At 47.7% G+C, this 71,260-nt stretch overlaps 1 protein-coding gene and 2 long non-coding RNA genes across 8 annotated transcripts; 1 reads left to right on the forward strand and 2 right to left on the reverse strand.

The window, feature by feature from the left end:
* Positions 1-7,022: 7,022 nt before the first annotated feature.
* On the reverse strand, positions 7,023-16,859 carry LOC149993962 (uncharacterized). The gene is made up of 3 exons (XR_016507735.1): positions 16,693-16,859; positions 8,316-8,382; positions 7,023-7,228 (listed from the first exon to the last, which is right to left on the reverse strand). It is a non-coding gene; the product is annotated as an uncharacterized LOC149993962 (long non-coding RNA).
* An 8,032-nt stretch (positions 16,860-24,891) lies between these two features.
* LOC149993963 (uncharacterized) lies at positions 24,892-35,355 on the reverse strand. 6 transcript variants are annotated; one of them, XR_016507729.1, is made up of 4 exons: positions 34,938-35,355; positions 31,227-31,372; positions 29,777-29,842; positions 24,892-25,123 (listed from the first exon to the last, which is right to left on the reverse strand). It is a non-coding gene; the product is annotated as an uncharacterized LOC149993963 (long non-coding RNA). The 6 variants fall into 6 exon arrangements; XR_016507731.1 differs by lacking the exon at positions 34,938-35,355 and adding an exon at positions 34,664-34,924; XR_016507732.1 differs by lacking the exon at positions 34,938-35,355 and adding an exon at positions 34,233-34,396.
* A 1,509-nt stretch (positions 35,356-36,864) lies between these two features.
* Positions 36,865-56,560, forward strand: IRX5 (iroquois homeobox 5). The gene is made up of 4 exons (XM_090260402.1): positions 36,865-37,569; positions 38,633-39,038; positions 39,212-39,991; positions 56,440-56,560. The coding sequence occupies exons 1-4, from the start codon at positions 37,321-37,323 to the stop codon at positions 56,508-56,510; spliced, it is 1,506 nt and encodes a 501-aa protein (XP_090116528.1). The 5' UTR covers positions 36,865-37,320; the 3' UTR covers positions 56,511-56,560.
* The last annotated feature ends 14,700 nt before the right edge of the window (positions 56,561-71,260 follow it).

Genomic DNA, 71,260 nt, shown 5'->3' on the forward strand with positions numbered 1-71,260 from the left:
CCCTGCACCAGCTCACACAGTAAGAGCGAGCTGCTGGTGGCGGTGGTGGGGTGCTGGGGGGCTTCCACGCAGCTCGGTACTTGCTTTGTCCCCAGCTGACTCCTTTCCTTGGGACTCAAGCTGGTAACAGGGGCAGGCGTTCTAAGTCGTACGCTAACGACAGAAATTCCAACTAGTCTTCCTAAACCTCTTCCTCTGTGATGCTTCAGCATAAGCATTTCAGAGCCCTGGTGACAAATATGAAAGACCCAGAGTGGGTGACGGGCGATATTTTCGGACCGCTGAATGGCCTACCTGGAGAACAATGGACTTCGTTAGCAGGGCTGGGACGAGGGGAGGCGCCTAGAATGCAAATTTCAGGAAGGGAGGCCCTGACTCACAGTCCTGCAAGACCGGCAGGCATGACAGCTGTGAGCACACAAAGCACCGAGTTTATTCCTGTATGCTTATTTTTTACTTATTGTATTATTTATTTGTATGACAACTCTAAACCTACTTTGGCCCACTCCCGTGTTAGGTTTCTATTGCCGCTATAAGGCGTTGCCATAAACTTGGCTGTTTAAAGAACCCAAAATCATGACCTTACAGTTCTGGAGGTCAGGAGTCCAAATCGGGTCTCACCGTCGGCGGAGCTTCGCTCTTCCCAGGGCTGCAGAAGGGAGTCTGTTCCTTGCCCTGCCCAGCACCCAGCGGTGGCCTGCAGTCCTCGGCGTGTGCGTCTTCCTCAGCTGCAAGGCCAGCAAACAACAACGCTCAGCTGACTCTTTCTCATGTGGCCTCGCGCTGGCTCTCCCGTCTCTCTCTTGTTGGTTTAAAATCAACTGTGATTACACTGGGCCTACCTGCATAATCCGGGGTGATCTCCCCATTTAGGGCCAACTGATTAGTGACTTGGATTCCATCTGCAACCTGAATTTCCCTTTGCCATGCAATGAGGCATGTTCACAGGTTCTGGGAATTAGGATGTGGACATCTTTGCCTACTACAATGTTATATATTTCTAAACTATTTGTATTTGTTAACATAAGTTATCTTACCATTTATAATTTGAGATTAAGAGTATTTGGCAAATATTTTTTTAATGGCAAAGATTTAAGCTTATATTTGTGTTATAATGCTAACAGGTATGACATTGCAGGATTAGACAAAAGGAATGTTCTAAAGAGCTGGCATGTACAGATAGGCGGGATATTGCATTAGGCAAAGATTGTATTTCAAACCATGGAGACAAAAAATGGACAATTTACAAAATGAACCTAGAAAATAAAAGGTTTGATCTTTTCCTCACACACAAATAAGTCACACATGGGTTAAAGATTAAAACCTAAAAAAAAAAAAAAGAAGAAGAAAACATCAGAAAACAGCAATATGGGGTGGTGAATGGCTTCATTATACTTAAATCCACAAAGCACAACGTGGTAATATTAAAATAAAGCAAAGTAAAAAGGTAAGCAACAGAAAAAAAATATCTGATAAAGTATACCAAAGAGTCAATAGGAATCTTTTGTAATGTGATCAGAGGACAGCACTATAGAAAAATGAGCAAAAGACGGGAGCAGCCACTCCTCAGAAGAAGTGTGTAGTGGCAGTGAATACACAAAAAGCCACATGCAAATATGCTAATAAGGAAACGCGAATGACCAGGAAAAGACGAGGCTTTTCTGCAGACACACTGTTTGGTCAAGAACCCAGCCTCTGGGTGCTTGCTCTCCCAGGAGCACGCCCACGCCTCTCCCCCCTCGCAGGCGGGCATCTTTCCCTTCCTCCTACACTCCGAGCGTCCCCAGGAGACTTGTAACATGGGGGCATCGGGTAGCAGCAGCTCCTGGGGCTACTCCCCTGAACCTGTCGCCAAGACCCCCTTTTCTCTGACTTCTCAATGAGCCAACAGCAGCCCCGCCTTGACTCCCTTCTTTCCTATAAGGAGAGCCAAGCAGCCCCAGCGAGGCGCGCTCCTGTGGCTTCTTCTGTCCTTTTCCTGGTTTCACTGTTCCCAGCTTTAACAAACATACTCTCAACAACAACAAAAAATGCTCAGACCCTGGTGTGCCAAACCAACCGGGTTTGAAGCCAGGCTCTGCTGATGACTCACCTGTGGCCTTGGGCAAGTGACTCAGCCTGCGTCTCAGCTTCCCTCCCTGTACCACAGGGATTATCAAACATCCTAACTCTTCACTGCAAAGACTTCATGGGTAAGCATACCTGGCATGCTCTGAATACTGCCTGACACAAAGTAATCACTCAATAAATGTTTGTTCCGTATTTTATGACGACAGGAGCACGGAGACGCACACGTGCATGCCGAAGATGCGCACACTTCGGCCTACTCAGGAGTTCATTGTCACATGATTTGCCAGAGCAAAAGCCTGGAGATGGCTTTACATGACATGAGCAGGCAATGAATAAATCAATTTTTTTTTACCTCCAAAACTTGGAATGATGATTATTAAAAGAGAATATTTTCCCTGGCTGGTGTGGCTCAGTGGACTGAGCACTGGCCTTTTGACCAAAAGGTCGCCAGTTTGATTCCCAGTCAGGGCACAGGGCTGGGCTGTGGGCCAGGTCGCCATTTGGGGGCGTGTGGGAGGCAACCCATCGATGTTTCTCTCCCTCTCTTTATTCCTCCCCGCTTTCTGAAAATAAATAAATTAAATATATATATTTTTAAAGAATGAGAAAGATCTGGGCACCAATATAGAAAAATGTCTATGATAAATGAGGTAGAAAAGAAAGCAAGTCACAGACTCCTACAGAACGATCCAATGTATGCTCTTTAAATATGCTGTATTTAATATGCACATATATCAATAGCTGTATGCACACGTGTACAAGATGCACAAAAATGTTACGGTATTTGATTCGTTATCAAATCGTTAGCAAAGGTACCAAAGGGGAAGGAAGTGGGAATGGGAGGGAGGTAAAAGGGAGAGTTTATCAAATAAACATCTATAGTTTTCTTTTCTTTTTTCATGTGAGCATGTATTGTTCTAAAAATTACAAAACAGAAATCTTGACCAGTTAGAATAAGTTCCCCAAACATGGACACAGAGGCATGGTAAGCAGAAGAAAATTATGAAGTCAACTTTTTCTGCAAGTTTTTTTTTCTTTTTTTCAAGGAAAGATACAGTGATTGGTAAAGGAATCAGTCCAGTTACGCTTTGAAGAATGTCTGTTTAGCTATGGTTTTTCAAATTCTTTGTGGCCTAAAAATGTCAAAGTCACACATCTTTCAAGGACAAAGATTACCATAAATAGCCTCGGTTAATTGCTTCCATTGTCTGTAACATGTTGTAAGTTTTACCTCCCCAGGAAAAGAGTGTTTTAAAAATTCAAATCCTGGACCTTCGCTATTACTTAGAGGACACAAACACTTTAAAATAAGACCAGCCTAAGTGGGTTGTGTTGATCAACTTGATCCCCTCGGAAAACGAGACGTGAAGTCAAATACCCTTTAATACTATTTATTAGTGGAGTAATATAATACATTTTGACAAGCTGAACAGTTGTAACAGGCGGCTGTTCAAGTCTCTGCAGGGCTGTTTGGAATGAAAACAGGAGTGAGAGACAGCTCTATAACTGGGTTTTAAGAGCAGCTCAGCCTTCCCCTGTATCCCAACCAAGGACTTTTATCCAGTTCATTTATGTAGAGAATCCCTGAGGGTCTCCGGCCCTCTCCCGCCGCAGCTCATTAGAACCCAATATCCAACTTTTCTCATTTGACGCTGAGAGCATTTGTGCTTAAAATGTAATTAAACTTAAAACAAACAAGAACTTTAGTCCCTGACAGTCCCGCTCTTTTTAAATTGACAAAGGCGTGAACTTCACATAGGATTATTTAGAAAGCACCGTAGATTTCACGCACTTATGGCAAGACATTTGCCCAGCTCTTCATCCTGCATGCAATTAGAAATCTAAATACTGGGTAACGGGCTTCTATTGGGAATTAAACTTGCAGATCTCTTACAAACGAGTAATGTGGTAAGACTCGCTGTCCAATGAGGTGTCTTATTGAAATATCCCAGGCCGTTTCACTTGTCACAGCTGTCGGTTCAGCCGCCTGCACTCACAGCGTATGGCTTTCGTTACGAAAATAGAAATTTGTGTCCTGAGTGCTGTTACATTACTAATGCTAAATATTTAATTCCCCGGGGTTCCAATTATGGCTGAGCACTGGCAACACTGATTCTACTTTTTAATAACAACTGTAAAAGCAATCTGAGCATTTTTCAATTAACTAAATACATAGTGAGCGAGTAACCTCTTGTCATTTTGCCCTCCAGGACCTGCGCTAATTGCTGTAGAATAAAATGTTTTGAAAATTAACTGATATTCCGGTCTGCGCGCTGTTATACCCTTAAATTACAGTCGGAGACATGAAGTTTGTCTCCTAATAGTTCCCCTCGATATAGTTTGCAGATGTGAGAAAGTATCCGTGTTTTATGTACTTAACGGTGCTTCTAATTAGAGCAGAGTTGAACGTTGAGAGGAGTCCCTCTAAACACCAGTCAGTATCAATAATACTTCACATTGTTCACAGATAAAAGCAACGGATTTCAACAGAGGAAAGTTTCCCAGGTTCCCTCCGTTACGTGTGTTCACCATCTACCTTAAACATTTTATAAGTGTGCCAAAAGAATTCCTATGGTGAATTACATTCACGTAAAAAGTCCAAAAGTAAATTTTCAGACTGCTTTCACAACAGGAAGTTAGGAATCAAACGTCTGGGAAAAGTTCTTCCTTTTTAAACACTTCGGGGCAGTTTCTCCCTCTACCATAGGACAATGTCCTAAATAGGCTCTAAGTTGGTTTTTCCCCTTTAAAAGTATGGTGAGGATGAGTCATAAAAGCAGATGCCGTTTTACCCACGTTTTAAAATGAATCGTTTTCTGAAGCGTGATGAAATCTGATTAAAGAGACCATCTCCTTGTAGAAAAAACATCTCTGACAGGTGTTCCTCAGCTTCGAGTCTTGATTGGCCGTAATCTAAAATCCATGCTCGGAACGTGAATGCCTTTTCGGCAGCTGTCCTCCTGACAGAGATGATCCCCAAAACAGGTTCCACTGAATCAGGAATCTCAGCAAAAGCATTAGACTCATGGAGTAAGACACAGGAAGTGAAATTAATCACTCTGGGAGAGAGGAGGGGAAATAATGGGGGAAAACTAATTATCTCCATGCCGATTTTCAGGGTTTAAGTCTTCAATATTTCTAAGGTTTTAGAAACATCTTTTGAGAAATGACTTTTAATTACAGAATGAACTTGATAGTGCCAGTCTTGTTAATACAAGTAAATTAGCCTAATTTTCTAATTTTTAAAAACCAGACTGAATGATGACAACATTTGAGAATTTGGAGTTGGTGGGTTGACTTCTCAGAAAACAATCGCCAGCCTATCAACAAATACACACACACACACACACACACACACACACACAAATAAAAATATATATAAACTTACTTAAGGTTTATTTCAATATTATTCTATATATAACATAACATCTTACTAGACCTTCAAAATCATTAGCTTAATATAATCTTATCAATAAACAATCTTAACACAAAAAGCCATAGAGGTGGTAAAAGACATGACATCCAGTTATGCAAATTGTTTTTGCCAATGACTATTTTTTCCAACTCAAAGAACAGCTATATGCTAAAATCTAAAAGTAAAAATAAAGGAAACTTATGCTTTGGATACACATGGTACAGATATTGTTTGTATTAAGAAATGAATCATGATTTATTCCAAAACACTTAAGCACCTACTTTTGAAAAACGGTGCCTGGAGTTTTGAGGGCAAACCCCTCTCCTGGGTCCCGGCTTCCTCTCTGTGCTCTGAAGCTCCCCAGGCTGGGTTTTGGGATCTAAGCGAAGGCTTCCTCTTTTTCGGGTAAGGCCTGGTTTTGTCCATGAGCACTTGGTTGGCGCTTTGACCTCCTTTAAAATCAGGTTGTTCCACCAGAACTCTGCTGGGCCAGACGGTTCCTACTGGAATTGCGCTAGCAGTTCAGCCTTTGGTCCAACTTTTTGAAATCAAACTGTTTCTAGCGAAACTCTGTTGGTATTTGGCCTGCAGGCTGTGAGGCTTTTGCTCCAGAGAAGAAGCTGCTGAAGAATGGAATCCCAGTTATCTCAGTACTTTGAGGGTCCCCCTTCCTCAGAAACCCGGGCTGACTTTATGTTTAGAAACTGTGCTTTCTCCGCATGCACGTTTCTTCTACCTCAAGAGACCGATCAGACCAAAAGTAATTTCGAAGTCCCCAAACTTACTGTTCTTAAAACTGAATTGGACAACCGTAGCTCAGAAATCATCAAAACTGAATGGAGCGCCTGTTTCTACTAGAATTTTGGGGCTTCCAAATATTGCCAGGAGTTTAAAATTGCCTCTTTGCAGAAATAAAACTTTAAGATTCACTGAAGCAAGCAGTGATTGAAGCAGGACAAAACGGCCCTGAGGCCTCCTGGTCCTGTCCCCTGGCTTCTCCATCTCAGGCTCTGCCATCTTCTTCCTCCTCTGGACCTATCAGAACCCGCCCCTTTCAAATTAAGCCCTCTGGGGATCAAAAGGCGAAAGCCCTGATTTCTTATATTCTCTGGACTAAAGCTGAATTGCAAGCCATAGTCAAAGATTCTCCTAAAGTAACAGAGAATCCCCACTGATTTGCTGAGGAATTTAATACGGTCATTCAAAGTTATCAGCCTGATTTCTCTGACTTATATCCTGCAGGTCGCGAGGGTTACTACCACAAAATCCCACGATATAGTGAAAAATCCACGATAAATAATTAAATATAATATTTTTTAAAACCCCGCGACACAGTGAGGCCGTGATCAGTGAACCGCGATATGGAGAGGGACGGCTATATAACCAGAGACGAACCTGGAGTCTTATTTATTATACGATCAAGCTTGGGCAATCACTAAGCAACCTCACTGGGCAATTCCAAGGGCTTTTGCAAAGCCCGTTGGTTGGAAAAAAAACGTAGGCTTGCTCACAAATGTGATGAACCTACTTACGACTACTATAGTTGACCTCAGGCTGTTTCCAGAGAAAATTCTGGTCTTCCTTCAGATGCTGCTTCCACTCACATAGCTTTTAAGTTTATTAATGGGATGAACTGAGACCTTTCTCTTCTAGTGAATAGGACCAGGATGAAATGAAAGACCATGTCCACCGCAGTTTTGCTCTGTTTGGCAAACCAGCTTGCTCGCACCCTAGATGAGTCACCTAAAAGAAAAAAAAAAAATACTAAAATTCTTCATTTTCAGCTTGGCAAACAAAGGTCCTTATTCAAACCCAAAACCTCTGAGTTTCTGCTGTCATTGCAGAGCCAGGCGCTGGAAAAGAGATGGTCATGAGCTTGAGCGCTTTAGGTGCCTCTGGCTTTCCAGCTAGCCCTACCAATGTCCGCCTAATTCCCAATGATGGGACTCCCAGGAACCAGAGCGGCTCTTCCCCATCCTCCTCTTAACCAGCCCAAAGAAACAACTGTCTAGATTTGGGAATGAATCTCTCTCTGTCCTTACTACACTGTTGGTGCTCAGCGCCACTGCTCTGAAGCAGCCCTGCCTTGGAGGGTCTCTGATAAACCCCTACAGGTTACAGTCTCTGAACCGATCCCTTTTAATTTGGCCCCTTTGAGAGACATGGGCCCTATTCTCCTTAGCTCCTTGACTTCCCTTCATTTATTAGGCCAAGACTTCTTAGAAAACTATCATGCTGAAATTTCTTTCTCCCCAAGGGGGCAAATAATTCTAGAATTTGATAGTAGCCATCAAAATAGCCCATCAGGTGAATTAAATGACCCCTTGACATCTTTATTTGCTCCATTTCTGAAGGCCCGTAGCTGAATCTGGGCGCACCCATCATTTGTCTTTTCTGAATCAGCTTTGTCTTTACGGGCAAGATCGTCTACTAATATTGGCAGAACCTACGGTGCACCTCCAATCAAGATTGAAACAGCTCTCTCAACATCTCTTCTCAAAATCAATCAATACCCCATAAGCAAAGAAGTCGCATAATAAATGACTACAAGACTCAGGGCCTCGTTATCCCTTGCACTAGTCCCTGTAATGCTCCTATCTTTCCTTCGAGAAAACTCAAAGGCCAAGGGTAGAGGATTGTCCAGGACCTCTGAGCACGCACAGCATTATTATCTCTCCATATCCTGCTGTTGCTAGTGCTATACTATCATCTGTCCCAACTAAAAGCAAGTTCTTTGCTGCCATTGGTTTATGCCATGCATTCTTCAGCATTCTGGTTGATAAAGCTAGCCAACACCTTTTGCCCTCGCTTGGAAAGGAAAACAATTCACCTGGGCAGTAACGCCTCAGGGCTGCACCAAGGGCCCGTCCTATTTCTCACAGATCCTGAAGGCTGATCTGGGTGATAGAAAGTTCCATAGGGCTTAATATGTTACAGTAAGTGCATGACTTGCTCCTTTGCTCTTCCCAAATCACCCTCAGGATGACACCATCCTCTTGCTAAAGCTTTTAGCCTTTAAGGGACATAGATTGCCAAGGAAAGATTGCTGTTTGCCCAAACCCAAGTTTGACATGTAGGGCATCTAATATCAGAACAGGGATTCACCTAGATCCAGATAGGCTTCATGATGTTCTAAGTTTCCCAAAACCCAAAGTAAGCATCAACTACGTACAGCATCTCCACAGGCTAGTTGGTTATTGCCCAGACTGGATCCCTTATGGCCAGACCTCTGAATGTGTCATATGTGTCACTAAAGAATGACAACCCTGACCTAATTTTATGGGAAGAACGGGATGACATCGCCTTGAAAGCTTCAGAGTTTAATATACCCATCTGCCTTCAGATGTCTCAATGACTAGATTCCCCCTTTCCTTTCTTGTATATGAAAAGGAGGGAATGCTCTTGGGGTACTCACCCAAAACAGGGGACCACCATCCAACCACAGGGTATTGTAGCCAACAACTGGACCTCGTAGCACAGGGAGTACCCCTAGCCTTACTAGCACCACTGCCGCTGCTCTTTGGTCAAGGCGACTGAGGTCAGTGTACCCCATGCCATGAAAGGCTTCCTGAATTCCTTTTTTTTTTAATGGAAAGTTTTATGTTGTATTATTTGGCCACAATATATTTTATTTTATTTAGTTTTTTGTAGAAAAAAAATGTTTATTGTTGTTCTATTACAGTTGTCTCATTTTTCCCCCATTGCTCTCCCCTGTCCCCCCCCCCACCCAGTCCATCCCCACCCTGTTGCCCATGCCCACGTGTCATTTATACTAGACCCTTCCTCTTCTTTCCCCCTCCCCCCTCCTCCCTCCCCCCCTTCCCCTCTGGTCACTGTCAGTCTGTTCCTTGTTCACAGGCCTCCTGAATTCTCATCTCACTCAACACTTTTCAGTCAGCCACCTCACTTTCTACAAAATCCTTCTGTTAGCTGCTCCTCACACGGCTCTTTCATGCTGTAATTACATGAGCCCCCTGCTCTGTTGCTGACAAAGCCCCTCACGAAGCCTAACACTGACAGGTCACCTCCTGGCTGACCCTTCTTAGGTACTGCTAACCAGCACCTGTGCCACCAAACTGCACTGAATACTCTCGGACTCACGTAACACATCTAAACAAAGTTTCTGACCCTGACAGGACTTGCATACCATCTGGTGACCTGAAGGTGAAGGTTTCCAAGACTGAAGCAGATGACACCTGATGAGACAGCTTTCCCGTGATGGTCAGACCAGGCCAGTAGAAGGTTTAACATTTATAGAAAACTGTCTTTCATCTGGACTATTAACTGATAGTCTCTGATTTTGCAACCTATATACCTATTATTGATATTTTGTTCCAAAGCATTTATTTTGAGATGACTATACTTTTCAATTGCTTCATGTTTTATTCCTGCATTGTGTCTTCCCAAAGCATTTAAGTCGTTTAGTTCTGAGTGTTCCTTAGCTGGTTTCAATTTCTCAGCTACAGACTTAGCGGAAAAATGCCTGAAAGATCACCCTCCCGTCCCTTTTGTTACTCAAATGGAACCACAATAGGTTTCCCAGCTGTGTACTTTTTCTCCAAAGTGGGACATGACTCCCAGGAAAGGTCCTTCCTGGCATTGAGGGACACAAGGCCTCTGAATCCAGAAAAATCTGACTCTTGATCAGCAGCGCTTTTGGAGAAAGATTTTGATCAAAAGGGGGAAATGTGAAAATTAAGAAACATTAACCTCATTTAAAATGGAGTCGGTGGAGTAGAAGAAAGAACTCTCTCACATGCACACCACTGACCCCATCAAGAAGAGAAGTGCCTTGCATCTGCACAGGAAGTGATACTACATTACCACCTCAGCAAGGGGAGGAAAAGATCCCTCCTAACCCCATAGCAGCTCAGCCAATGGGAAACTGCGATAACATAGCCAGTGAAAAGCCACTAGACTTCAAACTTTCAGTTTCCTCCAATAGATTCTTCACTCACAGTATTTCCTCCCAAGTCTGTAAAAGAACATTTCTCTCCTTTGTTCTCAGAACTTGCATGTGGCTTGCTATTAGACTACATGTCCCAAATTGCAATTCTTTCTTGTTCCCAAATAAACCCATTTTTTCTGTAGAAATATCTGGCTATTTGTTTAAGGTCAACGTAACTAAAGCCACTATATTTAGTCCTAGGGTCCCCAAAATAGTGCACCCAACGGACCAGTTGACAACTCTCAGGTCCCCAATGGGTTATGTTCGCCCCACCCCAGGAGCAAAAGGATCGTTGATAGCTGAGGAGGAGAGACCTCTTCCCCCTTGGGATCACATGCCAGCCAAGTTCCCTTCCCCCTTGCTCTGGGAGATCGGATACTTCATATTCTCAGAGGAGGTGGCAGCCCCAGTCTGCACATTGAATACTGATATGTCTGCACATGGAGAACTAAGTCTCACCTGTTACCTACCAATATGATTACCAGTGGGAGCTAGTGGGGAAAATCCACTGGTCCTGGAAGTATGGGACCAGGGACATTAACAAGGGTACGACCTTGGGCAAGTCACCGGATGCCTCTGGACCTCTGGTCTCCTGGTTCTAAATGGGGGACAATATAATTCCTGGGTCGTTCTGAAAATCCAATGAGAAAACAATAAACACAGAGAGAGGCTACGAAGCACCACGGCCTATCTAGCATTCACCTGCCAGCAACTTTAACAAGGCATGTTTCATTGTTTTATTGTGCAAGAATTGAAAGCAGAAAAAGGTATGTAACACATCCATATTAACGTGCATTTAAAAAAGAATCATTAGGAAGCATTAGGGATTCTACAGTGTTGACTAGAGGTGCTTTTTTTTTCCTTTTCTTTTTTTTTAAGAATTAAGGCTTTAGCTTTAGCCACAATAAATTACAAGCCAAAAGAATATATGTTTGGCGTTTTTTTGTTTTTTTTTTAAGGGAAAAAGAACTAATAGAATAAAGAAGGGAAATTAGCAGGACATTATTACCCTATAGGCATCATTTAATAAACTATGAAATTAAAATGAAGTCTGTTTTCAACCTTTCTTCCTGAAGATTGTCCCACGAGCAGCCTTAGTTCCCAGACATGAGGCCCCGAGGTCCCCTGTCCCGGGCTTCCGTGGAGCTCTGTGAAGTAGGAGCACGTTGAGGGGAGAAGCTACAACAGGTTTCCCCCATCGCATCACCCGTTTGGATAAGACACACAGAGAACTGACATGTCAGTAAACCAGGACTTTCAGGGAGACAAGAGCTGCTTACAAATTAATATACAACTGCCCCGTTCCTGGGCCTGGGAGGGCCTTCATCATGCCTGCCTCCCAGGGTGGGGCAAAGGCAGGTTTATAGCTGTGAGGATGTGAAACATGGGGTTTCTTCTTGCACTGTTATTAATTACTGTATTATTTTCCATGTGAACTGTATGCCTACTTTTGCCCCACCCTGTATTCCAATAAGCTCCATTACCTGGTCTCTAAGTCCACGAAGCATAAAAGCAGCAATCTGAAGGGCAGCGGGCGGATGACAGGCAAGACCAGAGGGAATGCGGCTGATAGCAACGAAACAGAACTATTTTAACAAATGCCAATGAATATTGTTTTAAAAACCAATACAAAACACTCAAGTCCTTTAATGAGCTATAGAATCAATTATTACTGGTATCCATGAGTCACTATCAAAGTTCAATGAGACTGTGATAGTTTTCAAGATAAAAGGGAAAGTTATGACCCATTTTAAAAAGGTTTCCATCACAAATAGTTAATATTAATTCTTAAAAACGTGGCTATCTTGAATAACCCACAGGGTTCCGGATTAGCATGGTTTTACTGTACTTAGATAGTTTTATAGTTAATGTACCCATGGTGTAAATTAATATAGCTTAGCTTAAGGGTCTCCACTGAAACTATGCATGTCATAAAAAGACAAGTATAATAAATTAAGTCAATAACCAAACCCATGACATCAGAATAAACCAGAACTAGTTATTTTCAAAATTGATAAATTTATTCAAATTGGACCTTCAAAATGAAAAGCTAAATGTCCGAAGGTAAATAGTGAGAAAAGGGGTTTAAAGTTGCTAACTTAAACCCCATTGATAAAATCGGATTACACATATATTCTACACTCATGAGAAGAGGCTACAGGAAAACACACAAAGCTTAGGCATCTGTGTGATGATCAAGGAATTTTCTACACCATTCTTATCTGTTCTTATATCATAAAGACATGGTAGGTGCTCAATAAATTGCGGCTGCCTTCAAATAGAATTCACAAGTGGTTTGGATGTCATATAAATCGAAGATGGAAGATATTGGGAATAACACCGGCTTTTCCTGGGGGTGGTGTTTAGACATGTAAGGCGTAAGCAAAGAGAAAGAGAGGAGTTTGAGATTTTCAAGGAAAGCATGCCACTCTTGGCTATGAAGCACAGGTCAACTCCGACGGCTTCTGGGGCCAACGTTGCCGGGTGAAGAATGCCCAGTTCTGGTTGGCTTACGGAGTAGGAGACCGCGCTAACCTGAAGAAACTCAACAAAGCCCTGGAGGATGACAAGGACAAAGTCAGAGCCCCAGCCTCACGGTTCCCCTGGCACTGTGAGGGCAGAGCGAGGTCACAAGGTCTATACGCATCATTAACGAGCCTTCTTCACCGTCCCCGGTGCTGATCATGTCTGGGTTTTAGCAGCCCCATTGTTTTAGATTTCAGTTGATGTGGCTATTCGGTGTGGGCATTTTATAGAGTATGTGCTCAAAGAAGCAGGCAAGTTTGCCTTTATTGTCTACTGGCTTAATTTATACACTGCCTTACTGTCACCCGCTCTGTTAGCTCAAAGATATTAGTGACCTTTGCTGTTTGTCCCCCTGGGCTGTAAATTCTAGACACTCTACTAGACCAGGGACACCGGTATCCTCTAGGACCCCAGCCTTACCCCACTCCACTCTCCATGCCCCAAATCCACACAGCCCACGAAAACCCAGGCAGACACTGCAGAAATGACAAGTTCTCTTTACGGCCAAGTTTTAGTCCTTAGAGAGTTCCAGAGGAAGAAGCCCTCTGTCTGTCTCATAAGGAACCGGGTTGCATATTAATGGCACACACACCTGCACCGTGTTCGCTGCGTGCCCTGAGTCTTCTGCTCCACGTTCCATGTCGCTGCAATGGACTGGCACGTCGGAGCAGACTCCTCGTTATTTATGTTATTTTAGAGAAGAAAAATCAGGGGATTTAGAAACCCTAAAGGTAAACTTAGCAAGGCCCTGAAAGGCTATTTAGAGACAGGGCAGAAGAAGGAGGACATTCCCTCTCCTTGGAGCAGGTCCCGCGAACTACAGCCCCTGGGCTCTATCCAGCCTGCAGCCAGTTTTCCTAAGTGTTTCCAGAAGACGTTGGTAAAAGTGTAAGCGGATCCCAGCCACACCCACTTGTCTACGGCTACTTTTGCGTGGCAATAACAAAATAGTGGCAACGTCGTGTGGCCCACAAAGCCTAGAATACTCCCTCCGTGGCCCTGGAGGGAAGTTTGCCACGACCTGCTTTAGGGGGTCTCTCTCTGAGGAGGGACATCCCAGAAACCTGACTCTACCCTGGAAAGCTACTTCCCCCGACCTCCGATCTTGCCCCCACACCCCCATCCTGAGATGCCCACACGCCAGTTTCAGTGTGACTTGGTAATCGCTCCCACCGACTGGCCTAAGACGCACCCCCTTTCCAGCTGCGAGACGCCCGCGAAGACAGGGCCGTGGAATTATCAGACGTGTGGCTGAATTTCAGTTCCCTTTCCTGCTCTGCGCTCACGCAGCCCCGCCCGCGCCCCTGGGCCGGCCCCACCCGGGCACTGGGCACTGGATGTCAAGGACAGAAAAGCCTCAAGGAAGAGGACGTCAGAGGCTGCGCGGGACCTCACCGGGACAGGGTGAGCGGAGGGAAGGCCCCGCAGACAGAAGAGGCGGGAGAAGCACACGTGTCAGGGTGGCGGGGCGCACGGGGGTCTCTGGGAAAACCAGCTGCTGGGAGAGGGGGGCGCAGGGGCCGCGGTGGTAGAAAACAAAGCTGGAGACGTCTCCGGGCAGGTGGTGAGTGGCCGTGTGAATGGCACCGAGACGCGGAGAAGTGTCAGGCAGGAGGAGTCCTTAGGGGCTCTTAGCAAGGGTGTGCCACGAGGGCTCTCCGTTTGAGGAAGGGCATTCTGACAGCAGGGACGCGGGGGAGGGGGCGGAGACGGCTGTGCGGTCCCGTTTGCTGCTGTGCGCCCCGCCCCCCACCCCTTCTGCTCTGAAAACCCCTAATCATCCTTCCCCGTGCAGGCCAGGCGGTTTGGCCTCTTTGCCCTGGGAACTCAGAGAAACGTCTGGAAAGCCACAGAAATGGTATAGCTCCCACCCCAAACCATCATTTTCTTGACTGCTTCCTGGTCCCACGCTTCCCCGTGTGTCTGCAGTGAAGGACCCGTTACTTGTTGGCCCACTCCACGCTCCGTGCCCCTGCCACTGAGTTCTGTGGGCCAACCCGTCTGTAAAACACAGATTCGTGGGCCTGGATATCACAGAGACGTCAGATTACTATAAGACTTCCGAAGTGCTTTCTCAGTGCTGTCACAGGCTGATAAAAAAATGGTTTGTGGACACCTCATTTCTGGGGAGTCACCCACCATGCCACCCTAACCACAAAAGGTGAGCAAACTGAAAAATCGACAAATCTCATAAGATCCGTAAGAGGAGTGAGATCACAGGACAAACCACTGACGCCCTGCTCCTCCCCCCAATTGTAGAGACAGACAGGTGAGTACAGAGAATCACAACCTAGCTCCATGGGAACCAATGCAGGGTGGTGGTTGGGGTGGGGGTAGGAGAACCTAAACTATAATTGACGAATTGCTGGAGGCTCAGAGTGGACACCTCTGAGAGTAAAAAAACTCCAGGGGGTGCAGTCACAGGAGGTCCCCACACTTCGGTGAATTTCCCCTCCAGGAGTTCAACCAGCTTCTCACAGTGAAGAACAGAGAATTCCCCTGAGCTTCAGACGGGGGTGGGGGTGGGGGATCCCTTTGCGAAGTGCCAGAGCATTCTATTCTTCTTAACAGGACATGCTCTCAGGAGAAGCTAGTTTAACCGCGCCTAACCTGCTGGGGTGTCATTGGAGCCCAAGTGATCTGGGGGAAGAGAAATACCCAGTCCCAGCCGGCTCTGGCCTTCCCCAGAGAGGAAGGGAAATATGCAACTCTGGGCGATTGCAGCCATCCTGTCCCACCCAAGGGGGGGTCAGGGCAGGGGGTTGGTGACAGAGAGGCACTTTTGAGGTTCAGGCAAGAGACACGGGGTCCCTAAAAGACTGAGACCCGATCATAGGGCGAATGAATGCTTCCCCACCCACCATGCCCGTATCACCACGTTACTAAAGGCCTATTTACAATAGTTCCTTTTACACGGGGCACCATGTTTGGCTACCAAGAAAAAATTACAAGACAGACTAAAAGGCAAAAAAGCAGAGTTTGAAGAGACAGAGCAAGCTTTAGAACCAGACTCAGATATGACAGGGGTGTTGGAATTCCCAGACCAGAAATTTGAAGCAACAATGATTAAATGATAGAAACTCGAGTGGGTAAAGTAGACGGCATGCAAGAACAGATGGGTAATATAAGCAGAGAGGTAGAGATTGTAAGGAGAAAAAAATGAATAAAAGAAATGCTAGAGGGCAAAAGCGCTGTAACAGAAGTTAAGGATGCCCTTGGTGGGCTTATTAGCAGCCTAGACATTGGCTGCAGAAAGAATTTCTGGGCTTGAAGACATCTCAGTAGAAACCTCTAAACCTAAAAAGAGAAAAAAGACTGAAAAAAAAAAAAAAAAAAAAAACCGGAACAGAATATCTAAGGACTGTGGGTTAAGTACCAAAGCTGTACATATGCATAATGAGAAGACCGGAAGTAGAAAAAAGGAACAGAAGAAATATATGAAGCAGTAATGACTGAGAATTTCCCCAGATTAATGTCAGATACCAATCCACAGATCCAGGAAACTGAGGACAACAAGCAGGGTAAATGCAAAGGAAAAAAGCCCACGAAAACTATACATAGACGTATTACATTTAAATTGCAGAAATGCAGACATAAAGAAAAAAATCTCAAAAGAAACCAGAGGAAAAAAACCTTATGTACAGAAGAATAAAGATAAGAATTATATCTGATTTCTTAGAATCATCCAAGCAGAAAAGGGTGAAGTATTTAGTTGAAAGAGAAAAAAACTCACCAATCTAGAATTCTGTACCCTTAAACAATTATCCATCAAAAATGAAGGACAAGTGTCACTGGTTCGATTCCCAGTCAGGGCACATGACTAGATTGCACGTCAGGTCCCCAGTTGGGGGCGCGAGTGAGAGGCAACCACACAGTGATGTTTCTCTCCCTCTCTTTCTCCTTTCCCCCTCTCTAAAAATAAACAACAAACAAACAAATTAATTAATTAATTAAAAATGTGATTATACTCTACAAAAAACAAATGAAGGAGAAATAAAGACTTTCTTAGAAAAAACAAAAATTGAGAGAATTTGTTAACAGTAGACCTGTCTTGCAAGAAGTGTTAAAAATCCTTTAGAGAAAAGAAAAACTATATAGTTCAGAAACTCATATCTACATAAGAAAGGATGAGCCTAGGTAAAGGAATAAGTGAAGGTAAAATAAATGTACTTATGTGATAAATCCACAATCACGGTGGGAGATTCTAACACCTCTCTCAATTGACAAAAAGGAACAAAAACTAAGTAATTATGCATATTGAATATCTGAGCGGCCAAGTCTGAATGACCCCGTGATCCATTGTGCTCCTCGGTTTTTACCCAGATGTGTTGAAAACTTTTATCTGTACAAACAACTGTTTATAGCAGCTTTGTAATCACCAAGACTTGGCAGCAACCAAGATGTCCATCATTAGGTGACTGGGTAAGCTGTGGTCCATCCCAGACAATGGAATATTACTCAGCCCTAAAAAGAAACAGACTATCAAGCATGGAAAGACATGGAGGAGCCTTAACACATACTACTAAGTAAAAGAATCCAATCTGGAAAAAGTCTATGTACTGTGTGAGTCCAATTACATGACATTCTAGAAAAAGCAAAAAAACTATGGAGAAAGGAAAAAAATCAGTGTTGCCAGGGATTAGTGAGGAGGGAGGGACAGATAGGCAGAGAAGAGGGGATTTTTAGAGCAGCAAAACCGTCCTTCAGGGTACTATGGTACTACATTGGTGGATACACGTCATGCATTCCTCCAAACCCTAGAAGGCACAACACCAAGACTGAACCCTAATGCAGACCATGGACTTCGGGTGATACTGATGTGCCAGCTCAGGGTCACTGATGGGCATCTCCGGGGCCAAAAACACCGCCGCCCGCACAGACAGGTTGAGTAGGGCAAACTGCAAACCCCCCGACTGAGCACCCGGGCCTTAGGAGAACTAGAAAGCCAGATCGCATGGGGGCAAAGGGAAAGCAAGTGGAGGGAAACGAACAGAAAGACACTTCTACCAACGCATCTTCCCGGAAGCTCCGCAGTCAAGGGGGGAACTATTCAGGGTGGGGCTTGCAGGGGGAGATGGGGACAAGAGGGGAGATTTTAGAACGGGTGCAACCGAGGAAAAGAGGTTAAGCAAAGAGGCGGAATTTTAAGATAAAGAGGAGAGGGAAGAAATGGAAAAGAGAAAAGCTAGATAGACAGGAGAGGGGACCCCCATTCCCCTGAAAAATGGGGGACAGCGGGAAAAGTATAGAAATAATGTATTGTGGTTTGGACAAAAAATAATCTCACTTGGTTTTAAAATTTTTAAAAATCTGCATTTAGTTCTCTGCTTCTCAGAGGATGCCAAGTGTTCCAAGTCAAAATTTCCAGGAATCACTAGGTTCTGGTTTCATTCTAACTCTAAAACCTGTGTATACAATTGCAACTTCTTTTCTTTTCTTTTTTTTTTTTTTGTCCTTACCCCTTTAGGCAAAGAAGTCTTTACTCCTTAGCCGCTCAGGAACAGCCAGGAGATACTGTCTGCACACGCCCCGGTTCCATGCTTGGAGAAACCGTCCCACCACGGCCCCCTCAGCAGGTAGAAGGTCAAGGCCGCGCGGAGTCCTTTCTGTTTTTCCCTCCTGTGGACCGTGTAGCGCCTCCGGAGGTGTCAATACTTATTGTTAAGGGACTTGAGAGTCACAGTCGGCCTCCCCATGTACGTCAAGTATACTAAGCAGACACCGACAGGACTATCATAAGGACCCACCTTCGGGGTTTCTAACCCGTCAGCTAGACCATCACCCATGGGTGCAGCGGCTCCCACTCCGCGGCAATGCTGTCTAGTACCCAGTGTACCGAGAACGCGCTGAGCACTCGGGAAATGGATGTTCGGGGTAACAAGGTCCAGGTAACATTACATACGAATTACTTACGCATACGGTGCCATCCAAATGCATCAGGTTTCTGAGAACTTGGCAGTGCTCTGCCCGGCTCTACCTTCCTGCTCTGCGCAGGTGAAATTCAGTGCACTGAATTCGTTGAAACGTTTGGGGGACGAGAGCTAGCGCCACTCCCGCGTCCCTTACTTTACGTCACCTGAGGCCCAGCTTTTTCAGAAGAAATGATGCCCGGTAATACTGAACAGCTCAGCTCCGACTTGCTTTTCACAAGACCGTTTACAGCCATACCACGCGATTAAAAAAAAAAGTAATCCTGAAAGAAAGCCCATTTTTGAGCAATGGGGCCTTTAAGAGACTCGAACATACACCACCGTGAAAGAATATTAAACGCCCTGCCTGCTACTAAACTGCGAGTTCTGCACGCCTCGGACGGTCCCCTAGCACCTTACCGCCGACCGCTCGGCCCGCCCACGCGGCCTCTTCTCCTCCGCACTAGACCCGTCCCCAGTCACCGCCACCATGACCTGGTCCTTGAAGCCCTCGGAACCCCCTGCTGACGTGCTCTCCCTTGGCCCTCATGTGTGACCAGTCACCAAGTCCTTTTACTTCTAGCGCCTTAGTGTCTCCCATCAGCTCCCTTCTGCGGCCACTGCCTTAGGTCAGGCACCGGCTCTCTCACCCGGACAATCATTTGCAAAAATCACCTTACTAGTCTCTAACCACCCAATCCTGCTGGCCTCCCATGCACTTCCCACGCCGCCACCAAAAGTGATACCCCTCAAACACACACCTGATCAGGTGAAGGCAAACGCAGCGCGGGCTTCTCGGGCGTATGAAACGCGCACCGCAGCTTGGCCCCCGCTTCCTTTCTCTTTCCCATCTCTGCGCACACTCCTCCTGCTCCTCTCAAACGACATGCAGAAGCCCAACGCTCTGTGCCCTCCCTTGTCTTTGCTCTTTCCCGCAACCCTGCCTGGAGCTCTCTTCCTTCAGGGCTCAACCGCAATACCCCTTTCCTCCAGGAAGCCTTCCTGGACTTTGCCCACCCTCTGTCAGGCGTGGTTAGGGATGGCCCCCCTGTGGTCCCACAGAACCTGGCCTTTCCCTCGTCCTGTGCTGTGATGAACTGGTCTGTTTATGCCTCTGTCTGTACAGTAGATGCTGAGCTCTAAGCTTTCTCTGCAGGCCTTGGCCCAACACTGACTTCGTTAAATGCAGGGAATATGTCGTATTCATGGTTGCTTCCCTGGATCTACCACAGTGTTAGAACATAGTAGGTATGCAGAAGTGGTAATGAACAAGTGGAACATTCCATTGGCTAAAATTCAGTTCTGAGATTAACACCCTTTAACTTGCTGCTTATACCCCGTGTTCAAATGTTCCCCGTGCCAACATGTTCATATGACATGTACAGATGGCAGTAGATCTTTATTTCTACCATATAGAGAAAAAAAAAAGTATTGCTAAGAATAGGGTTATGATACAAGTATCTGTAAATTCAATTTCCAGAATTGGGGATGTGCATCTTCCAGTTGGCAGCCTGTGCTTTGGAGTCAAAAGATCCTCATTATCACTTACTAGCAAAAGTCATTTCATCTTCCTGGGACTCAGCTTCTTCACAGGAAAAGTAAGCCTTCTCCAGCTTCAAAAGCCTGCAAGCAGAAGTGGCCTGCTATTTTTATGCATTGAATTTGAAAGGCGTTTTGAATAATAAGGCTCCTGGAAAAAATAAAACAGTCTACTAATGCGTCTTGCAACTGACAACTTTAGTGTATTCATACATAGTTTAAAGATGACAGGTGGGCTACGGAAATTTAGCACTAGGTTGCTCTAAAAACACTTTATGGAGAGAATATATATAAACAATTATAGACAAAAATTATAAAGGCCTGGTGTTTTAAAAGCACATACATAGAATACAGCAATCACGGCAGAGTCAGGAAGTCTAGGGGTAACCAACCTATGATTTGCAATATTTGTAAAAAAAAGTTTTTTTAACTGTCTAAAATTGTACCGTTTTCTTTTATTTTTTTAACTGCTAGATAAACAGTATTACACGATGATTCCACAATGCTTGATCATTATATGCACTCAGAACGTTTAAGCCACTGACCTAAAGTAGCTCTTACGCGAAACACAATTTATTTTGGCTTCCACATTGGCAATGCCGTGGCGCTGGGGATACTGGCACCAATATTACGACATGTAAAACCCTGAGTCTCTTAACTTCACTGTCTTTATTACCAGTTTGATCACTCTATGATTTATATAAATTTAAAGATACTGTAACAAACGCGAGGCTCCTTTCTTTTTCCACGTTCCCCAAGTTAAAGGGGCCTCAGTCATATTACCGCTTCCTATTTTAGCCACCTAAAATTAGATGCATATTTACAAAGGCTCTTAGCTCTCCTACCACCTTGAACAGTTTAAAAAAAAAAAAAAAAAGAATGCACAGAAATACTTGTACTTTCCTGGGCTGCTCAATATAGTTTTTTTAACTAAGGCCATCAGCTCTATATATAATCTTACAAATGTATGCTTTGTGTAACATTTTTATCTATACATGTTCTTACAATTGTAACTTTGGAGTTCTTCAAAAGATCGTGAAGGTCTCCTGTTATTTTCAGCCTAAAATAAACCAAAACTTTAGGAAGTATTATAATCTTAACAGATTTTGCATTTAAGATACCAGACAAGTATAAAATATCATATTCCTTACTAAACATAAAAATAAGAAAATAATATTTTGTTGTCTACACAAACAGCTCGAGCCTCATCACCCAAAGGATACTTCCAAGCCCTACTTTTAGGAAAAAGAGCATCCATCCATTTGTTTTTTTCACTCAAACCCACCTATTTAAATTCAAATATTACTCTTCAAGAAACAGCATGCCTCAGTTCTGGTGAGTTCCTGAAACAGAGGAAGCTGTTAAATATACTCTGGGGCAGTGACATTCCCCTTTTGCCTCCCCGGCCAATTCTAGCCAGACCAGATTGATCCCATTTGCCGCCAGCACCTCCCTACCCCCCATGACCCCCACCCGCCCACCCATCAACCCGCTGATCTCCCCCCGCCCAGCCGTGCCCTCCTAGCACAGATAGGCTGCTTCAGCATCCAAGCCCGCCGTCTCCCGGGAGGCCTGCCCTCCTAGTCGCTCCTGAACTCTGAAGGTTCTCGGTGTCCAGCAAGGCCTCATCGTGATGGCCTCTGGCTCAGTTTCTTTCTCCGTTCCCCATCGCCACTGCCCCAGCTAAGCGCTGGGAGAACTGTGCTCAGAGAACAGCGATGAGGCTGCCCTTCTTGACGATTAGGTTCCCCGCGCGCCTGGGAGTGCTCGATGATAGGGTTCTTCAATAGCTGCTTCGTGACAAACGCCGGCTGGTATATAAGGGTTCCATGGGTAGGTCCTCTCTTTTACCCAGCTCATTCTTAAGGGCAAGGATTTCTGTCATCTTATGCCTTTTACGTCACTATGGTTGTGACCGTCATGGGCAAAAGATGAAACAATATTTAGAAGCATTGAAAGACGGGGATTCCCTGAGCCTCGTGCTTCATTCAAACAGGTTAAAGATTGATGATATTGGCTTTTATTAGAAGGGTCATTGAACCATTATAACCACGTCCAATGTTTCCTTTTTAAAAAATGGAGCTATATCTTCTGTGAGAGTTCTAAAGTCAACATACATGATGAGAAACGGGAGTAAAAATTATCCTTGAATATCCTTTCGGTGGGTCTCCCCCCAAACAGGGCATACATGGTTTTGTACATACTTCACTGTCTATCATTAAGTATAATGTAACAGTATAATTTCCACCAGGGTTTGGAACAGACCTGCTTCTGCCACCATTAAACATCCTGAAAAGGAGTTGCATTTTTAGGAAAAAAAATAATTTTTTTTTCCTACTAAGCACATATACTTGAATTAAATGAGCAGTAAACGCAACAGCACTGAACACAAATTGTAAAAATCAGTGTTGGGGAATTCTCCAAAAATTTCTCCAAGTGACCTGTCAGCTTGGCCACATCTTTTCTATAGCATATGCCTACGTTTATGCCTTTACACAGACATTGTTTACCAGCCCCCCACCCCCTGCCAAGAAGCAATGTTTGAAGAAGTAGTTCTCTAAAAATAAGAAAATATCTAGGTTCTGGAAAATTGTTTTTTGATATTTGGCCACAAGTTATTTACGATATTCCGCCTGTTTTAAAATCCTAAACAAATCCACTTAAAGCAAAAGTGCCACAAAAATGTAGATGTCCTCTGTTTTCCCTTCTGCACACACCAAAAAAAAAAAAAAAAAAATCAATTCTAGTCCTAAAAAACGTTACTCCATGTCATTATCACATGAACCACAATTGCACTCCTCGGCACTTATCCCAGGAAAATGAAAACTCACATTCACACAAAAACCTGTACATGGATGTTTATAGCGGTTTTATTTGTAGTAATCAAAAAGTAGAAACAACCCCATCCCAACTGGTGAATCGTTAAACAAACCATGGGCCAATCATACCATGGGATACTACCCAAACATAAAAGCACAAACTATTGTGTATGCAAGTTCACTATAAAATTATGCTGAGTGAGAAAAACCAATCCCGAAAGGTTACATACTATATGACTCCATTTATGTAACATTCTTGAAAAGACAAGATTATGCTAGGGTTAAGCAGAGGGGCTGAGCATGGATGCAGAAGGACGATATAAGGAATTCATTTTTTAAAAAACTTTTTGCATTGAATGTTTTTAGAAAGAGAGGAAGAGCGCAAGAGAGAAACATTGATTTGTTGTTCCACCTACTGATGCATTCATTGGTAGATTTTTGTATGTGCCCTGACTGGGGATCGAACCCACAACCTTACAGTTATCAGGATGACGCTCTAACCAACTGAGTAATTGGCTAGGGCAAGGAATCCTTGTGAAGATGGAAGAAGTGTTCTGTATCTGTTTCAATGCCCAGGCTGTGATATTGTACTATATATCGTAAGATGCTCCTATCAGGAGAAACTGGATAAAGGGTACAAGGGATCTATCCATTATTTACTACAACTGCATGTAAAATATATAATTATCTCAAAATACAGAGTTTAATTAAAAGTAAAAATAACAAATATTCTAGCCTAATAAAGTGATCTCGCCATATTGCAATCTGAGCTTAAGAACTCCCCATATCATTTTGATTCTCAGTAAAAACTACAGAAGCAGAAGAAGTGCAAACTGGATTCCTCAAACACGGTAACACTGTGAGCCAAGTGTCGCTGGTTTGATTCCCAGTCAGGGCACATGACTAGGTTGCACGTCAGGTCCCCGGTTGGGGGCGTGAGTGAGAGGCAACCACAGTAATGTTTCTCTCCCTCTCTTTCTCCTTTCCCCTCTAAGAATAAAATAAACAAATAAATAAATTATATTAAAAACAAAAACATGGTAACACACAGCCATTTGCACTGTGGTGCCAGTATCAGGGAACCCCCGCAGTCCCCTAGCTGAGGGCTACCCCTGGCCAGACACACCCCGGGCACAGTACATGCTCACACCACAGAGGCCTGCCTGCCACAGAAGAGTCCTTCCGGTTTCCCTCGGCCACCACCAAGGCCATGAGAAGGCATTGCCCACTGGCAGGGCAGCTCATCAGTATTCAGTCTACTCACGTGAAAGACGTGTGTGAAAACCTTTACAGAAATCAAACGTTTGAAAACATAACAAACACTCTGCCAGTTAAGGTGATTGTTTCCTGTACGTGAATTGAGCCAATGGGTTCGTTGAGGAGAAAATGTTCTATTCCAGAAGTCCTAAGTATGGAGAATTAAAATGTATGTGTGTGTGTGTGTATTTCAAGTCTTTTTCCTCCCCAGACTATAATATGGTCACATTAGAAAATGATTTTAAACCTACTCTAACGATACTGGGTTGCCAGAAGAATTTATATGATGGAGAACGGGATTTTTCTGGAGACCTCTCTTTCAGGTATAAACATCCATTCAACCCAATAAAGACATCAAAAAAAAAAAAAAAAGGTCAATATATAAAGTAATTTTTTTCTACACTTTGATTAAAACAGAAAACGTTTGGTAATACTCCACAATACTAAGCATTTAAAATTGATTATCAAGAAGTGCGTAGCTTTCTTTTGAATGACAACTGAGGATTTTAATTGGAAAAATACTGTCTTCTATACATAGGACCACCCAAAACATATTTAAACCACTTGAGCACTTGATTTTTCCATGTCCTTTGCATCTAGATTGAACAGCCCACAGGAAATTTCAGCCCGATAGCTGAATCTAAAAGAGAAGAAATCCATTTAGTCGTCACGATCATTGTCACCATCAATCCTTAATATCTTACGCTCACCAACTGCACTTAACTTTGCCAGGCCGCTTGTGCTTGGGAGAAGGTAAATCACTAATCAATTAGGTACACTAATTAAAAATGCTACCTTTAGGAGGCATTTTAATAACTTAGCACCAGGGGTATTTCTTCTAACTGCTTACTTTAAAACATATTCAATAACACATTAGCCAGGACACACTGAGCATTTGCAAACACTTAATGCTACGGTCTACAGAAACTATCAGGTTGCCCCACTCCCCCCCACAGCAGTGGTATAATTCTCCAACTGGTTGAGGTCACATGGAAAATAGAATTATATGCTAATTTGTTCCCATATTAAGTTATCATAGACGGTCTGACCAAACAGAGTAAAATGAATTCTGAAAAAAACAGAAAAACACTAAATAGATTGGAATGTACTGCAGCAAAGTAAACTGTTTATCTTCATAGATACAAATACAATAAATACTTTTCAAATGGGCATTTTCTCCTTTTCAATAAATAAATGTTTTAACCAACCCGAGGTAATGATTTAAAAACACTTATATAGTTTTTCCCTAAAGAGGAACAAAGGCAGCTTTTTTTTTTTTTCCATGGGGAGAAAAGAAATAGAGAATGGTATAGTACCCAAAAGAGACTAATTTACCCAGAAAAAGCTTTACTGATCTACGTATTTACTAAATTTAATTCACATAAACAGTCCTACGCACGTACTACAAAAGGAACACACAGGTTTAAACTAAATGCTGGCGTCAAGAGGTACTGACTATAATATGTTTATTATTTTACTCTAAAATAAACTAAACTATAGAAATGTTTTCCTTAGCATAGATTTGTCTGAGGAAACTATGCTTTATTTTTAAAAACTATTAAAAACTCTATACCCATTCTCTTCCTGGAAGACATAGCGATATGTCTTATCCACAGATTAGTTCTATAGATACAGCACTGACCTAAAAAACTATAAGCCAAATGAATGGTTAAAAATTTGGATGGCCAGTTTTACATATGATGGTGGTACGTCCCTCACATTTCTATTTTCAAAGGTTCTTTTATAGAAAAAGTGAAAGAATTTGGGGGTGGGGTGCTGTAGAAATGAAATCTTACAGCATTGAAAACCATGAAACCAGTATTTTATAAACCGTCTTGTTTACTGCAGGATACAACTAAAACAAGTGACAGGAATCCTCTGTGCCCCGGCCTCACGCAAACATTTGAGAAAAAGTAAAATGATTAATTTTTTGTTCTAGAATCTACCCCATTTTCCATTAAAAGATATCTTTATATTTTTCCTTTTATTGCCACATTTCTGATGCCAATGCTACATGGGAATGAGCACTCACAAAGAACCAGCCGAATTTTCTTGCAGTCATAAGTACTATTTAATTGCTAAAGGGATTTTATCTATTGCCTTTAATAAGATTTTTATTATTATTATTAGTTATCATAAATCATGCTCGGTTCCCATAAAATAATCAGTTCGACGCCTTGTTCAAATACTTACTTTTCTGCTCTATATTTCAGGCATTTGTTTTCCCTGTTTCTCCTTACCAAGTTAGAGATGGGGATATTTATTCAGGCATAAAATCTTTAGGCTTTTTGAAGGACTATAAAATAAAAGCTATATACGGCTTTGCAATCATTCCTGTTTGAAGGACCTTATATACTGAGATCTTAATCCATAATAAGGTGAGAATTACATTTTTAAAAGGGGAAGAGGTCTGACAAAAATGAAAACACACGCTGATGTCTACAATATCAGGACTTAAGTAAATTAATCTTCATTCCCACTGAAAGCAATCTGATGTCCAGGGACTGGGAATTATTCTACCATAAAATACGGCACATTAAATACTACAATAAGCCATTTGAAATGTCTTAAGGTAATTATTATGTCATCTACAAGTGATTGTACATATAGTTATATTTTAATAGTCACTACCGAAGGTCTAATGCCAAATATGCTGCAATTGTAAAAATATGAAGTAGATTAGAGATCAGATCAAGCAAATCAGTAGCTGCCCTATGACTAAAAGTAGGAGTCCAAATCAGATGTGAAAAAAAAAAAAATCTTTAAAAGCAAGGGCGAAATATTTGAGCCCTGCTCCTCACCAACAAAGCTATCATTCCTGATGGTCTGCATATAAAACTCCTCATCTCCACCAGCAAGTTGAAAGGAATGAAAAGCTTCTTACAACCAGCTAAAAAAGGAAGTCTTCACCAGGCTCCTTGAAAAAGCTCATTTTCACATTACTCAGGCTTCATTATGCTAAATCAATATTCGTTTAGTCACTGGGGTTATTGACATATTTTAAAATAAAAGTATACCCTTCAGCTACTGCACTCATTACAGGTAATTTGTCTTGTCAGAAAGCAGGGAATATTATCCTAGTCTTTCAGGGGCTGACAGCCCATGGAAATACCTCCCCATGGTTACAACTGTAAATAATTTTAAGGTAAAATATTGAAAAATCAATGACTGTTTCCTGCAATCTGTCACAAACAAATCAATCATAATCTGTACTGCCAGAGAGTGTGATGTGAAGGGGATGGGAGCAGATGTAATTCTTGGCTGGAATCTCTCATTTCAAAATCACTTCACATAATGGTGTCATCATTTAAACACTTAACAGTCAGAGCGACTGCCACTGTGACATCTACTGGGACAAAACCACAGGCAGGAGGAGGAGAAAATGCCACCACTATTATGTTAACAAACATTTAATTTAAATGGTTGCTGCATTAGGAAATTGCAGCTGAAAACAGTTGTACCTACCCCCTTTCAGAGATCTAAATTAATCAAGGCTGTTTTTCTATGTACTAATGCTTAATAAATTAGCCCGTGACTCAAAATTTTACTCTGTAAAGCATGTACACCTTTTATTTTAAAAGCCCAATATGGAGAATAAAATTTGGAATTAATAAATAAAACATTTGACGTGTAGAATAGCCATAATTCTATCTACATAACAAAGACAAAAACAGTGTCATAGATGTCAAGATTATACTTTTAAAATAGGTTTAAAGGTCTCAGTTGCCCAGATATTAAATTTTATATTTTCCTTCAATTAATAAATATTACATTTTAACTTTGTAATATTGTAGCATATTTTAAAATGACCAGCAAGACCTACTAGTCAATTCAAAAAGACCTTTGAGTTCTATGTAAAGCTGTTCCATAGACTCATATTTTACAAACCAGAGTAATAACCCAAGTATATGAAGTATAAAAGTTGGTCAAGGTCCCAATACTGAATTGCTTTGCATATGTGAACCGCCTTCCAAGTGATCACTTGGATATCACCATTGTTTCTAGGCTACATTTTAATGATTTCCTCGGCCGCTTACAACCGCTACCTAGGCATGAATAAAAGAAACAGATTGGTGTAAGTCCCCCTTCCTGTGTGTTAACCAGAAACATCGCCTGACTGGAAGATTGAAGGGGCTTTTCCTGCAGGCTTTTGTTTTTAAATGCATACTGGCTCCTTTAATGGAAGAAATTAATTTTAGTTACCACGGTGCTTACCACTTTCCTCATTATGTAATTGGACATTGTGAAGCCCTTTATTATCCTACTAATATCTCTTCATAGATGCAGTTCAGGGAATAGATAGTTTTGATGACTACAGAAGTGTATCGTTTTTCTTATAAGTGAAGAAATATAGAAACACCATGACTCAACTTAACCTTCTATAAACATGTTTAGATGTAGTAACCAGCCCTTTATAATAGGGTTTTATGTTTTCAGATTAACTGGCATACTCAATATGGCAACAAAGTATGAGAAGGGAGGAGCTTTTCTTATGGATACAAACTGAGCATGGTATTTGTTCTTCGAGAACCTTAGGCTCATCCTTTAACACCAACCTTAGGTTCCTGAAAATGAAACAGCATGCGAATAAATTATCAGAGACGTCCTCCAGGAGAATACAGAGAGCCCCATTCCGTGTGAATCCCTGCAACAGCTGCAGAGCCAGCAGCGGGCCAACCCAACGGCAGGAGAAGGAAAGAACCACCCGGAGCCTAGGATTACACGCAATGCGGAAAGGGCCTTCAAGCTGTGGACTAGGAAGAGAACCCGCGTGTGCGTGAGCTCCTGGCCTGCGGTGCGCCAGGTGCGGCCCAGGCCGGGCCCAGCGAACTTCTTGGCCGGGCTCTGACACCAGTTGTCAGGTGCCCCGTCTCCCACTCGGAGTTGGCTGTGGCAGGCACTAAACGCAGGGAGAGCGTTCCCCCTGATAAGGCAACAAAGAGCGGGAGGCGAGGGAGGGCAGCCCAGCAACCTGCTAAATGCCTCCGCATCAATGACACACTAAAATGACATCTACCAGGACGGAGCAGGCCACCGTCGCAGATCAGATTCTCAGAAAGATGCTATTTTAAGGGTGCTGAGTACGCCTCGATGAGATTCCTCGGCTCTCCCAGCACAACCCACGGCCCCGGGAGAGGCAACTCAGAACTTAGCACAGAAACAATGAGATCATTTTCATACCTCAAATATACCGAAATCGCTGTCTATCAGATAAAGCTCCTATACATGATAAAGGCTTAGGATTATAGAGGAAAGTCTTCTTTTAAAAAAAATAAAATAAAGATAATATTACCTCCCTATCTTCTAAATCTCCTCCTTCCAATAGCCGGTACAGCAGCTCCATTATGAACTGGAGATTCTTAAAAAGAAAAACAGCAATAGTTAGCCTCATCTTTCTTACCACTTCCATCCTTCATGGGATTACAGTTTAATTACCAATGCTTCAATTGATTTTTATTCCTGAATTATACATTTCTCAAAGAATATACTCTAGCTATTTCCACTAGAGAACATTTAGTACAACCTTCTCAATTAATCAGTCATAACCTATTACTGCTGAAAGGACATGTTTTCTTCATATTCTCAAAAGAGTGGAGAACCTCTCGCCCACCACGCACACCCCCCCCATTTTATATAAAATATAAAAGGAGCCTTAGCTTTAATGTGCTTGAATATCATTAATATACATGACATGGTAAACTTAATAAAATATTTTGGCTGACAGCAAATATAAAACTCAGCCACTTCACATATATGTTTAGATTTTTCCTATATTTATCCTTAGGAGGAAAAAAAAACCCAGTCCTCTTATCTTTTAACTTCTACAACTTTACCCGTGGTGAAAACGATATAGAAAAAGAAACTAAGCTTAAAGGCAAACAAAGAGAAATCAGAATGCTCACTGCTTAACATTTTCTTTATATTTGTGTTGTGCATTTTCTAGCTTGTTGCAATGCTCCAGTTCTTGGTCATACATGACACCCCATCTCCATCAGACCTAATCAGTGTGTTTTTTAAGTATAATTATATATTACTTTGTATTCCATTAAAAAATTACTTCCGTGCCTTTGAAAGTATTTTCAGAGAAGTATTTGTTTTATTGGAAGCTCTACGAATTATAGAAGCCTTATGTAAAATTAGTTCTTTTTTGGGTCACACAATCATCTCTTTTTACTTAACAAAATGTTCCGTATCACCAAATCCCGTTCTTCGCTCTCCTCACTACACAACACAAATATTGTGCAAAATGATTTCTTCTCATAGGTTTTTCTCATCTGCTTGTATTCATCAGTCCCTATTCTGAGGCAAAATGACAAGCTTTACACACAACTGGGTACTCTTTGTACTCACGAATGGAGCTGACACTCCAACTATATTTATTCTGAAAAGAACTGGGTAATGGAAATAATCAAAAACTGCAATTTGGTATGAAAAGATTATTTCTTTAAATAATAATTCTATTTTTTTTATAAAATATAACCTTAGTCTTAATTTCTGTGAAGAGCACTTTTATAAATTCCACTATTTATATCATTAAAAATAAATTATTCAGAGTATTTCCATGAATCAAAAATGTTCCGACTCACTGAGCCTTTGTTTAATGCGTTAGTAAAATTATATAATCAAAGGCTTCAAGGGATATTCTGTACTTAACCCCTAGTCGCCATATAGACACTTGAGTAAAACCGACACTGATGCTATCTGGGGTTTACTCCGCACACAAGGACACTGGAGACACTCACTTGCAGACGAGCCTGGGGATGTTCAAGGGCAAAGTTCGGCCAGCATTTGGAGGAACCCCATAGTTCAGAAGTCAACAGAGCTCAACACATCCAAATGCATTATGGAAGCGCCATACTTATCGCCTGCGCAGAAAGTGGAAGTGATTCTGTTTAGGGAAACACAGAAGACTAGTTAAATACTTTGGGGATATTATATATGAATATCTAATCTAATTTCCTCCAAGGAATCACTTCATATTATGGCAAATAAACAAATAAAGGCCCTATCAAGGTGTGGAATATCATTAGTATGAGAAAAGGCTAGAAAAATGAATTACATAAATGACAACTGCAGGAGAAAATTATATTCCCTTCTTCTGAACAAATGTTAAGTGCATCCTTACTAATAAAGACTTAAATTCAAATTACATTATAATATACTGGTTTTCAATTTTGAAGCATCTAAGTTAATTTGCCAAGCTAAATTGGTGGTGAGGTATACTCTGACTGTAACAATACTGCAGATATATGTAGAAATAAGTCATGAGAATCACACTTCAGAATAGTGCTATAAATGCAAACCAGGGTCATCACTGAATAGGGAAAAAAATTCCCAAGTTTTATATCTTCTTAAGAGTTACATCAACTGCTGTTCCCTTAAGAACAATTATTCTCTATAAAACAGCTAATAATTATACCCAAAACTGTTAAAAATATAGAAGCCAACAGAATGTAGAAATTGAAGAGAAATACACAAAAATATTAAGATATTAGCACATAAAACAGGCTGTGCTATCTCAGAGTTAAAACATTATTCCAAAATATAATTCTGTTTTCATAATCTATAATTCACTCAGGATCACACAGTTTCATTTACTTACACGTTATCAACTAAAGGACATTTAAATTGTTCCTAAGATTTGTACAATGTAAACATAAAGTAAATTAATAATTATTTATTAGTTATAAAAATGAATGATGGGTAATTAGTTCACATTCCTTTTTCATTTCTTTTAACATGCACACCAAATTTTAAAATAATACATGGAAAATAGCATGGGGCTGCTGGTCTTCGCTGCCAGGAAAAAAAATTCTGATGGGGGAGCTGGGGGATGAGTAAAGCAATTATCCTCATAATTAATGCTCTTGTTTTAATTTCAGCAAACAAATCTAAATAAGTCTTTCTTTGATTTTAGTTTACCATGTAATTCTAGCCAGCTAATTATCCTTGGCGTCACGCGTGAGCTGTGTGAGCTGTGACTCCACACCAGCTCCGATCACACATGCCTGTGGCCTCCTCCACTTTCATTTCCTCTTTCTACACACACACAGCTTGCATACACACGGATAGACGGCCAGCTTCCAGGAAATCGCAATCTACAAAGAGAGGCGGGGGTATCTTAATGCAATACGTATGCTAAGGGGTACTGGGTTCTGGGGAAGCCAAGGGTAATATGATCAACAGCATCCGTCTTGCTATTGTTTTTGCAATTCAGAGATCTGAAGTCAGGGACAGTAATATTAACTTAGTGGTCACCCAGGTTATGATCCAGAGCCTTAAGCTATGAAGAGGCTAAATGTACTATCTTCCCTTGCTCATCAATTTAGAGCTACAGAACAATATTTTGGAAAAATAAAAGTTCTTTTTTTCTCTTTCTGGAAATAAAAACAAGGCATTCCATAAGCAATGTAGCTAAGTACCTGATGCTATGAAAAAAAGAAATTGTTTCAGATCACTTTAATTGGTGGTTATGTATACTCTGGCTATAACAACACTGCGGATTTACGCAGAAATAAGTCATAAGGATCACACTTCAGAATAGTGCTATAAAACATTCTAGGAGAACGATTTCCAAAAAAATGAAGTGGCATAAATGTCTCATAGAGTTACCTTTTGATTCCTGGTTCTGCACATTAAGCACGCCTTCCTCCACAGCTTTACTCGGGACACTAACAAACTTGCTTAATACACTGCTCTGTGCTTTTATTTCTGAATTAGTAAGCATTATTCCACCGAGACAGAACACAAAGGAGGCCGCCAAAGGCACTGCCAAGAAAGCCACAAGTAGCATTCGGACGTGCCAGGACACTTAACACTAAACTACCATTTCTCGCTGAAACTTCTGTTCCCTCGCTGCTCGCCAGACCTGGGGGCTCCAAGGCAGGTTTCCAGAGCAATTAAGTTCTCCAAAAGCAAGAAACTGTACAAAAATATGTGGCCCTTCTTACCTCACCATTTTATAGCCCACATTTTCTCAGGATCTTAATTAAGATAACGAGGCACACCTGTGTCAACATTCCCGGGCAGGACAGCCTTATCAATCATAATCCTTTAAGCACACTCCGAAACAGCACAGGGACGTGACGGGAGCAATCTGTTGCCTTTCCTAGGGCCGGTCTTCTGTCTCTCCCCCAAGAATGATGAGACCTTCCGCAGGCAGCAGACCTACTTTTGCGAGTCTTGAAAAAGTTTCCACTGTCGACAGTTATTACTCTAAATAAACAGGAATAACCTCTTCTGCGCTCGATTCAAACAAGGACGACTGAACAGCCAAAACTCCACGAGCGAGCTCGAGGGCCAGGTCTTAGCAATACAATTGTGGATCTTATTTGAAAAAGCTTTAAATTTTAAGAGTTGTGCCTAACTGAAGCGGTGCAGCCAGGGCGAACCAATAACTCCTTAGGGAGCTTTAAAATTAGGAAATTTAAAGTCCGACCTTAAGAACAATAAGGACATACCTACCTATCCCTAGTCTAAGTTAAAAATGTTCAGAAAGATAAAATGCAATAGTAAGCCTCCCCCCTGCTCCAAATAAGTCATCTTGGTAACATGAAATAAGAGGGAAGTAGCTCCCACCTCTGCTGGGGGAGAAAGTTTCAGTGTCAACAGCCCAAGAAAACCACTACTAACTAATACTCAGGGTCCCAAACGGAAAAGCCGAGGAATAAAGGTGGGGAAACAAGGAAGGGGGGGGGGGGTAACGTACTGTCACTCCTACCAAGATAAAATCAAAACCTCGTGTTTACCGGCAAAAAAAGTGAAAGCTTCCCCGCGAAAACGGAAAACCTCGCCAGACGCCACCTGAATCCCTTCTGCCCGCCAATGACCCGCTCTTCCCGTTTGTATCTTAACCCAAGTCTACGGCAGACGCCACGCGGCCGAGACCAGCCGAGCAGCGGAGCCATCAATGTGCAAATAAAGCAGAAAATAGAGACATCCTTAAGAAATGAGTCTTAAATTTGACGTAGAGCGGAGGTGACAAGCACAGCAATGGAACCATAAATTCTAAATGCTCCAATATCTTTCGGGATTCTCTCCAGTCCCTGACACCAAAAAGGAGACAGAAAAAGAAGAGCGGGCGGGGGCGGGGGGAAGGGGGGAGCCTAGCGGCCCGAAGTGGCAGCGTGATGTAATGAGGATGTCTGTGTGACAGACTCAGATTCTCGGTGGCACAAACCTCCGTGGCTCCATTTCGGAAATCCGCATCCCGGACGACAGCCGAGACGGTGAAGCCGCGGCACGTGGATGGAGGGGACCCATGCGCGCCCGCCCCGGGATCCGTGACACCGGGAGAGGTCCGCCCCAAACTCACGCGGTCCCTGCCCACGGGGCGCTCCGCGGTGCTGCGCCGCGTCTATCCGGTTCACTAGGGGACGCGGATGCCACTCGAGGGGTGGGAAGCCTGGGCACGACCGGGTGGGGACCAGGCGGGATGGGGGCGCAGAGCTCACCTCTCCTTCGCGTCGCGGGAGCGCTGGCCGAGGACGCTCCCTCGCGGCCGACGCGAGCCCCTGGCTGGCGGCGCGCGCGGGCCGCTACCGACCGTTACCGCCAGGGGCTGGGGCGGCGGGCGGAGCCGGGGGCGGTCGCTCCGGAGCGGAGGGGCCTCGGGAGGCGGGGGCGAAGGGAGCAGGGAGGCGCTCCCTGCGACCACCCGGGCCTAGCTGCGACCTGCGGGACATTGCCCCTTGGCTGCCTGAGAGGCTGCCGCTGGCTGGTTCCGCGCTCCGTCCTCGCCAGGCTGTCCAGGCCGCTCAGCCTGGCCTCAATCTCGGCTGGCTTGCAGCCACCTCGGCCGGCCCCGCGGAGCCCGCCAACGCTGCCACAGGCTTCCCGTCTCCATGACAATAGTGCGCCGACGCCCCGCCCCGCCCCGCCCCCTCGCGCCCGGACTTGGAGGGAGGCGGGCTCAAGTCCTCCGGGACCGTGACAGTGGAGGCCAGCGTCCAATTAGAGGAAAAGGCAGGGAGAAACGGCCGCGGGGATCCAAAGGGTCCCGGAAAATATCACTCGAGGGGCGGAGCCGGAGGAAGATGACGGTGGGGAGGAGCCATCGCGCGTGCGCTGAGGCGCCCCTCGGAGCGTGTGCGTGTGTGCGGAGTGGGCTTGAGTGCGCGGGCCGGAGGTCGAGAAATAAGTGTGCCCTGCCCATCAAAGTCATTGCGGGGCACTTTGTGTATAGTTGTGCTTTGGCTGGCGTGTGACCCCATTATAAAAGGCCACAAACTCCCTGCTATATCGAGCTCAGGCGGAGTGCCACACCGTGTGCCCGCCCCTGTCCTGGTTCACCAGCGCCCCTGTCTGTCCCCAAGATCGAATGCGTCTGTGGCTTGCGGCAGCGCTGGGCGGAGAGGCCGGCAGATGGCTGTTTTGTACTTTGTGTGGCCATCGTGGGCAAGGGCTCTGCCTGTGACTCAGTGGTGTGTGTGCCTTGCCAGAGCCTCTCTGAACAAACAGTGGTTGGGTTGGGCACTGCTCTGTGGAGTGTTTACAGGGCAGCATGCGAAGGCGAAGGGGACCCGCATCCTCCACCACCGCCACCACCGGCCTTGGCGGGGCGAACTGCGGATGGAAAGCGCCCAGAACGAGGCAGCGAGCCATGGGCCGCGTGGGGAGGCGGAGTGGGGTCTGGAGACCTATTCCGGCGTAGCTGCGTCTCCGTCCAGCAGCCCTTGCTCACTGCTCCCCTCTAGAGAAACGCTCCCACCACACGTCCCAGGCCCCCAGTATCTTCCCCCTCGCAGTCTGGCGGAGAGTTGGTGGAAGAAAGGCCGGGTGCGATATGTGCAGATGTCCAAGGCCTGTCTCTTGCCCACCTGCTGCTGCTGCTGGCGATGAAGGACAGTCGTCAGGACTCCCTGCGCCTTGGACTAGGGCATTCATCGGACTCTCCCAGGGACCTGCATTCCTCATCTTCAACTCGCTCTTGGGGCCCCTGCTTTGAGGGCGAAGCCAGGGGCGGTTGGGAGGCGATCCGCCTTGGAGACCAGCCTCCTGGGCAACAAGAAATCCGCTAACTCCACGGTTTACTGTTTACTGCGGCGAGATGAGAGCCGAGTATTCGCCTACGCGCAGTCTTCCGCCTCGTTTCCTTTGTGCTTCGGAGCAGCAAGACCCGCCACTAGGACCCCCGGTGCGTCCGAACTGCTGCTCCACGGAGACTTAGCCAAAGAGGAAAGTTGGAAGAGATCTGCGCGCCTGGGATGTGATTGTCATCCTGGGGCCGGCGCTCGAGAGTCTGAGAGAGAAGGAGAGACCAGGGAAGGGAGGGGGGAGAAGAGAGGGAGGTGGAGACCAGGGCTTCGGAGGAGAGGCGGGCACGAGGGAGGGGCGAGGGGAGAGCCAGCGAGCGGGAGAGGGAGCCGGGGAGGAAGAGGGAGAGGGCGAGGCGCGCCTGGCGGCCGGGTTGGCTGCGGCCGCCCAGAGGCTCCTGCCAGTCCAACCACCGAATACACCCCGGGAAGGAGGAGCTTCAGGCGCGCACAAGGCGTCAGAATCCTCAATTTCCAACTTAGCATCTTGGCAGGACCTTTGCGAAGCCAAAAGCAGAGCCCCCCAGTGCAAAGAGCGAGGGGGGAAAAGAGAAAGCTGTAAGGGAGGGGGGGGAGAATCCAGCCGGGGCGAGCAAGGCGCGCAGAGGAGCGGGCTCAGCAGTCGCTGGAGGCGCGCGGGAAGCCAGCGAGGAGGTGCTGCGAGCCGGAGCCCCAGGAGCCGGGGCCCGAGGAGCGGCGGCCCGGGCAGCCGGAGGCCAGGTGCCGGCCCGCTCGCCCTAGCAGGGCGCCGCCCGGCTCATTGGCGGCAGCGGCGCGGAGCGCCCCATGCCCGTGTGTGGCCATGTCCTACCCGCAGGGCTACTTGTACCAGCCGTCCGCCTCGCTAGCCCTTTACTCGTGTCCCGCTTACAGCACCAGCGTCATCTCGGGGCCCCGCACGGATGAGCTTGGCCGCTCGTCGTCGGGCTCCGCGTTCTCGCCCTACGCTGGCTCCACCGCCTTCACGGCGCCCTCGCCGGGCTACAACTCGCACCTCCAGTACGGCGCCGACCCAGCGGCGGCCGCCGCAGCCGCCTTCTCTTCGTACGTGGTGAGTGAGCGGGAGCCGCGGTGGGCGAGGGCAGCTGGGCCCGCGCGGGGCGGCGGGGGGCTGCGGGGAAACGGGCCTCAGCGCCGCCGCGGGCCGCCCCCGCCGAGCTGCAGGGCCCCTGCAAACTTGCGCGATCGTCTCGTTCTGCTTCGGCCGGGCCTCGGGCTCCGGAGTTGCTGGGAGAGGAGAATCGCGTCTTGCTCGGATCGCTGAGCTGGCGGAAAGTGTTCGGAGAGGAGAGGTCGCTGCGATTAAAGAGCAGCATTTGGTTCAAACGTGAGCTCCAGGCCGCCCTCCAATTTTTATCTTTTTTTTTAAGTTTTACAATTTTGGAAAACTAGTTAAAAAGAAATAGACCCCAAATCTGAGCAGAAGCATGCTGAATCTATGTAAATGTTTTTAACCTCGCCTTTAATTAGTGCTCCAAAATGTTGCAAATCCGTAATCCTATCTTTGCAATCCGATTTGGAGGTATTAAATTTCTGAAAAGTCGGCCGAGCTGCGGTGCATACGGGATTTTTCGGCCGGGTGTACTTTCTGGAAAAGCGCCTTGGCTTTGGTTTGGGGTAACAAATTTGCAGGGGTGCGAGTGCCGGGACAAGGCTTAGCTTTTCGTTTGTCTTTCTTTGGAGCGGGGGGAAATGTCTTCACTTCCATTCCTCGCCCACCTTGCGCCTTCTGTGCAGCCATCGGGACTTTGAGCGCAGAGTCGCCACCACTGCCCGGGCCTCTCTCTGGGTGGACGGCCTGGCCGCGGTGGCCGGATCTGCGCACCAGGATGAACATGCCGGGGGTGACTGGGGCCTACTGGGTACCACCGAAGCCAGGAGGGTTTCAAAGGCCCCGGAAGAACCAGACTCAGGAGTTGGCGCTCCCGCTGCGTTATGAGGAGGGGGAGGGGTTGCCCTTGGGTCTGAGCCCGCCAGCCCTACCACAGCGGAAGCCAGAGTTCGGGCCTCGCCGCTCTCAGACCGCGGGTCCCAGGGACAGTGTGCTTCGGGTCACCCCAGGTGGCAGTGGGGACCATGGCCCACTCTCACCTCCTTTTGCCTGTTCCCTGCAGGGCTCGCCCTACGACCATACACCAGGCATGGCAGGCTCCTTAGGGTACCACCCGTACGCGGCGCCCCTGGGCTCATACCCTTACGGGGACCCCGCTTACCGAAAGAACGCCACTCGAGACGCCACCGCTACACTCAAGGCCTGGCTCAACGAGCACCGCAAGAACCCCTACCCCACCAAGGGCGAGAAGATCATGCTGGCCATCATCACCAAGATGACCCTCACCCAGGTGTCCACCTGGTTCGCCAACGCGCGCCGGCGCCTCAAGAAGGAGAACAAGATGACCTGGACTCCCAGGAACCGCAGCGAGGACGAGGAGGAAGAGGAGAACATTGATCTGGAGAAGAACGATGAGGATGAGCCCCAGAAGCCTGAGGACAAGGGAGACCCCGAGGGCCCCGAAGCAGGTTGGTGTAAGCGGGAAAGGGTGTGTTGAGAGGGATTAAGATCGAAAGGGGGGGGGGTCTGAAGAGAGGACGCACAGGGCCTGGGGGTTGGGGCTGGGGTCTTTGCCTCTGCGGCCCGGGACATGGCCCCGCCGTGGCCTCTGCTGCTCTGATGGCCTGGGTTTCCCCTGCAGGAGGAGCGGAGCCGAAAGCGGCCTCGGGCTGTGAAAGGCTGCAGGGGCCGTCAACTCCCGCCGGCAAGGAGACCGAAGGAAGCCTCAGCGACTCGGATTTTAAGGAGCCGCCATCCGAGGGCCACCTGGATGGGCTGCCTGGGCCCCCCCGCGCCAGCGGGCCCTCCCCGGCGGGGCCAGCAGCGGCGCGGCTGGCCGAGGACCAGGGTCCTCACTACCCTTCGGGTGCGCCGGCTCCGGGCCCTCACCCAGCCACGGGAGAGCTGCCCCCCGGCCCCGGCGGGCCCTCGGTCATACACTCGCCGCCACCGCCGCCGCCACAGGCGGTGCTCGCCAAGCCCAAACTATGGTCTCTGGCAGAGATCGCCACATCCTCGGACAAGGTCAAGGACGGGGGCGGCGGGAGCGAGGGCTCTCCTTGCCCACCTTGCCCCGGGCCCGCAGCCGGGCAAGCCCTTGGCGGCAGCCGCGCCTCGCCGGCCCCTGCGCCATCGCGCTCGCCCTCGGCTCAGTGCCCCTTTCCAGGCGGGACGGTACTGTCCCGGCCTCTCTACTACACGGCGCCCTTCTATCCGGGCTACACGAACTATGGCTCCTTCGGACACCTTCACGGCCACCCGGGGCCCGGGGCGGGCCCCACAACCGGTCCGGGTTCGCATTTCAATGGATTAAACCAGACGGTGTTGAACCGAGCGGACGCTTTGGCTAAAGACCCGAAAATGCTGCGGAGCCAGTCCCAGCTAGACCTGTGCAAAGACTCTCCCTATGAATTGAAGAAAGGTATGTCCGACATTTAACGTGGGCTGCGTCGGTCCCGGACTTTCCTAATTTATTAAAAATCATGGCCTTGGCAGTTATTTTTCCATCAACAAGAGAGAAAAAACTACCCCTCCTATTAAAAAGTTTATAGTTCATGGAGATGGATGACATAAAAATGTAAACATCTCCACACACACACAAAAATGTCTTAACCAACTGAAAAGAAAAATTAAAAAGATTTGTATTAAATCTTATTCTGTATATTTAATGTAGCATTTTGTATTTAAATTGATAATTCAATATCTTTGAAGTAAATTATGAAATTAAGACACCTGTACAGGCATTTAATGTTTTTTTGTAATATAAGTATATACATTTGTGTTTCCCCCAAAACTGTTTCATAGTTTAAAAATACAAGTTTAATTTAATTTTTTACACCTATTGATTTTTCTGGGTCTGAGCTAAAGTATTATTACAGAAAGGAAACAGGTTATACTCGTAGATTTAAAAAGAAACTGCAGCCGCCTTTGTAAAATGCAAAATATTTAATTAAAAGAGATTTTAACATAACCAGAGCCACTCATTACTTTTTGGAAGCCTCAGTAAACTGCCCATCGCCTTGGACAAAAGGCGCAAACTGCAACTTTTTTTCCAACTGGGGAATGAAAGGTTCCATAAACCTCAGTGTGCCAGGGGTTGATAATTAGGCTGCAAGCCCTGGGGAAACATGGCCCTGCCCCAGTGCAGGTCTGGATCACTGGTGCAGGGCTGCTTCGGGGAGATCGGACCCTGGAGGAAGGAGAGAGACCCAAGTGTATGCCCAGAAGGGAGAAAAGATGGCCAAGTCAGTTAGAGACACGCACATCCGAGCTCCACCGCTTAACCTAATTACTTTCAATCAGTGTCGCGTTTTATGCAAAGCAATCAGCTGGTGAACTTTGCTAATGAGTTCGATTTTATGCCGGATTTAGCCCTTATTACTATTTCAAAGGTGCTGTGGGCTAACGCGGGCGGGAAGCGTTAGGGTGGGCCAAGGAGAAGGCTCTCCCAAGTCACTGTCCTCTCTACCCCTTCAAAATTGAGCATTGAGCTCTTCGTTGAATTTGATTAGAGGAGTAAATGTTGTATCCGCGACGGTGTGGATAGTAGGCGGCCCAGTAAAACCCCGCGCAGCCGCGGGTCTGGGGCCGCGGGACCGGCGAGGGGACGGTTCCCCCCTTTCACAGGTAGGTGTCACACTTGTCCTGAATTTCAGGCCTGCACTTTGCAGAGTCGGAGACTGGAGTGAGCGGGCGGAAGTGGGGGAGGGAGCGCCATTGGGGCTTGAGGGAAGGAAGGGGGAGCCCCGAACGGACCCGGAGAGCCCCCACTTAAGACAAGTCGCCTTCAAAAGTTCGAGGAAATTGGCCTAGATAATGAGGCCTCTGTGCACTGCGTCAGGCTTGTCGTCGCTATAGCACTTTTACATCTCAGATTCAAGAGCTCGAAGGGCTACAAGTGTTTTTTGAGGGTTTATAGTCTCATTTTAATCCCGCATATTTCATCTCAAAGTGAAAGGTCAGAACGCGTCTCAGTCCCCAGCGAGAAGGAGATACTGCCCTGCGTCCTAACCCAGCCCACGCTTTCGGTGCGCGCGTCTCCATTTTGCGCAGTAAAGGTGGAACCTCGGACGTGTTTTACTTCGTGGGAAATTTTCGGTGGTCGGGGGAGGGGAGGGTTGACTGAAAAAGCATTCTCCAGTGAGGGGAATTAATTTGCTCTATTAAACTCAAGCCTGAATATAGAGAGAATGTGTTTGCACATAACGCCGGTTTAATTAGGCTAAATCAAAATGCATTTATTTGCATTTCTACTCAAGATTGCTTTAACCTTAGTTGCTTTTATAAACACTCCCCCAACTTTCATTGGAGTTTTGATTTTTGCTATTTTTTTTAAGCTGAAATAGGGCTCCTGTAGCTTATTCGAATTTAAAGGAGTTTGAAAGCCTTGTCCAGATGTGTTCCCTCCCCACCCCCCTTACCCCCAACAGCAGTCGACTTCAGAGTTTAAACTAGTGAGAAAATTCACACAGGGAAAACTGTTTCAAAGCTGAAAGTGTGAATGATGAAATATGCATGAGACGATCGTATTTTATTTTGTCCTTTTAATTATAAATGATTTTTTTTTTAACAATTGAATCCCAGCGACGACTTGCCCTACCCCCTCGGGCCCCTGCCCATTCAGCCCCACCCCCGACAGCCTGGTTCACAATCAGCCCCCCCCCCCCCCCCGTTGAATATGCAGCCCCAGGAGTCACCCTGTCTTCTAAAAAAGTCAGAAGAATAGGCCAGTCCTCAACTCTTAAGAGAGAGTTTAAGGACGCCATCAACTCTGCGGGGTTTTGGAAGCGCTGGCCCTAAACCCTACCCAAAGATTTTAAAGAGAAAATTACAGGCCTCCTGTGTTCCCGGGAATATGTAAATAGCGCAACATGGGCCTCTGCAGTCTGGTTGCCGAGACTCGGGGGTGGGAGGCGAACGCCTGCGGGGCTGCCTGGGAACAGGAACGCGCACCCGGGAGCCTGAAGCATTTCTCTCCAATGGGGAGGCTGCGCAAGGAGCCTCCCGGCTGGGGAGCAAAACCTCCAGGGGCTGGATGGCTGGTGCTCTATTCGCGGCCTCTACTCGCATCCCTCCTGCCCTTGGTCTCTGCAGGGTCTACAGTTTTCTTTGCGTACTTCGTCTTCATTTTAAGTTTAAGGTTTTCTCCTTTGCAGAGCTGGGTTTTCAGTGGCTAGTGGTTTCTCTGGTGTCTGGAGTCTTTCCAGTTTGGGGCGGCCTGCTGGGTAGATCGAGGTTCGGGCATTTAGGAAATGTCTCCGGCGTTTAATCCCAGGAGTAGCTGCATGCCTGTACCTCCCACGTCTCCTCTAGTCGAGCCTCCAATTGGTCGCGTCTTGGGCAGTGTCAAAGGCGATGCGCCTTGGAGGAGCTGCAGGAAAAGTTCCGGCGAGTACCAGGATCGGGGGTTTGTTCGCCAGCTCAGACTGGGGCACGGAAGTGGGGCGAGGTAGCACCTAAGATACCTCCGTTCCGTGGCCGCGCGGGCATTTGCCACCTGCGCTCGGCTGCACTGTCACCAGCCCCCTAGGAAAGCCTAGGTTGGCACTTAGGAACTAGGAGACGCTGAATCCCTGGCAGTAGAAGCCTCGAGGTCACTGAGTGGGATCTATGCAGTCAGTCCCCCAAAGGCAGCGCCAAATGGGGAGTGGGCTGAGTTCCTTCCTTTACCCCATTGAGCAGAGAGGAATCCTTTCCTGGGACTTGGCGGTGAGGAGCGAACGGCCCAGTCAATCCCCGAGGGCGCGTATGAGGGCACCGAGAGGCTGCGGAAGGGGACCTTTCCTTCCCAATCTCCTCGGCTCAGAATGCCAAGGCCTGAAATGTTCCCTGGCCTGGGTGTGGGGCCTGCATCGAGGCCTCTTAGTTTGCAAAGCCCTCGGGGCCTCTCATTCCCAGGGATGTGCGCAGCTCTTGGAGCATGGAAGGTGTGTGTATGGGGGGGGGGGGGGCGTCGTCTTGCGTGCTGTTTCAAAACGGGCGGTGCCTCCCGGCTCACCTTTCTCCCCCCTGCAACTAGCTGCCAACTCGGCAGAGGCACAGAATAGCGCTCTGCAAAGCGCCCGAAGTGAAAGGAATGTGATTGCGCTCTCAAGAGTGAGCCGGACGTGGATGCAGTTTAAGAAGGGCGCCGCCTACTGGTCTCCCAGCGCCACGCGGTACGCAGAGAGGCGGAGCTAGGCGACACCAGCCTGTGCCCCTACCCACAGCTGTACCTTAGCTCTGGACCCCAAGCGGGTCAAACTTTAACTGCTCCACCACCCAACTCGCTGTGGCCCGGGATCCAGGACCCACTTAGCACTGGGGATTTGGAGCAGCGCCTGCGACCAGAACTGTTTTAATTCTACGTATTCCCGCCACGGCTTGGGCTCAGTCTGGAAAACCAGGCGGCAGGCTGCTGAGAAGCATGCCCACGGCTGAAATAGCCTGCGGGTGGGGGCCGCGGCTGTGCGCATCCTCGGTAGTGCCCAGGTGCTCCCGCACCGCTTCAGGTCCCTGCACTTGCGTTTCTGTCGGCCAGGGCTCTAGACCCCACGCGGTTTTGTTTAATTTGCGGTTCGGCATATCTGGGGTCTACCATGCAACCTTACCCTAAAGGCCTTTTCTGTCTTTTGGCCTGTGGGTAGGAAAAGAAAAAAACAAAACAAAAACAAAACAGATATAACTGCCCTCCAGTGCTTCAAACCCCCCCTATATTGAAAGGACTTTAACGAGGTCGACGTGCAAGGCAGGAGGTGCTCACTGGGCATCCCTCTTCACCCCTCTAAAAGTGGTAAGGGGTAGTGTCAACTGGCCTCCCCCTGGTGCAGGTATATTGGGGAAACGAGGGCGCGCCCTCGGTGTGGCTCTTGGCATTCCTCAACCCACGGCCATCGAACAGCAGGAAAATCGGGCCTGACTAGCACCTTGCAGCCCGCCCGCCCCCCGAACTGGCTAAAGTTGCGGGACTGTCCCTAGACCCACCCTGCGGGTCTCTCCTTGTGAGCAGGCTAGACCTGGTCTCCTTTTCGTTTGCGCGCCACTTGCGACTTGGGTCCTGGGCACAGGGCGTGGCCCAGGTTGTGGACTAACAGGCGATTTGCCTAAGGGGCCGTGCTGCAGGTCTGGCTGCACCCCTTGCTCTGCCCTGCCCCTGGGGCTCTCGGGGTCTCTGGCCTCCTGTCGGCCGCAGGCCCCAGCCCTGGATCCTCAAGACCGCCGGCCGGGCCGCGCTAGTTTCCAGCGCCCGGAGGCGCCCGGCGGTCCCAGACGCCACTTTTCCCAGTGAAATCTGCTTTTATTTGCTCCGAGCAAACCCCGGGCTCTCAGCGCTCCTGCCTGATGGATGCAAATGTAAATGTGCACTTATTTAATTGGATCAGGCCCCAAGATAAAAGATAAACGGCTCCCCGTTTGCTAACTTATTTTCCGAGGCGTGCAGCGCCGCGTGGAGGAGAAGCTAATGAAGGCGCTGCGCGGCACTCGGTCGCGGCGGCGCGCAGGCCCGTTCGCCGGGCTGGAGCTGTGGCTTCTTGTCCATCTCCTTTGCATGGGCCCTGCCGCCGAATGGGGTCCCCGTGGGACCTTCTGTGCATCAGGACAGGAAAGGGAGAAGGCGCGGCCTCGGCTTCGTGCTGGCAAACGCCTCTCGCCTCGCCGCAGCGTTCTCGGGCTTGTTTTCCTCTCCTTTCGTATCCAACCTCCGCACGCAGGGGTCCACCCGGCCAGGCCCAGTCCTAGAAGACCCCAGGCATCGTCTGTCATTCCAGGTGGCGTTTTGAGAGAGAAAGACGCGAGGGCCACCAAAAAGACCAAGCGTGTACCCCATCCTAGCCACCAGGGGCCCATAAAGCTGCCCATTAGACGCAAGGACCCCTTTCTCCGTTCCCAGACGGCGCTCCTTTGGAGCCTGGGATTTCTTTCAGAATCGGCAGGAAACCGTGGATGAGCTCCTACTCCCAATAATGTACGCATTCAATGCACACAGCCCTTCAGTCATTTCAAGGGGTCGCGGAACCCCGACATCCAGACATTAGGAGGAGAAAGGGCTACCTGTCGCTTTCCTCCCAGGGGCTGGAGTTCAGAACTTCAGCGCCAGAGCGTCCTCCTCTGCCACCTTCGAGTTCGTTCCCCAATTTTTGAGCCTCGTCCTTCTCCCCCTCCCCCCTCAATTTCTCTTCTGCCCAGAAGGGCTGGGAGGAGGCCGGTGTGGGTGAGGACAAGGCGCAAGACGGAGCAGCCACAGGCTGGGCACAGAGGAGCCAGGCAAAGGGGACACTCTCGGCAGAGACCCTGGCCTAGTAGCCCCTGGAGGCAAGGGGGGACAGGGCGGGGCCGGGGGAGGCCTGGGGGAGCAGGGCATCCGGCTGCGCCCCAACCCCAACGCGCTGATGGATCGGCTTGTCAGGAGAGCGCTGTGCGCGGAGCCCATCAGAAAGCACTTACCTCGCTAAACTGAAATTACTGTCTTTTCAGGGGCTAATTTGTGTAACTCCCATGGAGGGGCTTGGAGGGGGTTTGATGAGGCATAAAATGATGATTAATGAATTTATTGGCCGCTGCTCATCAAACAAGGGCTGGAGAGCTGTGGTTCGCACAGGCGGCCTGGCCAAGGCGCTCCACACAGCGGAGGTTTGCCCGCCCCCCGCCCCCACCCCACCCCACCCCCGACACCCAACACCCACGAGGGTTTTCCCTAGCGTCAGGCCAGGACCCTGGACCCTTTCGTTGACCTTAGCTGCTTTCTGCCGGCCGGCCTGGATGCGGGGCGCAGGTTTTAGTTGTGCCACCATCGCCCCCTGCGGGCTGGCCGCTCAGACCTGGGGAGAGGCAAGGGCTCCTATGGCTGCAGGCCCAGAGGGGGACAGTGGCCTCTTAGGCGGCCTCAGCCCCATAGAGAAGGGGACGCGAGTGTGTCCAGGGCACCTCGGGCAGTGTGAAGATGGAGACGTGGGCTGTCGTCCAGAGATGTGATGGCTTACTGGTTGGGTGCTTGGGCCTTGGTGCTTCAATCCTCCCTCTGCGACTTACTATGCTGTGTGTCTTGGATAGATCAAATAACCTCTCTGAACCTCAGTGGCTTCATCTGTAAAAACAGGGCCTGGTTTTGTGAGGGTTCTAGTGGATGGCATATAGTTGTTCAATAAAATTATTGGGGCCATGCTGTTTTAGGACTTCACTTCATTGGAGACACACTAGCTAAAGCCTGGGGGAAAGGACTGGGGCAGGGGAACAGGGGCTTTGGGGTCTGACTTGGAGAGGATCCTGCCAGCATGGCTGATGTTCCTTAGCACTGCCCTCCTCCTCCCCACCTCTTCTGGCCCCCGGCCCCCTCCCTGGGGCTTGGTGGGGGGACACCCGGGAGTCTGAAAGGCAGTGAGACAGAGGAGTGACCTGATCACAGCTGAACGTTGGGGAGCTGGCTGGACCTGACTTGGAGTAGAATTGAATTTCAGGTTAGTTTCCAGGACAGTTCAGAGGTCCTCCTACTTATTACCCACGTTTGGTCTGCAGGCTCCTATCTTTTGAGATCTGTCCACAAGGGCCTTTTAGCTACTTCCTCTGGTCAAGAACCTGCAGCCTTATGAACTCCTAAATTCAGCTGGGGTTCTTTACCTACCCTGCCTACCTCACCACCCCCCCACCCCCTCCCAACAGGCCCACCCAGATCTCCCGACAATCGTTCTACCTTTGACTCCCCAGCACACGCTGCCCTGTTGAAACAGAGCACAGGGAAAAGACCTTGGCATTGGCCTCTCCAGTGGAATGCTGTGAGGCTGGCCTCCATTTAGTGCAGTTCCACTTAAGCTGTTGTTCTCTTCCCCACCTCCAGCACACACTAACTGAGCACCTATAATATCCCAGATGTGTGGGTCTAGGTGCCCCTGATGCAGAGACGAAAAAAAACAAAGTCCCTGCCCTCCCGAAGCTTACCTTCTGGAGGAGAGACAGAAGGTAAACAAAGGAGTGTGACCAGGGCTTATGATTGTCCAGATGATGAGCGTTAGGAGGAAGATTAAGGAGGGCGAGGGCATGGAAGGGAGTGTGCTCGTTTTGTGGGGGCAGTCTGGAATGGGTCCCTCAGGAGGTAGCGTCTGATCAGAGACCCGAAAAAGTGAGGGACTAGGCCCTGAAGAATTCGGGGGTGGGGGAGAGTTCTGGGCAGAAGGAACAGCAAGTGCAGAGACTCTGAGATGGGAGCAGGTTGAGACAACAGCAAGGAGACCTTTGCGGGAGCTGGTGAGGCCAAGGCAAAGCCCGGCTCCGGTTATAGGTCCTGGTTGGCCCTGGCGAGATCTTTGGGTTTTATGATGAGAGACAGACAGGGAAGAAGAGAGGGAGGGTTTTGAGGGGAGTGGCAGGATCTAACGTATGGCTTAAAGTCAAGTGTGGGGCACTAAGGCAAGAGGAGGCTGATGGAGAATCCAAGGACAGGTAATTCTGCCTGGCACCGGGGAGGCAGCCCGAGAGGTGGGGAGAAGGTGTCGGATTTGATCTGTATTTTGAAGGTAGAGTCAACAGGCTTCGCTGATGGATGGGGTGTGCGGGAGGAGAGGAGGGCCATTCTGGATGCTCCCAAGGATTTGGGCCTGAGCATCCAGGGGCTGGGTGGGGGGTGGCATCTGCTAAGTTCTCAGGGTCCAGGGCAAACCCTAAATTACACATCCTCCCTCCTGACACCAGAGATCTCAGATCTCTCTGACCCCCATGTCTTTCTTTTTCTCTTTCTTTCTTCTCAGTGGGGAAACTGAGGTGCAGGAAGTGAAAATGACTTGCCCAAGCTTGCAGAGTGAAATTACAGGCAGAACCGAATGGGAAACCTAGGCCTCCTGACTCCTAGGCTTTCTCCCTCTGCCTCACCCAATCTAAGCTCTGTGGGATATCTCTATTTTCACAGAGGACTCCTGGAAACAAAATACCTTAACAGAGAGGAATGAATTTATAATGGTGCAGTCTCAGGCATCGTGACAGCCTGTCAAGGGAGATATTTTTAGGCTGGACTGAGAAACATCTCAGCCCTCCTGGGCCGCTGCTGCAGCGTGCTGCCTCCCCGGGACTCCGTGTGCGAAGTACAGATGAGGCAAGGCTAGGAAAGGGCCATCCCTCCCCAGACACTCAACAGCAAGGAGGAGCGTGTCGTTCCCTAAATAATTGCTCTCCAAAAAAAAAAGATTTGCTCATTTCTCCTTTTGCAAGCGATTCTCTGCCTGCCCACCAGGATCTCATATCACGCAAGCAAAAATTAATGTTCCTTTGCCCATCATGTTACAGAACAACTCTTATCAAGCAACGATTTGAGTTGGGGGCAAGTTCCTGAATGATGGCTCTTTCACGCATTTGTGAGTTCTTTTTCTTCTCTTTCTTCTTCTCCTTCTCCTTCTTCCTCTTCCTCCTCTTCCTCCTCTTCCTCCTCTTCCTCCTCTTCCTCTTCTTCTTCTTCTTCTTCTCCTTCTCATTAGTTTTACTATTAGTATTAGTATTCCCCACCCCCCCGCCACGTCTCAGCTTGACTATTTTCTTCTTCAATCCTCGTCTTGATTGCCTGTGTTGTCTATATGTCTCTGTAAAATTATCAGTGGCTTTATCCCCCAGGGAACCCACAGGCCCTTAGGAACAGCCTCTTGACATCTTTCAAGCAGAATGAGACATCTGTTCGCCCTCGGTCCCGAATACCTGCACAGTTTCAGGGTGCCGCCAACCCCTTCCCAGCTCCATGGTCTGACATCAGACTAAGCACACAGCTGTCATTTCTGAGACATTTTTTTTAAAGATCCAAACCCCCAGGGTTGTTTGTTTGTTTGTTTGTTTTGTTTGCCCTCTATTTGTAGCCAGCATCTAAATGCAAACCCTGTGGCTCTGTTTCCAAAGACTCATATGTGCAGATGTTCTTTGGTTGCCGAGGACCGGTGTTCCTGGATGACCTAAAAGAGTGGATCTGTGGCTACTTAGAGAAAAGGGCTCATTTGGAATAAACACCACTTCTTTGCTCTCATGGAGAGTGTGGTAGAAGAAACCGTCAGCCTGGTTTATTTTGGTTGGTGTTGTTTTTCTGCCCAGATTTTTTTTTTTTTCCGTTCTTCCTAGAACATGTAGGAATGGCTGAGAAGGCTCTGTAGACCTGGAGACTCATTGCCCCTCAAAATTTACCCATCCAAACCCCATCCTCCAGATACCTGTCTTAGCCTCTGACTGTTGACACTCCCATTTACAGAATAATGTCCTTCAAAGTTTGTCATCATTTACATATTTTGACAGGAACATTGACACCACAGCTGTAACTGAGAAACGAGTATCACTTGCCATCAGCAGAAGACAAATACAAAAACCAAATGAATTAGATGAAGTTCTTGGCCCCCTGAGGTTCGAAAGTGGCCGGCACCCCTCAGCCTTTCTGGTTGTTTCTAGAGGTTTCCCCAGTCCCATTCCTTCTGCTTTGCAGGCTGCCCTCAAAGCTCTGGGGGCCACATGAGCATCCCTTCACCTCCCCCCACCAACTCTAAAATCAATCATGTCTTGCCAGAGATATGATGGCCACACTTTGGAAAAACAATAACTGCTCATTTTCCCTATAAGGAAACTGAGGCCCTGAAAGGTAAAGCAACTTGTTGGAGCTCACATAGCTGGTTGGTGACAAAGCCAGGGAAGGCTACCTCCCTGTCCCCACTCTGCTCCCTGCACTGCCCCTCTTAATACTCCTTTGTATGCTAATCCCCATCATAGGGGTGTGCTTCTGGGGAAGTAGGAGCATGGTACAAAACTGCTAAGCTGGTGTCCCTTCCATCCCACTGGGTCTACAAGGTCCCCATTCCCTTTTCATGTGTGTATGTCACTCTTGGGGTGAGGAGAGGTATAAGAGACCAAGACCCACAACCCAGTACACTCTTTGACACCATGAAGGACTCTGGCCCTTCTCTTCTCCTCTGCAGGGGAAGCAAAGGGGGCTGGGGTCCCAGCTCTGAACAAAGTTGGAAGGAAAGGGTTGGCGGGCTTGAGGGGGGATGCCATGTCCCTCCACAGTCAGTCCCTCAGGCCCTCTCTTCAGTTGCTCACAAGTGGGAGGTTCCTGTCCTATGCTCCTCCCGTCCTGGCTCCTCCTGAAGCCACTCACTGTGACATAGGGCAACTTTCTTTAGTGCTAATAAATGGGGGGCTTCTGGGTTTCTAGCGCTAATGTTACTCAAAGTCAAGACCCCACCCCCGTGCCCCTCTCCCCACTCTCTCCTCCCGGGATAAGGACCTTCAGCATCACTTATCAGGCAGGACCTCCCCCACCTGCCACGGCATCCAGCCCCAGCCCTCACCCCTGCCCCAGGCCACACCTCCAACCACCTGAAGTATGTCTCCAGCCGGCAGGGCCACAGGCACATGAAACTCAAAAAGTCCCAAACTGAAGTCACCTCCCTCCACAATTCCTACTCTCACCTCGCCTTCCTTCACGCAGTGACCGCCACCCGTGAAGGACTTTAGACACATGCCCACTGGGCTCCCCCTGCCCCCATGCCTCACAGGCCTTCGCTCCCCAAGTCCCACAGATCCTTCTGAGAGGTCGCGCTGCACCGCCTTCCCTCTGCTGCTCTCACCGGAGCCTTGTCACCTGCTGTAGGGACCGCAGCTTATTCCGCTGATTGGCTCCCTGCCCCCGTCATCCTCATGGCACTAGGCACTAACGTAAGGTCCAAAGCCTGGGGGTCCTGCATCTTCCGTGCATGTTGGTGGGAATGAAAGCAAACGAATGGACCCCACAGCAATGTACCTGTTCGTATTTTCCCATAGAAATAGGAATTCTGAAACAGCTCTGGGGCCACACAGACAGAAGTTCAAATCCTGACTGCACTCTGTGGTCTTGAGTGTATTAGTGAGACATTAAGTGACCGAGGAATCTAGGCAGAGAGGCCCAGGACGTGTGGAGGCTCTGAGAAGGTGAGCTTAGGTGCCACACTACCTGCGCTCCACCCCTATCTGTGCCAGGTGCCTGCTGTGCAACCCTGGACAAGTTCCTCAGCCTCTCTGAAATTCGATGTCCTTACCTATAAAACAGGAACAATAACAGTACCTACCTCAGAGAGTGCGGATTAAATCAGGTAACATAAGCAAAGCCCACGAAAGCACATGGTTAACTCTCTATTACTTAACCATTATTACCCAATAATCGTGGTTTCATCTGAATTGAAAATGACTCTATCTGAGAATTTCTAAAATTGTGCAGTGTGTTTTTCCCTGGTTCTTAACTACTTTACACCTTTTTGCTGACCAGCAATGGTTAAGATGTCTAGAGTTCTAGAGTTAAAAAAAAAAAAAAGCTTATTTTAAGACTCACTCCTTGGAACATTATTTGATTACTTAAACTTTCTGCTGACTCATCTGTTCCTTGGTAACGGAGTCTTTCTTTACCAATAACTTTAATTACATCAATCACTCATTTCAAAACCTGCTGAATAATGAAAACTCCTAAGGGTGACACCATGGACCTCTGTCACGCAAGCGGGGACTTGTGGAGGGAGAACAGGTTTTTCTTCCCTTTTCTTTATTTTCAGCTATGAGTACTTCGAACAGGGGAAAATATGCTTAGCTTTCACGCTTTACTATCTGTTCATCTATCGCGCGATCAACTTATAATCAGCAGTCTCCATAGCAGGAGGAGGGACAATTCATAACTGCCTGAATTGAATGGAAAGAAATTTGTTTCATCTGATATTTCTGAGTCATAGAAGGCTCATGTCTCCGCCTTGGGGATAAGATAATGAGGTTTGAGGATCCCAGCACCGAGTCCTTTGCTAAAAGCTGCTAATATGTTACCTAAATGCTTTGTGGTCAGTAGCCACAGCTACCCTGTTGAGCTCCGAGTACATGCCATTTGTAGCACTAAGGCTTTTACATACATGATCTCGGCAGAGCCTCCTCAAAGCTATGAAGCAGGCGCTGTTATTATTCCCATTTTACAGATGGAGAAAGCAAGGTGCCAAAAGGTTTACTTCTGTAAGAAGATGTCAAGGAGAGCTATGAACCTAGGAATGTCTGACTTTCCTTTTCTGGGCCTAGATGGAGCCCAGAAGGAATTGCTGGCTGCTTCTTGCTGCTTAAGGCATGAGCTGTTTTTCTCGCCATTCGTGGCTCAGTTCTACTGTGAACAGACTAAACTGCCAGCTATTTTCTGAGCTTGAAATGTTATCTGATGCTCCGGGGGGGACAGGGATCCTCCATCTGCTTGGAGGAGTAGGATGCAGGGTGCGGTGGGTGCATTTCATTAAACCTTGCCCCAGCGTGCATGCTGCTCCTTCCTCGCCCCCACCCCCACCCCAGGTCCTTGTCTGTTCCCTTTTAAACTGGGCCACCATTGGCCTCCTAATAGGTCTTTCTGTCTCCAGGCTCTCCCTGCATCTTTCTGCTCACATACTTTTACCTTGTGAGCCAGGAGGCCGTGGCCAGGGGAGGCATGGGAGGTGAGAGAGCAGGAGAATGACAAAATCAAAGCCGCACTTCAAAGAGATTCCAGTCCCAATTCCTCTCGATGGCATTCGAAGCCCCTCCAGCGTCTGACCGCACTGTCCCATGCAACCCCGGCTCCCAAGCCCTCTTCCCGCACTGGCGGCTCTGCCTCCCAGCCACCTGGCCCAGCCGCCTGTCTGAATCCACTCACGCTTCTGAGATTGAGCCCAAGTGCTTCTAGAGGCTTCTAGGGCTTTCTCCGTGGCTCTTGCTCACCCTGCTCCCTCTCCATGGTGGTGGTGGTGGGGGCTGCTGCCGAGGAAGAGACAGGGGAGTGCCTAGGCCCCGGGGTCAGGGAAAGCTGGGCTTGCACCACACCTCGGCCACGTACCAGCTGTGCCACTTCAGCTAAGTGGCTTCACCTCTCGGAGCCTCGGTTTCACCACTGTACAGCAACGACGGTAATAGCCGTGTCCTGGGAGCATGTCTGTGGGGTGCTTTAGGAGTCATTCATTCTAGCACCCCCTACGCAGCCAGTGACATTTTCAGTGATTATGTATAGGACCAGGACCAAGATGATTCCAAAAAGCACACATTTCTGAGCGCGGCGACCCGGCCTCTCATCTTTGCATGAGCGGTTCCAAAATCACTGAGGTCTGATTCTGGACTCTCGTGGTCTATTTGTCTTAAGCTAGAACCGTACCGTTCATCTTACTCTGGCTTTGCAGTGTGTCTCCACGCCTGGGAGGGCAGCCCTTAGTTATTGCTTCTGTGTATCGAAACTAATTGCCCGGGCGTTTATTCTCCCCCACAAAGTTTTGATGAGCTCATGAAGTGTTTAAATCATTTATATCTGTAGGCTTGACAAAGAGTATAAACTATGTCTCAACAATACGCCAGCCACAGAGTCTGAGCTTCCGGGTAAAGGCTCCGAGGACACAGATTGAGAAAGTAGTGAATGCACAGCAGAGTTCTATCGGGATCTGTGTGGAGAACCCTGGAAGTCAGTGCGGAGGCGAACCCAGGGACTTGGGCGTCTTACCTTGGGTGGAAGGGAGGAGCAACGGCCCGTCTGGCTCTGAGGCAGGAACCAGAGAGATGCACTCACCTGCGTCTGGTGTTCTTTGTAGGGTGTAGAGCCGGCTGCGTGAGGACTTAGGGCTCCCATGTATCCACACCTGACGAGGGGGGCTTCTTCGCTTTGACCAGGACTTCCTTCATAGCCCCAGCCCAGTCCTGATCCTGACTCTTCCCTATTGAATGACAAGTACAGGAATTCAGAGTGCATTGTGGTTAAGTGCAGGCTCAGGAACTAAGCTCTCTGGGGTCCTGCCCCACCCCACCCCCCCTTAGCAAATGACACCACCCTCTAGAAACCTGAGACTCCATCTCAGCCCTTCCCATCCTCTCCAAATTGTCACCTCCCATGACCAAATCTGGATGAGATCTAGTGGGTCCCACTTCCTCAGTCCCCACTTCCCTTCAGTCCTCCTGCCATTGCTGTAACCCAGGCCTCTGTCCTCTCCGCTCCCCAGTGACTTCCAGTGCCAGTCCTGCTCCCTGCGGTTAGCTTATGTTCCCCGCGGAAGGCAGAGTGCATTCTCATCCTCGAAATACCGAATGGCCCATGGCTGCCTTCATACAGGACCCAAACTCCAAAGTGCAACGTTCCTTCAAACTTTACGCTCTAAAGCAGGAAAACTGTGCCATTTCTGTGCATTATTTTGCCTCTGGGCTTTTGCGCCTGGAGTTCCCCCTGCCTAGCGTGCCCAGACTTTTCGCTCTCTCCATCCACCTTCCTACAGTCAATGCCTCCACAGTCGAAGGCCTGTGCTTGGAGCTCCCCCTTCCCTCAGTGCTCTGCCCCCTCTGTGCTAAAGGCGTGAGGGAAGGGATAAGCAAAACCAACCAGCTGTGTGACCTCGGGTACGTTATTCACCTCTGAGGTTTAGTTTCCACTTGTAAAATGGGACACAACCAAGGTGAGAGGAGTGCATTCCAGTGGACATTTTAAAAGTCAGTGTATGATTCAGTGTCTCATGGGACTGTTGTGAGGATCGAAGGAGATCATTGTAGGCATCTTTTATTGACCATCGGAGGAATAAACAAAGGCATAAGGCCTAGTCCTAGTCCTAAGGAACTTTCCAGGAGATAAGATTCATACCACCATGGCTGAGAGCTCTTCGAGAGCCATTGCCTTCCTTCTTTTTTCATGAAGGAACCCCGGCTTTGTTTGGGATGGCAATGTGCCCAGCTTTAGGAGATGAACCATTTCTGTCTAGGCCAGTTGAGGGACTCCCATTCCCCTGATGCTCACTTTCCGAGCATCACTTGCAGCTAGGTAGTCATGTGACCAGCTCTGGCCAATGGCACCTGAGGAGGCCTCTCCTCCTCTCTGAATCTCAAGCTATACTTTTGTAAAATGAGGGGGTGGAATCAAAGAACAGGGATGTGTAATTCCTTCCTCTCCCACTTTTTAAAAGTGGGGGGTCTCAAGTTTAGTGTTTAGTTTCAAAGAAATATTACATGGAACCCTAATATACAAAACAAAACACGATTGCTCTAATTGAAAGAGAGGAGAGTGCAGGAACCCTCTTTGAACCTTTGCAGGCAGCTCCTGAAGCGCATCTACAAAACAGCACGTGGAAAACCACTGGGTTGGAGTCTCTTTATATCCTATAGTGGGCATCTGTGAATTTATTTGTGCATATTTTTGAACACTTATTCTTGTCCAGCATGCTTCATTTTTCTCGGGAACTATCTCTCCCTTCATTTGGGTCCCAAAGCTTTGGACATTAATTCAATTCTGATTATAGGGCAGGGCATATTATTTAGTCCTGACCAACAGTCTGTCTCCCTGGACACAGTGATTGATTCAGGGATATTCACATGACCCAGGTTGGTTAAGTGAGATTGAGATCTAAGATGTTATTAAAACTGAAGAGAGATAAAGGCCTTCTTTTCCCATTGAACTTGAACTTTGGGACTCTGAAACCTGAGTACAAAGTCTACATGGAAGGGAACAGAGCTGAGAGATGGAAAGAGACCAGACCTTAGAGACTTTGAGCCCTTGGATTAAGCTTTGCCTGACCACAGACAGAGCTACCACGGGATTTTGGGTTTTGTGAGGCAGTAAATTCCCTTTGGTTTAAGTAGTTTGAATTTTACCTTCCATTTTTGCAACCCAAAGAGCCCTGATTAGTACAGATTCTTTCCAGACCCAGAATCCTGGGATCTTCCAAGGGGTAGATCGGGAGGCTGTTCACAGACTTTCCAGTTGCTCCCCTCCTGGGCAGGTGGTAGGATTATATTGTACTTCCCACTCGCTGTAAGTGAGGCAGGGCATATGGCTTTCTCTGACAATGCAAAGTGAGTAGAAGTGATACATGTCACTTCCAGGTGGCCCCTTTAAGAGTCAGTGCATGATTCACCACTCTCTCTTTCCCTCCCATAACAATGTTCCAGACGGTGGAGGCGGAGGTTCCATCAGCCTAGGTCCCCGACTGAGGACAACGTGGAGCCGAGACCCCTGCTGACCCTCTCTGGATCTGCACCGTGAGCAAGAAATAAACCTTTGTCGTTTTAAGCCATTGAGATTTTGGGTCCTTTGTTATAACAGCATACCTTAGCCTATCCTGAATCATTTACTCAGAATTATTCCCCTTTTCCTCTTCCCAGTCTTCCTCCTCCCCCTCCTCCTTTTTCTCCTCCAAGTGGACACGGGCAGAAATACCCCCCCCCCGCCCCCTACAAAGCCATGCCCCTGGCATGACCACCAGTGCCAATCAATTCCACCTGTCAGTTGGTCATCCCCCCCAGCACTGGCTTCAGCAGACCGGCTTCCTAATCATATTGCTGGACTCACAGGGCTCTGAGTTCTGGAATAAACCCTTCTCCAGGAATTCCCTTTCATTATCTTAGGAAAATTAACAAGATCCCAGAGGATAGGCTATGGTATTCGTAACATAGGGCTTTTCCAAGAAAAAAAAAAAATTTTTTTTTGACCATTAAAAAATGTCACATTGGCCTTCAGTGTAATAAGCAATTTCTAGAGCTGATCAGTTAATTAGGCCAATGCTCAAGATTCTGCCACTGGGGTGGAGGCCTGGCAAGGACTAAGTTCTTTGGAAAGCAGAAAAGCAGAAATAAAACATTCCTGAAGCTTTTTTTCGCCGTCAGTAACACCTAGGACGCTTGAAGAGCTCTGGTGTCTCCAACCTGCCTGCTGACACGGCCGTGACAATAGGCACACGGCAGGCCTTATGGGAGTGGTGGGGACCACAGGGGACTTCAGAGTGACACCTCACCTACAGTCACTCTTGCTGATCATCTCCAAACAGGAATGCAGGCCCTGAGTTGCTTGTTCCTCCAATTTTTTTTCAGGAAATGTTCAAATTCATAGAATTGTCACCAGCGTGACACTTCCCCTTAAATATTGTCACGCCCAACCTGAGCAGCCCCAGACAGCATGTTTGATAGCATATAATGGGGTCACCCTTATTATCTCTTTGACCTCCACATCATCTCCATTTCACAGAAGAGGAAACCAAGGCTCAGAAATGTGAAGGGCCTCACCCAATGGGACAGTCACACCCTGAAACTCAAATCCATATCCTCGGACTCTGACTCTACTGCTTTCTCTTCGTCCTGTATCTCAGCTGTCGTGTGACCGCTCAAGTGTGTGGCAGAGACGTTAACTGTCCACCCCAGATTCCTGCTTCCACTTCTGTAGGATAGGTTTTTCTGTGGGAAGCAGCTGCCAGGACTACATTTCCCAGCCTCCTCTCTAGGTGAGGTCATGTGGCTCGTTCTTGCCAATGGAATCTGATAGGAAGTGATGTGCGTTATCTCCAGGTACCAGCAGTTAAGAAATGATGTGCATTCCCTACCCTCTCTTTCTCCTTCCACCATTTGTTGTAACCTTGACAACCACTGTGGAAGATAAAAGGACCACAAGGCAATAATAAATCGGGGTTTCTGACTCATCATTTGGAGGAAATTCACCTCCAATCAGGAGCATTTAGTTCAGACTTGACATCAGGGAGAAAACAGATTTCCATTGCAATGTGAGCCATCATACATTTTTGGTTTTGTTACAGCAACTAGCATTACCTTAGTCATAGAAATATGGGTGGATTTTTAAAAGATCTTTCCTGCTCCCCCCTTTCTATTTCAGTGGGAGGAGTTCATAATGGACAGGGTCCTCTAGCTGAATTCAGTGGGGCTTTGGTGAGAAAATGAGTCATATTAAGTTTGGTTTCTGCGGATGGGGGCTGACCGGCCCTGAACGTCCCTGCATCTTGTTCCCCCACCCCACCCCCACCCCACCCCAAAGCTGGCTTTGAAGAGGGACTTATTCATATTTCAGGTGCAGGTGAACTTATCATTATCGAGTCCTCCTGGAAAAAGACAAAAGACAAAACAAGCATTGGGCCTGCCTGGGCCACACACCCTCAACCAAGATAGGAGTCAACATGTTTGGGAACATCAAAGAGAGAGCGATATCTTACACATAAAGAGATTAACATGTACAAAGGTTTACCCCTCGGCCTGTTCCCAGGAATCCAGCAGACAGAGCCAGAAGGGACAATTAACATCACCCATCTGCAACGGGGTCTTCTGGCAACTCGTATGTAGCTTTCTGCTAGATTCGGGATGGAGGAGGCAACGTCTGGTCTTGTATTTGGACGAGAATCCTCCACACACGCATGGGGGATGTGGAAAGGCTCTGGGAAATGAGAGCATGGGTACCAGGTCCTGGGGGAGAACTCTGCCCCCACAAACACCAAGCCACAAGCCTTTCCCTGAGAGGGGGGGGGGGGACAGAGAAGTGGGGAGAGAGAGAGAGAGAGAAGGAGAGAGACTTTACCCACCTCCTCATAGTCAGGAGCAGTCAGGGTCCCTCCACGCCAGCCAGTTCGCACAAAGGCAGTGCTGACGTGGTCTCCGAGAGCGGAGGAGGGGGTGAGGCACTGGTGTGTCTCTTTGAAGCAAGAGGCCAAGAATATCTCAACACACTCCAAGTACCAGCAACAGTAGGCAATGGATGGGGACCAAAATCCCTTACAGCTGTTGGAAACCATACCCCATTCAGAGATAATTGGCAATTAGTTAAACAACTCCTGTTTAAAACACTCCTCCTCCCTGCCCTCAAAGACAGCTGTGTTTTAAAGGGGGCGGGGAGAGACGTCTCAGGAAACGTGGTAACCTAATCTTCAAGTCAAAAAAAAAAAAAAACAAAAAAAAAAACAGGAGTAAATGCGTTAGAGAATTTAAAAATATGGAACATCTCTCGAAAATCCACTGCTTCGTTTTCCTCTTGCAGCGTGACATGGTGGTCCATTTGGAAGTCAGAAAGGCCTACGTCTGAGAACCTGCCCTGCCGTTTGCCAGCTGTGTGACCTTGGCCCATTTCCGAGACTAGCTAAGACTCCGCTTTCTCATCTATAAAATGGGAATGACAGTGATGGTATTATAAAGATTAAGTAAGATGGTGCATGCAGCCTGGCACATAGTAAGCACGACTTTCAAGGTCCTCCACAATCTGTCCCCAACCTACTTTCCCACACTCTTCCCCATGTTTATGTCCCCTGTTAACCAGCAACCAAAAGGAATGTCTCCTAGGCCTCAGTTTCCTCATCTGTGACGAGGAATAGATGAACTAGATTCCCTCAAAGGTCCCTGTCAGTCCTGTCTTCCCATCTCAAGTGTCAGTCTTACCAAGTCCTCAAGATCAAGCTCAATGGCCACCATGAAGCCTTCCCTGGGAGGGAAGTGATTTCTTCTCGTAAAGCTTGAACCAGAGTTGCAAACTGGTGGCTCTTTTGACTCGCCTGTACTATATTTCTTAAAAAGCAGAAAATAGTGCAAAATTTTTCGGAATTTTCAGCTTCTCTATAATATATCAGAAGACCTGGTGATTCAGGCTTCACATTCCTGGGCAAAAGCAATTATCTGGAGATAGGTCACTGCTGCCCCCTGCAGGCGGGGCAGCCATTTCTAGATTTCTCTACCTCTGGTGCTTCCCTGATGAACTTGGTCTGCCTGAGCCCCTGAGAGCATCATCATCCTCCCTCTGTCCCTCCCTTTCTTCCCTCTCCTCCCCCTCTTTCTCACACTCCTCTTCCTCCTGTTCTTCTTTTTTTTTTTTTTCTTGTAGGGACTATTTCTTGCTTTCTAGCTTATGTTGGCATTATTAATGTTTATAGACATCTTCATCTCCTCTGCTGCAGACTGTGAAATCGTTGGGGAGGGGGGACTCTCTTCTATTCATCTGTGAAGCCCAAGGCCCTGGCCCAGTGTCTGGTTCCCTAGAAGGAATAACCAGGGCCTCTGCATATGTATGAGTGGTACCCCCAGAGTTGTGCCAATCAGCCCCCTGATTGAGTGAAAGGTTGAATGAAATACAAAGACCTGCACCAACTACTTTAAAGGTATTAACTTATCCATCACATGGATGAATACACGAATGAATGTCGAAAGAATTGGTCCTTCTGCTTGGCTCTTAGCTCAGGACTGGAGACCCCTCCTCTGGAAGACCAGCTATGAGACTGGTAGGTTTGGGGGGCTTTGTCCCAGTGCTGTTTCTTGGTCTTACCAAGATCCACTCACCTCACTGGAATGGGGATAGAGGAGACTGTGATCATCCCCAACCTGGAAACATTTCTCATTGCCCAATGAGCTTCCCTAGGCCTCGGTTAGACCCCAAGATGAGTAGACAGAGGCCACTGCAGCTACAGAGATACACTCTCTTCTTAGTTTCCCCTCCAATGTTCCCCAGAGCGTCTGTTAGAGTCTTAGTTTCTGGCGGGAGAAGAAAACACTATATCTGCACAAATACTCGCACCAATCTGTTTCACATTCTACTTCTATCTTGAAGAATGACCCCATGTGTCTCCCGCCTCCCATCTCCATTACGAGGCACATAAAACATGCATTACCCTATCCCCATTTGACAGATGAGGAAACCGAGGTCAAAATGGAGGAACGGATTTCTCTGGGTCATACTGCAAAGCAGACATTATAACATGGACTTCTGGCTCAACTCGCTTTCTATTTTTCATTGCAAAATATACTAGGTGGGGAAAACATACCTGTCTATTAGCCACCGTTGTCATAGCAACGGAATGGAGGGCATGGTGGTTATGCAGGTTGCGGGGTGGGGGAAAGAAGGTGCAGGGAGAAGAGGCCTGGCTCGTGTGTGGCTGGGGAAGACCCGGAGGACAGGGGCTGGAGCGTCGAGAGTGATAGCAGGGGTCACGAGAGGACAGAGGCCATGGGAACAGATTCTAAAAGGATCAAAGAGGAAGCCAGCAGGGCAAAGTGACTAGAATCTACACCCTGAAGCTGGGGAGGGCTGGGTTCAAGTCTCCCTCACTTCCAGCTGTGTGACCTCAGTCAGCTGACTTAACTTCTCTGGCCTCAGTTTGCTCATCTGCAAATAGGGATTGTGATTGTCCCCAGGTTGTTGTGAAGATGAACTGGGACAGCACAGAGTCAGGGCATGATCACTGGCAGCTGTTGCAAGTGTCAGCTGCTCTGGTCTCCCGGCCACCCCTCCGAGGGAAAGGAACAGGCTGGCCTCGCGTCACACAGAAGACGGGGAACAGAGACTGAGCCGCCTGCTTCCAGCCCACTGCTCTTCTAACATATCACGCCGCATTCTGCGTGGGTGGTCCGGAGGCTCCTGCATGAGGAAAGCCCACTCCCCACCAGACTGCTGCTGTGCCCACTGTCTTTACAACCCTTGGCTTGCCCCAGCCTTAGCAGAATTCCTAGTTGGCCTAAAACCCAGGGCGGGAGACCCAGCAGGAGGTGACATTTTATGGCACCTTTGATCTCTCTCTTCTATCCCAGGAATAATGTTCTTTCTTCCAAGGCTGAGAGGGTGGGTTCTGATCCAACCCCACCCACTGAGAAGGTCCCAGGGCCCCAGGAAACTCTCAGCCCTGCGGAGGCCCAGCCCCAGCCCCAGCCCTCTCCTCTCTCCTCCTCCATTCGTACCAGCGCTGCTGCCACCCTGTCCCTCGACACAGCCCCTCTTCCTTAGCTTGCTGTCCCTCGACCGGCCATTGATGACTGCGCTATAACTTAGATAGAGCCAGAGAGAGAGAGAGAGAGAGGAGAGAGAGAGAGATTCATAATTTATGGAACGGCGGAGTGTGAGTGACAGGCAGCAGCAGGGGACCTTAGCGCCTTATCGATCTTTTCAAAAAACCCGAGAAAGGGCCCCGTGCTGAGGTCCAGGGGAAGCATCGAAGGTGCAGGCGGGGGTAAGGCCATTAAGGACGCGTTGCGGCCAGGCCAGCCGCCGGGGTGGGCATGGGGCTCTGGCAGGTGGGGCACACATGCGTGCTTCCAATCGATGACACCGTGTCAAAACATAAAATGCATGCTTTGGCTCTTAAGCCAAATGTGCATGAGATTTTTTAAAAGCATTGATTCAGAATGGATCAATGGAAATCGAGGCATATATATATATATTTTTTTTTTTTTTTTCTTTTTCCTCCCTGTGCAAAAAGGGGGTAATGACACTTTGCAGAGAAGCATCCAGCAGGGGTGACAAGAGTAAACGCTCTGTGAGGAGCGCCTTCTCCTCCCATGGCCCCCAGAGAGCTCTGGGAGGAAGGTCAGGGGGTCTGCCTCAGCTTGCCCTCCCTTGGTAGAGATGCTTACGGTAGCTGGGGGCTTATCTTGTCTTCCTCCAGGGATAGTTCCACTCTTTCTCCAACCCCTGAGCCATTACAACCAGCCCACCTGCAAAATACACCCAGGATCCCCCAGGCTGACCATTTGCAGTGCTTCCACCTGGATCCTGGCCTCCCATCGCACCCAGAGTACATGTGGGTCATGCATGACCTGACCCATCCTCTGTCCCAACCTTACCTCCTCCCACTCTTCTGTTTGCCCACGGACCCCGTTAGAGACACCCCCTTGACCGTCCAGCCTCTGCAGGGCCCCTGCCCACCCCAGGCCCCTTGTACACATTTTTTTTCATAGCGCTCACCACTGTTTATAGTATTTCTGTCATTATTTTATAGAATGTGAACTACCTGAGGGCAGGGACCATGTCTGTCTTGTTCACTGCTACAGTCCCAGAGCTTAGGGTCTGGCACAGAGTAGGTGCTCAGTAAATATTTGATCAAATAAGGGAAATAGGGAGCGAGAGAGGGAGGGAAGGAAGGAAGGAGTGAAGGAAGGAAGAGAAGAGGGAGGGAGAAGGGGAAGGAGGGAAGGAGCCCCATTCAAGTAGGAAACCACTACTCAGTGACGCTGCCATTAGCATTGTTTCTGTAAAATACAAAAAGGAAACTCACCAGTTATGACCTGCAAAGATTTCACAGGGGCAATTCATCTCTAGCTAGGTATCCTATCCAGAAACCAGGATTTAGAATCATAGAGAAAATCATGTTATCAGAAATTGCTCTTTGGGGGGACAAGTATCTTTCTGCCTAAATCAATGAAATTCAAGCAGCACCCGAAGCCTACCCAGCTCTTTTGGGGTGGGGGCATAATCACAGGTGAACCTCTCTTTCCTGGGGGGCCAGGAGGGTAGCAGAGGCTGCTGCCCCAACACCGTGGAGCAGGAGGCTGCAGATGTTGCTGGACTCTCAGGATTGTCCTGGGCTCCCTTCTCGTTGCCCTGGGTGCCGGCTTCTGGGCTCTCGCTTAGGGATAGAGGCTGGAGTCCTGCTTTTATTTCCCTAGTGCCCTTTCAGGAGCCACATGTCATTTTTCACTGTCGTGAGCACTTACCTGGCCAGGACAGTCAGGCACGATGATGAGATGGAATGAATCTTCACCACCCGGGGAGAGAGAGACTGAGAGGTGATTCCCCCACCAGGCCTGTGACCTGACCCCCGTCCCTTCCCCCGCCACCCCACCCCATGGAGGAAAGAAAAGGTTGGAGAGAATCATTTTATCTGGCCCGTGTTCCCAAAGACAATTATTTCATTATGTCCCCAAATCATTTTCCAAGCCCCTGGTCTCATTCTATTTGTTATTTACAGGACAAATTAATCACCACCTTGGGGGAAGGAGAGACATGGGGATGGGGTAAGGAATATGGCGTGGGGAGGGGAGATTAAAGTCTTGCTCAAAATTATTCTCTCTCCTTTTACTTTTACCCCCAATTGCTTCAATATGTCTCTCTCCGCTTTTTCCCTCTCTCTCAATCTCATGCGCTCCCCTCCCCAGCCCCATCTCTGTCTGCTTCTCTTTCTGTTTTAAAAGCCTCCCTCTCATCTTCGCTCTCCCCCCGCCTTGGCCTCCAGCCAGGCTCCCAGACAAACTTGACCCCTAATCGTTTCTGACAGGGCGATCAGCCCTGTGCAGAGCCAGGAGCCCACCTTCCCCATCAGCAACATCTTTTCCTGGGCACACCCTGTGGGGGTCCATTAGAGAGAGCCCCGCCGCGGGGAGCCTCAGACAGGAGTGTCTCATTCTCAGTCCCGGCTGTTCCGGCGGAGGGTCCCTCCTGACCCCTCCTGGGTGCCCCCCAGGATGCGTTCAGTGGAGCTGTTCGGAGTCAGAGAGGCCCGTGTTTCCCCGGATACCTTTTCCCCCACCCCGATGCTGTGCTTCACGGGATTCAGTGTCCCCGAGACCCACGGAGGGCACCTGTCTATGAGACAAGGCAGAAAAGCAGGAAGGCTCTCCAGCCAGACCGTGCCAGTTACCAAGCGGTGTGAGCTTGGGGAAATTACCTAACCTCTCTGGGCCTCCAATTCCTCATATGTCCAATGGGGGTAAGTTCTATCTCTTTTGTAGGGTTTATGCATGATGTGTTAATCCTTGCAAAGCGTCTAGAAGAGTGGCGGACACGTGACAAATACACATTCAATGTTAGTTACCGCCAGCATCTGCGACCTCGTGTGTGCATCCTGGTGGTATGGATGTGAGGGACAGCCTGGGCCCAAGCAGCGCGTACCTGTGAGCTGGCTGCTAACAAGGAAAGGCTGAAGCCATGAGCAAATCACGCTTCCTCCTTAAATCTCAGTTTTCCCATCTCTACAAGGCAGGTACTGACAGTACTTCCGTCACAAGAGTGTTGGGAAGCTAAACGAGCTAATGCATGTTAAGAGCAAAGATTCTAAAGCTGGGTCTTGTGTGTTCAAATCCAGGCACTACCACATATTAGCTGTGTGACCTTGGACGAGTCACTGCCCGTGCCTCAGAGACTTCACCTGTCTGTAATGCAACCTCCTTTCCCCCTCTGCTAACAACTTGGCAGCTAACGAGCTGCATCACACCCCTCCTGTTGGACTCCTAGAGTGGGTTTTGTTTTTCTGGGTGGACTCTAAGCCAACTGTTGCCCAACATGGCCTGATCTGATCTCCCAGGCAAAGCCAGATTCCTGGGTTTTCATGGGATGCTAGCAACAAATTCAAGCTCTAAGCTTTTCTTCTGAAGTCTGGACAAAGCAAGTCCAAGGGCCCCAGTCTGCACCTCTGTTCTTTGTCACGACTTGGTGTTTCTGCCGCTGCTTCCTCCCCTTGGAATTTCCTGGGCTGGACCCTAAGACACGGAATAGGGTCAATCAGCTTATGTCCTTAAGCCACGTCACTGACAACTCAATGGATTCGCTGCTTTTGGGTCAGGTGCCTTCCTTTGGCCGAGCAGCCAAGGTCAGGAGTGGTCACCTGGGACAGAGCCAAGTTGATTAAGAAACATGAGGCTGGGTATCTGAATGGGTGCAAGAGTCCGTCTGGCAGAATGGCTTTACTCCCAATCCAGTGCTCTTCCCACTTTACCAGTTTGGCTTCCTCTAGTTACATAGCACTTCTTTGTTTCGGTTTTGTTCATAACCAAAGGCAATGCTATACCCCAGGTCTCCAGACTTAGATGAGTATATTCTGGTCTTAGGCCTTCAGCTTACTTTTCTGAAAGATGAGAGGCTTGTCCAAACCTTGGGGCTCTGCCCAACACCTGAAGGGGATGAGGCTTGTCTGGGGCAGGGAGCTGAGTCCTGCATGAGGGTTTCCCTTGGTCCTTGTCCGGGGTCTTCAGGCCGTGAACACTCCACAGAGTCTTTGCTTAAAACCTCAGAGGCCCTCCCTACAAGTGGAGTAGGAGAATGTCTCTTTTACCTAGTCTTTCCCTCCCCATCTTTTATTGCGATGGCAGTTGTTCTACCAGCTGCATGATTTTGCGATCCTCTTCCCCCGCGGCCTCTAAGTCCCGTGAGGTCGGAGGCCACATCTGACTTGCTCATGCTTGTACACTCAACACCTAACACGGTGCCTGGCATGTAGTCGCCCCCCACAGAGTGGAAGCATGATGGAGCTGACATCCAAAACTAGCCCATGTCCTTTCTGCCACCTTCACTCCCACACTGCCTGCCTGGTTGTAAAAGCTGATCCTCTCCAGGCTAGAGATGCTCCTTATCCAAGTCAAGGCCACGATCAGTGGGAAAGGGTCAGGTCAGAGCAAAGGATCCAGAGGTACCAATTCCCTTCAAGGAGGCAGATCTGACCCAGGGATTCCATGCCAGCCACAACACTTGTGTCTGATTCCTGATATCCATTAAAGGAATTGTAGCAGGTGCAAAAACCGGAGATTATCCCAAGAATTAAGATATGAAAAGCATGTTAGATCACTAAACTCCAATTAGGGAAATTAAATTGTGCACACTTCCCTCCTGACGCAATATCGGGAGCTTGCATTAGCTCTGGGCTCCGGTTCTAATAAAATTAGAGAATAACACTTTAATTGAATTGTGCTTAAAAGGATCATGCTGACAAATGTGATTGTATCTGGCTGGGATGCACACCTTCTCCAGCAATCATTAAAGCCAATGAAATGCCAGTCCCGAGATCTTGACAGTTTTCTGAAACAGCTGTGAACTGTGCTGTATCTTGGAGTATCTAATCAATTTAGAGCTGCCTCATTAGGACTTGGCTGCTAACGGAGACTTAAAAATCAAAGCAAATTACTGCGCCCCATGGATAACTAGCTAATCATATCGATACAACACGGATGGATTCTGTTGCAACAATTCATTTTCTCTGTAAGAAGCCACTGTCACCCGTGACTCAGGGATTGAGATTCCTAAGCCTGGCGCAGACAGCTCTGACATCCAAGATCTTCCTGGGCTCCGTGCCAAGGGGTGCATGCTACCCCAACTAGTGGGGGTGAACCCAAGGCAGCCCCCTGACTCCTTTTATTTATACTCTACCTACCCCTCAAGCTCATTCCCCAATATTGAACCCAAGGCTTCTATTGTACAAAAGAGCGGTTGTAAGCTCAGAGACATCTAACATCTTTCCTAAGACCGCACAGCAATCAGAGACAGAGCCAGGATCTGGCTGGCCCTTCTCGACTTTACAGCAAATTTTCCATCATTTAAATTGCAATTTAAAACAGTGACTATCCCTTCACTGATAGGTTACCTGGGTCCTATTTTAATATTCTCACCAATAATGAACATCACCATTATCATTGTCATTATAATAAGAACAACCTATACTTACATAAACTGAAGACACATTTAATTAATTTAATTGTCTCAACAACTCTAGAAGTACATTCCGTGGTTATTGATTACTGAAGGCACTAGTGCTGTTCACCAAGTATTTCCAGCTCTGTTCTTGTGGGACACATGATAGGACTACACTTCCCGGCCCCTGTGGTTGAATGATTGGGGGACTAATTCTGGCCAATGAGTGTGGACAGAAAGGCTGTAAGTTATTTATAGGCTAGAGCATGATAACTGGTTCAAGATCTCCATGTTCTCTTCCTCTCTGTCATCAACCAGCAACACGTGAATTAGTAGCTGCTCTGAATTCAATGAGCAGAAACTTCTAGCCGACGCACGGTAGCCTTGCAGCGTGAACCTGTGTTGTTGGAAGCCATTGAGGTTTGGGGGTTGTTTGTTACTGCAGCATAACCTAGCTTGTCCTGACTGGCAGAATCATCACCCCCCTTATCAGAGGAAGCTAAAGTGCACAGAGACCAAGTGGCCCATGCTGCATCCCATTCGGTCACTCTCAGTAGATTTCTCAACAGCCCAGAAGTCCCCTCGGCTCCTGCTCTTTCTAGTTCCCAGCCTCTTCATGGTAACTCCCTGATACCAGATTCTGCACGTTACGGCCACAGTGAATGGTGGGTGCCATGAACCACTTTTCAAGACTCAGGGCAGGCCTGTTCAGACCACTCACCACCCCCACACCCAGCTCATGCCTGTGCAGATGTACTTTATAATATGCTCCTTATTTAAGCATCTGAGGAAGTCCCTCGAGATAAACATTGTCTTCGGTGTCCCCAGAAATAATCACTATCAAGCAGGTACATGATGAGAGGCATGATTTACCAAAAGACTGGCTCTTTGATGGAAAAATTCTGGGCCCAGTGACGGTCTGGTAGGGACCATGTGACAGGGACCTTTCTGCACTATCTCCCCGCCACCACCCCTCTGAACTCCCAGCCTAAGTTGGCAGCAGCGGATGTCAGTTATGAGTGAGGACATTCAGCGGTTACGTTCCCCTAAGAAGGCCTCATCAGTGACCTTGCAGGAGAAATTTGAGGGGTGGGACTGGGGGTAGAGAGAGCCCAAGCCCCAACCCTTGAATAAAGAGAGGAGGAGAAAGTTTGCAGAAATTGTATACAGCTTCACAAAATGTATGCCCTTGGGAGCCATATCTGTGCCGGTTAAGACGGTAATTGCAGACTGTCCCCGACACAGAGAGAGGGCAGGATGGCAGGGCCTGCTATTATCACGTTCTCTCGGGCACAGCAGCTTGTTTACAGGAGGGCTGTGGACGGCAGGCCGATCGTCTGGTGGCTCCCCCTGCCTGCTCTTGGGCCCCCAGCTGCTGTCCTAATGCTCAGCCCTCGGGTGTCCCTTGCCAGGGTGCTTGGAGGAATGGCTGCTGGGGTGCAGACCCTTAACCATAGTCTATTGTCCATTCCCGGTTCACGCCTCCAGTTCTCCCCACCTGCCGAGGCCCAGAGAAGGCCAGCCCTGTCCCCACTGGTCTGCTTCATTGAAAGGCACTTAGATATTGAAGGCGAGACATCTGGGTCTTGATCTGGGCTCCGTTATTCACCCACTGTGGGACCCTCGCAGGTTTTTTTCTCTGTCAGATCCTCAATATTCCCATTTTAAAATAAGTCCCACTAGATTAGTGCTCATCACATTTAGATTACGTACCCAGTTCTTTTGGGAGGAGGTGTTTCTTGTGGATGCTGAGGTTTGGCATGGATTATTTTTATTTTAATATCACTTTACCACAATGGTGGCTAATATGAGCAGAAAACATATCCATGAAAGGCTATAGAGTGGTTGACAGACTCTCCCTGAAGACTAGAGAACAAGAATGGAAGCTCTCTAACACCAAATCGAATGACAGAATTGGTCCTACAGAGCCTGGCATGGGACCACAACTGGCATGAAGGCCAGAGTTGTCTCTGCAGACACCACCTATGCTCTACACAGGTGTAGCAGCCACCACAGCCACCAGCCTCCTCTGAAAAGTTCCACAGAGTTTCTGTACTTTTTTCCATCATAATCTTCTGATCAGTTGAGTGAGAGTGCATTTGATTGGTGGACCCAAGTCATGTGATTTTTCTCTAGCTGCAAGGGAGGCTAGGAAAGCAAATTGCTAGCATTTTCAGCATCTCCATTTGGAAGCAGACCTTGATTCATAAAATGGGGATTCCACTGTCATAGGAACAGGGTCCTAATGTTAGATGACCAAGGGGTCAGCAAGAGTTGCTGGTAAAATATAAGTATAAAACTAGCTAATAGCCCTTATACAGCTATATAAAGAAAACACATTGATGAATCAAATATAAATTAGCTAAAAACTAGTCACATTCAAATTTTAAAATATTAATCATCAAAGTTTAAAATACGAGTATTTAAGATGAAGAATAATATTGTTTTACCAAAACCATATCATTGCTTGAAATAAGAATACGGCTTTGACTGCTATGCTGATGGTCTCTTGAGTTCTGGAGACAGTCCATAATACATTTGTCAATTAGTTCTCATTTGGCACTAATGCATCTTTTCATATTAAGTTTATCTCTGTTTCTTTTCTCTTTGTTTCTCAATGATCACAGTGGGACTTCTTGACATGAATGCAATTATAAATATAATAGCAGACATGACAGTGGAATGTGTGACAGTTCTCACTTACAAAGTGGTCATCCCAGTGGCCAGCATAGTCTGAGAATAGTTACAAATTTGAAAACTCTAGAGCCTCCAGAGTCTGCCACAATCTAAGAGACTTTGTCACATGCTCCTCCTCTGACTTTGGTATGACAGATCCTGATCTTGTTTGACAAAATTTCCACTCCTCCCTCCCCTGCCTTCTGGACGCACAAAGGTATATACTTCCTTCTTCCTTTAAAGTGATGTGTGGCTTTGTGACTTGCCCAGACCAATGAATGTGCCACTTCTGGGTGGAGGCACTTCAGACATAATTCACAATGCGTCACTGTTCCTTCACCCTGGCACGATGACCCGTGGTGTCCCAGATGGTGCCTCTGTCAGCCTGTGTGACCGAAGACGGCGTGGAGCAGAGCTCTGAGCTAATGTTTGATGGACGCGTGGTATGAACGAGCAAGTGAGCCTTTGTGGTTTCCAACCTCTGAACTTTTGAAGTTGTTTGTTACGCAGCATGACCCAGCCTGACCTGACCGATACTTAGTAAGGTCAGAGCTACCATGGCCATTACCACTTTTTTACACAGCAAAGAACTCTTGCACAGAGAGCTTGAAGATCTTACTCCAAGTCAGACAGATAGAAAAACTCAGATGCAGGACTCAAATCCAAGTCTAGTCACCCCAAATCCCATGCTTCCCCAGTGACTCACACAGCTGAGAAGCCAGGGGCTCCGTCACCGGCAAGCCAGGCTAATAGAAAACGCGGCATGTCTCGGTGGCTGGAAGACAAGTGTTCAGAACCACCAAAGTAAGAGACTGTGCTGAGTGCCAAGTGCATTTCCACGTCAGAGTTTCCCCACTTTAACAGGGAAGCATTCTGAATATTTCAATTGAAAAAGTCACAGTTCTCAAATTCCCACCAACAGCCAGGGAGGTCGTCAAGATGATGGATGCTTTGGGAGCCGTTGCGCTTCCATTCCAAAAGCAGTCGCAGGCTGTACAGCTGTTTACAAGATGACGTGTGTCCTCAGGTCTGTGGGTGGCCACACGGTTTGCAGGAGAGGGACCCTACTCTCCGCCTTGTGGGCTCCACCTACCCCTCCCCCCTTGAGAAGCATCTCATCCGGAGGCAGATAATGTGGCCTGTAAGGCAGGTGGCTCTGGAAAACACCAGGGT

Source organism: Furipterus horrens, unplaced genomic scaffold, assembly GCF_987537825.1.
Source record: "Furipterus horrens unplaced genomic scaffold, mFurHor1.1.pri manual_scaffold_13, whole genome shotgun sequence".
Taxonomy (NCBI): domain Eukaryota; kingdom Metazoa; phylum Chordata; class Mammalia; order Chiroptera; family Furipteridae; genus Furipterus; species Furipterus horrens.

Coding starts and splice junctions, on each gene's coding strand:
- IRX5 (XM_090260402.1), top strand. CDS start 37,321: ATGTCCTACCCGCAGGGCTACTTGTACCAGCCGTCCGCCTCGCTAGCC. Junction 37,570..38,632: donor CCGCCTTCTCTTCGTACGTG/GTGAGTGAGCGG, acceptor TGTTCCCTGCAG/GGCTCGCCCTACGACCATAC. Junction 39,039..39,211: donor CCCCGAGGGCCCCGAAGCAG/GTTGGTGTAAGC, acceptor TTTCCCCTGCAG/GAGGAGCGGAGCCGAAAGCG.